This window comes from Gossypium arboreum, chromosome 11, assembly GCF_025698485.1.
Source record: "Gossypium arboreum isolate Shixiya-1 chromosome 11, ASM2569848v2, whole genome shotgun sequence".
Classification (NCBI taxonomy): Eukaryota; Viridiplantae; Streptophyta; class Magnoliopsida; order Malvales; family Malvaceae; genus Gossypium; species Gossypium arboreum.
Window position 1 is genome coordinate 17,257,793 of NC_069080.1, and position 72,089 is coordinate 17,329,881.

The following is a 72,089-nucleotide window of genomic DNA, read 5'->3' on the forward strand; positions in this document are numbered from 1 at the left end:
TTTTATTCATTTTAGTTCCTAATGTACATAACTATCAATTAAGCTTTACAATTTAGTCTTTTTTTCCTAAACTAACCTTAATTTCTATTAATTTAACACCTAAAACTTTCAATTACCAACAATGGCATCTCACCAAGATTTTTCTAATTGATCAAATTGATCCTTGGGTTAGCTTAATCAAGCTTCCAAGATAAAAAAAATCTACAAAAATCAAAGAAAAATGGTTAGGGACTTACTTAAATTAATGACCAAAAGCTTCCAAACCTTAACAATGGCATTAGCCCTTCTTCTTTCCTTATAATTCAGTTGGGAAGATGAATTTTATCTCTTCCCACCGAAATTTCACTTATATAGTGAAATTAATTTTTTTAATTAAGTTAATTAGCCTTAATTTAGTTAAATAAATCTTAAATTAATTAAGTTAATGACTCTATGATTACACCGTCCACTAACACTTATTTTGGCATGGTCTAATTGCTATTTTGGACATTTGGTTAATTGCAATTTAAGTCCTCAAGTCATTTTCTAATTAAAAATCTATAGCGATTGGACTTCACAATTTAGTCATTGGGCCCTAATTAATCACAATTTTGACAAAATCGACAATCCAAATTTCAATTCATTTATATAATAAATTTGTAAATATCTTTATTTAATATTTATAAATTAAGTTTAAAGAAATGAGATCCTAAAGCCACAATTTCTTATACCAATGGAAACTAGGTCGTCACAGTTTGTTTTTCGAAAATTGCAACAATGTGACTCTCACTCAACACCATTAGATTGATGATAACTTTCATAATTAGAGTTATTTAGTATAGTTTTCATTATATATTAGGAGGTAATTTTAGCATTTAGATTACTTTTTATTACATTTTATAGTTTTCAAATTAATTATAATTTATTTGAATTTTGCTTGAGTTTTATTATCTTTAGAGTTAGTCCAGGTATACTTGTTATTTTTCTTTTTACATTATATGTCTTGAATGAAAAATGGAAGACTTGGAGCATAATACAAAAAGTAGTGAAGAAAAGTATTCCGTTCCATCAAATTTAGGGTAAGCAAAACTCGATTTAACTCTAAAAAATCGAAAAATATTTTAAATTTCGAGTTAAACAAATCGAGTTATTCGAGTCAACTTGATTTTTTTTTTGAATTTCGAGTTCGAATCAAGTTTAATTTTCGAATTCTAATAATTTGGATAAATCAAATACCAAACTATAATATTTTATATTTTTACCTAAACCCCCAAAATCTTTTTACTTTCCCAAGACTTTACTCCTCCCTCCCCCTCAAACTTTTACTCCCCTCTCGTCCTACCCCCCAATCTACCCCAAACCCATTTTTCCTCCAAAATATGTTTTCAGTATTTTCTCCCGTTTACTTTTCCCCCAAAATTTTACTCCCCAAACCCTCAAAATTTTTAATTTTCCCTAAGCTTTTACTTTTCACCATTTACTTCTAAATAAAAAATCATCCAAAAAATTTCTTAAACCTAAATAGTAATAATTTTATTTATATATACTCTTTATATTATTAAATTAAATTTCACATTTTGTACTATTTATATTATTGAATTGTTTAACAATATTAAATTTTTATAAATTTATGTTAAAATTGAATTATTGATGATGTAATAAAATATTTGTGTTAAAATTCTATGTTGGTATCAATTTCACATTTTATCTTTAAGATAACTTTTATTAAAAATCACAATTTTTTATTCAATATATATTTTAATTTCAAAATACACAGTGACAAAAATCAAAAGATAATTTAAGCAACTAAGCAAGTAAAGAAGTTAATCCGTATATAAAATATTAATAAAAAATTATGAGAAGATGAAAGTTAATAACAAATTTGATTACGGTTGTGACTGTGGTTATAAGGACCCAAAGTCATTTTTTTAATTTAACTCGAACAAATATATTCGATTTGAATTCCATCTCACTCGACTCAATTCAAGAAAATTTCAAATCGAGTTAGGATGATAAAATAGTATTCGTCAACTCGAAATTTTTTTCATTTGATTCGATCGAATGCTCACCCCTAATCAAATTTATTTCAATGCAGTGGATGTAACACCCCTTACCCGATCCAATCATCGGGTCCATGCTACAGGATGCTACATTCGTTGCTAAAGCAAATTCATTTAAACAAAACATATGTCCATAAATACAACAAATTAATTCTAATAACACGATTATTAGACCATTATATCATGACATATTCCGAATCAGGGTTTATACGAGCATACAAAAGTTCTTTTGTTAACTCGAGACCGTTGAAGGACTAAAATACAACATTTTCAAGAGATTTCAAGTTGATGTCATGACAACAGGGGTTTGATATTGCGACAACAGGGGTTCAATGTTGCAACCTCCAAGACAGTAGACAAGCTTCACCACTTCAGAACCAAATTGCAAAGTTTTCCAAACTATACCGATTGGACATCACGACCTTGGGGTTCAATGTTGCAACTTCAAAGGTAGGTATCACGACATCCAAGGGGTGGTGTCATGACCCTAAAGATAGTATGCAATGGTCCATCCTTTCTATCATCTAGCGTTGCGACATCCAAAGGATGGTGTTCTGACTTTGAAAACAGTCCACTACAAGCTCAAATTCTTCTTTGGTTTTACCTTATCAAACACATATATGCAGCTATATTTACTTACCAATTTCAAACAGACATCAATTAACCTATTTTACCAATGCATAACATCATATCAAACTATGCCAAATCATCTTTATAGCACTTTTCATGAGCACAAAACACAATCCCATATTCAAACTTAGACATTCCAAGTCATATTCCCACATTAACATGCGAAGGTACCTCATTTAGCAAATTATGACATATGAAGCCTAAGTAAGCTTAAAATTTTGAGTTCAAAAAGGCAGTTAGCATGATCAAACTAAGCATCGATTTGGCCATATACCAAATTTCAAACTGCAACACAAGCTTAGTCACAATTACATCTTTGGCACATGCATTAAATTGACCATTTACATGACATAATGATCTTATATACATGCCACAACTTTAAGAACAAAAAATGAACTTTTTTTTTTTATTTTACCGATAGTGTGATGTTCGCAAAGATTTGGCTTTGAGAGTTTCGGAAAAGAAGATCTACAAGTAGGAGAAACAACTAGAGGAAGCATACAAATGCCTAATAAGTTCGAATGGAAAATACTATGCTTACCTTGATCATACTTAAGCATGTTAGTTACCATAGTTTTGGCATAAATTTGGCTAGGACATGACACTTAAAATAACAACAAGGTGAGCATAAGCATTCATGCATATTAAACATTATATGAAAAACTCAATACATAACCAATTTATACCATTTTCACATAGCTCATCTCAATGTCATATTCTATAATCAATCAGTAACACCCCAAACCTGGCCCAGACACTATGGCCGAATCTGACGATGTCACATGGAATGGAATTTGAAAACGAGTTTGTCAAGTTAAAACCGTTCCACTTAATTAGCTTTTATCTTAGTTTGAAGTAAACTGCAAGTTGTTCATTATGTCTAAAATCGTATCTTTTTAGTGGAAGCTTTGAAAAACACTTATTTCAGGAAAATCGTTCGATTTTAGTAAAAACATGGTTTTACCATGCCTAGCAGTATTAAAATCGTAAATCAGTTAAAAATCCAAAATTTAAAGCCAAACAGTCCAAGGTCCAAAGGTTACATAAAAAAGAACCCCAAATAAGTAATAAAACCCGAAAGTTAACAGAAAGCAGTCTAAAATTTACAAGTGGCCACCGTCGAGTCCTACGCTGCACTGATCCGTCAAGTCTGGGGATTACCTGTACAGATTAAACAAAAAGGGTGAGTTTTCGTAAACTCAGTGTGTAATCCACATCGAAAAACGTGCATACAGAAACACATCAGAATACAGTCAAATACAGGCTGGGCCTGAGCCCATTACAGATTTAGTTTGGGCTTTAGCCCAATCAGATACAACTTCAAATATATATTAGGTCTTAGCACATCTCAGATACAATATGCAATAGCAGGAAATCAGAATCTTACCCACTAGCCTCTACACACCATCTCCGTCCATCCCTACACACCATGCTCAGTTCAGATACCATACAGACGGTTCACACAATTAGGGGTCTAAGTAATGCTTACTGACCCTACAGTAGGTTCATAGTCAACTTGGGCAACCCGTGCAACCTTAAGTAACTTTTTAGAAGCATAGGCTCACATGCCTATGTGGCCTGCTCGTGTGGGCCCACATGCCCATGTGGCCCATACGGCCGAAATTGGCCTTGGCCGTGTGGATCACACTGCCTAGCCTAGAATCCTAAACGCCCGTGTGGTTTTACCCGTGTGGCCCACATGGCCAAAATTGGTATAGCTCGTGTGTCGCACACGGCCTACCTGGCCATCACACAACAGTGTCATGCGCGCACGGCCTAGCTTGTCGATCACATGCTCATGTTCCATCACACGGCCTACCACACGGGCAGCCACACGCCCATGTGGCATTGGTAGAATGCTTTTTCATCTTTTCGCAGAATTCCATTTTCTGCGTTTTGGGTACACACCTGGTTTCATTTGAAGCTAAACCGAACTCCGAGCACTCCAGAACCTAAATATTGACCACTCCAACACCACAATCAGTCTTACTTTGCAATTAATCAAAATCTAGAAACCAAAATACTCATCCATAAAGTGATGAACACTTACCGCAAAGCTTCGAATCGATCCACTACGAAACAGTACGAAAAGAGCCTTAATCCTCGCGATGTGTTGCTGTCAATAACGTCAATATAACCCCAGTCAAAATTTTAACATCCCAACTTACAAAGTATCAAAAATTCACTTACCGAAAAGATGGATAACGAAAACCTAAGAACACAAGAACTCCACAGCAAAATCGGCAAACTTGGGAATAGCACAAAATTAGGAGAAAGAGAGTAGAGAAACTGACGTCAATTGTTTTTGGAAAAGAGAGAGAATTTTGGAAGAGAAATCAAAATTAATTTCAAATAACTCCCAAATCCCATATTTTTCTCCCACTAATCCATTTCTCAAACTTTTAGTTTGATTGAAACTCTCTCGGTTAAATGAGAAAAATAAACTCCCTCGTTTACATAGAGATTCAAACATAAGACCCCCAACATACTGACACTCCGCTTAACCACTAGACTAGCAGGCCCATTCTGATAATTACTTACCATCTTTTAATTAAAAGCCTATCAACCAAAGATTGGGCTTCATTCATAAAAATACCAAAATTTGCCCAAGTTATGGCTTAAACTTGGGACCTCATAGACACACCCAGAACACTTAACCACTGAAGCAGATAACACTTGTGTCACCCATTCGTAAAAACAAAAATTTAAATTTTTGGATGTTACAAAATCCATAAGATCATACCAGTTTCACATAATTCTTTTCAATTTCATATTCCATTATCAATCTATAAGATTATTCCAATTTCACATAATTTATTTGAGTGTCATATTAAAGTGGTTTATCAAATTAATTTCATTACATTTCCAAGTTTTCAATTTCAATTTAATGGTTTGCCCGATGTAACACAGGTAAAATGGACTTGAATGCACGGGTGAACTACTCAACATTAGATAGCTCGTAAGAGCTTAAAATACACCACACCAGGGCATCAAAGTGCAAATCCCGTAAGCATCAAATGTATAAACATTTTCAAATGCATCCTTCCACCACACCAATGTCTTCATAGAGACATATAATACTCAATGATCCGCAACAAATGTTGGATATCTGTATATAACCTGTAATAATTTCCCTACAATCACATATCCTATACAAGCACACATATGACTCTATGGGCATATAAGTTGTATCCTAACCTTTTACTAGGTTCACAAGTGCCTAAATTATACATATATTAATTACCATTCCTTGTAAATAATCATTTTCACATATTTATACCTTGTAATTGTCCACATTTACATATCATACCTTGTGGTCATTATCATTATCATTTTCACACCATGCACCATTTCATATCAATCAACAAACATTAATTCATTTCAATTCAATCCAAGTTCATTTCATTTTCTAACCATGTATGCCAACATAATCAATATTCAAATTCATGCCCAAGCATAATTATAATGAAACAAATATAAGCACACACATATAACCCAAAGAAATGGTAGTAAGTTCCATATGAACTTACCTTTTCAAAATACAAAACGAGTGTATCCTTCAGGGACTAATATGCAATTTTTACTTTCCCCTTATTAGCTCCATTTTGATCTAAGTCTTGATCTATATAAATATTTTATTTATCAAATCAATACCAAACATTATTACACAACATTATGAGATGCATGATCCTAAAAAAATTCCCTTTTTTTATTTCTCACATATTTTATATTTTATTCAATTTAGTCCATAAACTCAAGATAGACGTAACTTTCGATTACTAGCTTTGGATTAAAATCCAATTTCATTTACTTTAATTCGGGACCTTATAGTTCCTATTTATAACATAGTTTCATGATAATTTTTACATTTATTCAATTTGGTCCCTAATGTAATGAAGTTAACACACAAGCTAAATTAACTTTATAATCTAGTCCTTTCCATAATCTAAGCTTAAAATCTATCAATTTCAAGTTCAATCTTCAATTTATCAATAATGGAAACTCTTTAAAAATTTAATAATTTATCAAATTGGTACATGGGCTAGTTAAACCAACTTTTCATGACCCCAAATCTATAAAATTTACATGAAAAGGATTTGTTTACCTTGAATTATGCTTAGCCGAATGTTGAAATGGTTGAAAGGGTTTTTATTTTAGTTTTTCTTTCTATTGGACAGTGAAGAACAAAAAATGAATAAGATGATAGACTTTTTCCACTATCTCATCAATTTATACTTAGTTTAGGAACTAATTAATCTTAGTTAATTAGCTTAATCATGACTTAATTAACCTAATATATCTATAAACTATAATTAATGGATATTGCCATCATCATCCATTAAATTTTACTTTATAGGGTCAAAACGATAAAGTGGTGTCGCTGCACAATAATGCGACACCATTTTCCATAGTATGTCTAGAATTGGGGAGAAACAAAGGTTAATGGGGGAAGAAAAAAAGAAAAGGTAAATTTGGAAAAAAAGTTAAAGTAACCATTGTGTGATTGTTTTGGCCATATACAATTTAAAAAATACAAGAAAATATGGTATAATTTTAGTGTTGCTTTAGCCTAGTGCGACACCATATAAAATATATTTTTTCTATTGTAATAATTTGTTCATGATTGCAGAATATTTCGAGGTGGTGTCGCGACACAGTTACGTGGCACCATGAGTTGCTACAACAAACATATCATTTTCATAAATAATCTTCAACCTATACCATTTACGTACCATGCAACAAAAACAAAAACAATAATATTTTTTTAATAAATAATAAACTAAATTAGAGTAAACACACAAACGAAAACACACATAAACTAATTATGTGTACTTCCCCCCCCATACTTTAGAACATACATTGCCTTTAGTGTAAAATAATTAAAGTGCAAACAAGAAAACTTCCCTAAGTAGGCACAATACGATTCAATTCTCAAAATCCTAAGAGCAATTATGCTAAGGAACATCCAAAATACCATGGAAAATATCAGTAAAAGTCTACCACATTGTCTTTTTCCCAAAACAAAAACAAATAATAATATCACCTATGGAAACACGAAAATGGACTTGCTTGGATCACCCTCTTGGAACCACACCACTCACACCGGCACTACTTATCTACAATAGTTTAAAAGGAGTGGGAAAGCTTAACAACCTCAATGAATGCTTAGAATAACCACAATGTACACACAATATTAAAGGTTAAACAAGATCATACTACAACATGTTCACAACCATATTCTAATCAAGACAAAATATCGTATCCACATTTCATTAAATCATAAAACTAACATGTACTCCTACATGCAATTACACTCAATTCGCTTATATATAATTCATTTAACAATAATTCATCAAGACTAAATGACGTATACATGCTTTAATAACCCACTAGTCTAGCTGATATATTCACATGCATTCACAAGTTAAATAGAAACGATCCAAACCACAATTACATATGCTATTTACTATGAGAATATACTAACATTTTCATGAAACTTAAATAAACTCATTTAGCATATTATTCACATGTTGAAGCGTCCATCTCACATTGCATTACCACAACAAATAAGGTCACATTTAAATAATAATTTGCATAGCAACTACATACTCATTTAAGCATACATCACATTACACATATATACATTTTAAGATAATTTGGCACTTGACCTATGAAACATAAAAGTGAGCTCTATCATCACTCATGGGATACATAGATCTCCAACACACCACATAGACTCATAGAGTCAAACATGTCCCAAAAGTGAAGTATAAAGCTAACACTCTACTTTTTTCCCCTTACATGTCCCGTTGAATGGAGCTTAGCTCATATTCCCTTATCCCTCCAACATGTCCAAGGGCCTCAACACCCAAAATCACTGTACATATAGGTGAGCACTCACAATCCTATGGCATGCTAACTATATCCAACGATTTCAAGATCACAAGGCCAAAATATTCAAAATCAAACACACATCACTTATCGATTATTTGTGCACTATCATTGCATATTTGCATCTTTAGAAAAACACTGTCACTAACATTTAACATATACATAACATGTACACATTTGCACTTTCCCAACGATTATCATAACCACATATCACATGTTATAGCATCTCATCTCAATTCATATATTCACAAACACATAAGCACTTTATTCACAATATAACATAGGCATGAAAAAGCTTACACTTGAAATTTAGAGTAGGGGTTTAGGCTACTATTGAATTCCCAAATAAAGCATTGAATCATGTCCACAAAGCAATTATTCCAAATACTCACCAATTACGCTTTTACCAAAAAGTCAAAAGCTTAAACTAGCTTTTCCTTGCCTTAATATTTAATCGTAGAAGGTTCTATCGATTCCAACGCTTCAGCAAAGTAAATCACACAACAACACAATCAACATTTAGCTAAAGACTCAAACAATCCAAAAGAAAAAGCCTAAATTAGGTTCTTTTTTGACCGAAACCTTCGACATAGAAAACTTAAAATTTGAAAATCTTCGTTTATACTTAATATTTTCACCTAAAACGAGTTTCATTCATCTAATTATTCACCTATGACTAACTCTCAACCTTTAAACTACAATAAAATACTCAGTTCATAATATTGAACTTTTCGACATGTTTATGGCAATTTTAACAAAAATTCATTTAAACTCAAGAAATATTTAATGAAGCTTCAAATAAAGTTTAGAAATCTTCTAATTATATCAAAACTAATTGAAAAATACTTTAAAACAGTGTTTTTACTCAAAATCCTGAAATCCACCATTAACTAGCAAATTTTTTATTTTTATTCAAAACATGCAAGTTAATGGCTAACAATTCAGTTTTAAAGACCAATTAACATTTAAAATTATTTAGGAGTTGAATCGTTACTTTAGACGATGAAAAACCAAGCGTTTGATCGAAAACCCGAAAAATTCGGAAGCTTGACAATAAAGAAAACTAAGGTGTTTTTGGGTGTTTTTCTTGGATTGTATGGAGATATTTGGCTTGAGTGATGATAGAAATCAAGAGAATTAAGGTTGAAGAACAAAAAGTTGAAGGAAGGAGCTTTGGGAGCAAGGGACGACTAAAGTAGTAAGATGGGGAAGACTAACGTGAAATTTATAGGTGAAGGATGATATTAGGGCGATTTTTAAAATTTGGTGTAGTTGCCTCTTAAAAACTCACAATTTTGACTCTTACAAATCAGTCCAATTTTCAAAATTGAAGGTTTTTAAAACTGTTTTTCAAAAATTGATTTAATTTTCTAAAAACCATAGTAAAAAACATTACTGATAATCCATGTCACAAATTCTAAACACTCTAAGGCTAAAATTTCTAAATTACCCTTAAAAATCATAGGCCCTATTTTGGGGTGTTACAAGATCTTCCGATTACAAGAACATGAAATACCCTAAATAAAAACTAAGAATGAAATAAAAACCCTAAGTATATTTTCTATCTCCCTCAAGTTGTGTGTTTAAATTGATTACAATGGTCTTTATATAGGCTAAACTTAGAATATTGAAGTGCCTAAAATATTCTTGAAGTCGCTAGAGTTTGTCTAGGACAGATACTCCTAATTTCCCTAAAAAATGCAACTATTACGTGTAAGGACTTTTTGATTAATGTAAAAAAAAATAAAGATTTTTAGAGCGTGTACCGAAAGCAAACTCCAAAATATTCCAAAGCCGCGTACACAAAAAGACTACAATCCCACCTTTTTATTTTTCCACAAACATTTTATTTCTAGTAACAAACAAAAACACAAAATTTTAGTTATAAATAATTCAATATATTTTACCCTTTGTATTTATAAATTTTATTGTTTTCTCCTCAAAATTTTTAATTAAAACTTTCAATTTTAAAATAGAGATATTTCATATTTATAAATTTATAAAACCTCAAAAGAAGAAACTTCTCCAATTCATCAAATATGCTAATATAAAATTAGTTTTTTTAAAGTGGGATTTAAAAATATGGCATATTTACTTTTTTATTTTATTAAATATATTTATATAATTATCTTTTTATTTTACTTGTGCAAATACAAAAGTCAATAATAATCTTTAATTTAATATTCGTACCTTTTTTTATTTCAAATCTAATATTCAAAACCCATAAATAAAAATAAATTTTATAACAAATTCACATTTATAAAAAATTCAAATTAAGATTAATTACATTGAAATAGAAAACTTGATCATCTTAATTTTACGTTGTGTAGTGGAAAACATTATAACTTACATTTCACGGTTTATTGATTTATGCTTATTACTATAATTTGCTCTTGAATAGTTTTAGATTAGAAAATTTTAATGATTCTCTATAATTCTTCATTAACAAGAGGTATATTGAAAAGTTGAGTGATGGAGAAATGGTTAATTTGATGAATTTAGGGTTAAAGGACTAAATTATAAAAATTATAAAAGTTTGTGGTAATTTTTTAATTTTGGAAAATAAAAGGGTATTAATTATTAAATGGGTTGGAATTGAAACATATGCTGATAAATAAAGAAATTTACATTTTAGATCAAGATCCCGTAGATACTCGAGGAAAAGGAAAAATCACGGAATAGTCCCTACACTTCTGCAACTTCTACAATTTGGTCCAGGTAAGTTCGTACGGTTTAGAATTTAATATCAAAATAAATTATTGAGTAGAATAATATGATATAATTTGTATAATTAGTCTAAATTGTTGATGACGAATGGTAATTTGAGGATTAATATTGAACTTGATATTCGGCTTGATTTGAACGCGGGATAGTGTACAATTGGGATTTGGTGCATGATGGTGGTTTGGAGTGGAGATGGTATTGGAGGGAGATAATTGTATATTGTCTGAGTAAACTGAGGTTCAGTATTTTTTGCAAACTCTCGTGTTATACTTTCTATTTGGTGTGTTGGTTGGATTAGCTCTTATGAGCATTGGTGTGATGGAGGGATTGGATCGAGTAAGCATCTTGTGTGTTTGGTTGGACCGACGATGTACTTCTATCTGTAAGTCGTTTTTGAGTAGAAAATCATGGTTAGTTATCTTGTGGGGTAATTCTAATGAATTTATCATATATATTTGGGATTTGAATTGTTTAGTTATGAATTACCATTTAGGATTGTGGATGACAGGAAACTTTCACAGTTGTTATATGATTGTTTATGAATTGTTGTATTCACTTCGATAAGATTTATTGATTTAATACGTCGATATACTAAGCTTCATTGAGCTTACTTGTGTTAAACTTTATTCTTGTAGATACTCAGAAGGTTGGACAATTGGATCAGCACTCAAGTCACACTATCCAGCTTATTTTGGTAGCTTTTGAACGTTTACTTCATATTATCTGGCATGTAATAGGTTGAATAATGATATTAATGTTTTCAATATGTAAATAGTCAAGTATGAATTTGGTTGTACAAATTGCTTTGGTTGATCTTCTTTTGGTACTTTTGGTGTCTTAACATGATGTGTATATGGTCATTTGATTCTTGTTGGAATGGTTAAAAGAGTATGTGATGAATTGGTTGTTTAGTAGCTACGATGTGGTATGTTTGAGTTGGTGTTGATAGGTGATATCTTGAATGAAATTATTGGTTGAATTAATGTTATGTTTTGATATAAATGTATGTATACTTGTGGTACCAATGAGGGTACATTGGTTAGACACTAAATTAGGTTAATTTTGGTATGTTTTTGGCATGATTAAAGTTAATTTGGATAGATATTATGATTAGTAAATGGTTTGCCTAGGTTCCAAGTAGCTTGAAATGGTAAACTTGTTGATTAAGGTACATTTTAGGTCCACATGGCCTGAGACACGGGCGTGTGTCTCAGCCGTGTGTGACACACGGCCATGCGACACGATCGTGTGTCTTCGGTAAGTTCAAGACATGCAAGTCAAGCTGTTACACGGGCTAGCACACAGCCTGGCACACGGGCGTGTGAGATCATTTCAAATGGTACACAGCCTGTAACACCCTTTACCCGTAGTCAACGCCGGAACAGGGTACAAGGCATTACCGGACTTATCACACAAACATACATACAATTTTGGGTTATACATTTGTGTCTAAATTAAAATCATTCACATTTAATTATAAAGTCCCTAATACGAGCCTACGAGGCCCAAAACATCTTTGAAAGTGATTCGAGACTAAACCGAGAACTTTAGAGAATTTGACAAAACTTAGAAAATTTTTTACTAAACAAGGGTTACACGCTCGAGTGGATATGGGACACGCTCATGTAGGCAGATTGTGTGGTCACACATGCCCGTGTCCCGACCCCGGGTAACTCTTTCTTTGTCACTCAACAATAAATTGAAGACACACGGCCAAGTCACACGTCCGTGTGCTAGGCCGTGTGGTCAATTTAAAATTTATGATTTTGCATTTAATAGGTGCAGACTTCACACGCCCAGGACACATGCCCGTGTCCAAGGCTGTGGCCCTTACACGGCTGAGACACACGGCCGTGTCTCTGCCCGTGTACTCAATATTGGGCATTCTGTTTTGTAAAATTTAGGGTGCAGGAGACACACGGTCTAAACACATGCCCGTTCATGAAATGCATCATTATATAAATATACTTATAGCCAATATTAGCCCATTTCCAATGGCTTTATACAAAATAAACTTCTAACCAATAAAAGCCAACATATTTGGCCAAATCAATTATGACACATAATAAAATGACCAAGTCCCCCTATACATGCCATAACTCAAAATTTTGAATTCATTGGTACCAAAATAATTGTTGATAGTGTGAGTGAATCTCTGACGGTCTCCGAACCCCGAGCTAGCTTGGTGAGTAAGCTATATAGCTTAATAAGTTCCTATGCAAATAATAAGCATCATAACCATACAATTAACATACAGTTAACATGAAGAAGATTAGCATGAACGTTATCAAAATCTCATAATTATAACTTAATCAATCACAATCCTACCAAGAGTTCATCACATATCGAGCTCATTACTTATGAGTTTTATGTACATACCTGTACCAACTCTCAACATAAGCATATCCTTTCACAACTTTGGCATTCCCGTTGAACACTCGGAATATTAACGGATACTCGAAAATCTTGCACACAAGTGCCATATATGTAGTTGAAGCTACCTCATATCTCATAATACATATGGGCTTGTTTTCGAGCTATTTACGGGTCTGCTCACACAAGCTGTCAGTCAGGACATAGCTACACAATGCTGCTCACACTAGCTGTCAGGTATCCGCATCACATGCCGGACTACCCAGCCACTGGTAGGACGTATGAGACCAGCATCCGGATTACATAATCGTATATACACATGGGTTCTTAGTGACATGTTACTCGTATCTTATTCTTTCTTATGGTTAAACCGGGATTTCTCGCTTGTCAAAACTTTGTCGAATACATCCAAAGAGCCAATCACAAACCATACAATATTAAAGCCTTTAAAACATAAATATAACAATACATTATTTACATACGAACTTACCTCGGTACAAAAATAGTAAAATTGGACCTAATCGTCAAACACTTTGTTTTTCCCCCGATCTAGGTCCGAATCTCTTTTTTTTTGGATCTATAACAACAAATTTAACTCATTTAATACTTGCATTATTCAATTTAGCCCAAAAATCATATTATAAAAAAATTACATTTTTGCCCCTAATGTTCACATTTTTACAATTTAGTCCCTAGGCTCGTAAATTGAAATGTATTCAATTTCTTCAAAACCCAAGCCTAGACAAACCATTTTCATACTTATACCAGCCCACATTTTTCACTTAATCACACTTTTACTACTTATTTTATGCCTTTTACAAATAAGTCATTTTTGACATTTTTACCTAAAATCTCTTAGCGAAAGTTGTTTATCTAACACCAAACATGCATTTTCTACCATTAGACATCAAGATACACAAATACATAACATGGGTAAAATTTTAAACTTCATCTTTCTTTCAAATTAGTCCTTGAAATAGCTAATTAGGTTACAAGGATCTCAAAAACATGAAAATCTTTAAAAACCGGGCTAGAACGGACTTACAATCGAGCTTATAAGCTTGAAAGCCCTAGCTATGTCTTTCTCTTCTAAATTTTGACCAATAGGGACTAAATTGATGAAGATAAAGACTTTTATTTAGTTATTTTGGCTTTATTTGACAAATAACCAAAAGACCCTTCATGCATAACTTTAAAGTTTCACCTAATCATGTCCATTTTTGTCCATCTAATTAACAAATGGTCTAATTACCATTTAAGGACATTCAATTTAAAATTTCATAGTAATTAGACACCTCTAACTTCTATAACATACATTTTACACCTATTACAATTTAGTCCTTTCAACTAAGTTGAGTGCCCAATCGATAAAATTTTCGAACGAAATTTTCATGAAACAATTCCATAAAACTGTAGACCATAAAAATATAATAAAATTAAATCTTTCTTAGTCGGATTCGTGGTCTCGAAACCACTATTCCGACTAGACCTAAAATAGGACTGTTACAACTTTCCTCCTCTTTAAAGATTTTCGTCCTCAAAAATCTTACCAGAAAATAGGTTCGGGTACCGTTTTCTCATAGCTTTCTCGAGTTTCCACGTAGCTTCTTCGGCCCCATGTCTTTGCCACAAAACTTTCACTAGGGTTATATTTTTGTTTCTCAACTGTTTAACTTCCCGAGCTAAAATCTCACAACACCGACACATGAAAAACATTATGAGTCCTTTCTAACTCTGTCGGTAAAGCTAACCGATATTCCACTGGCCCTATTCTTTCAGCTCAAGAAATTCTTTACGTTTCTGATCGATGAACCGCTGACTGATATATTTCTTTTGGAATTCCTCTTGAAAGAATTCCTATATAACCCTCTCTTTTGGTACCACAGATACTAGTGTCTTCCACTAGTGATATGCTGTGTCCCTCAATAATGATATAGCATATTTCAAGCATTCTTCGGGTGTACATGATAACTCATCAAATACTCTGATAGTATTCTCAAGCCAGAACTCGGGTCTCTTAGGGTCATCATCTACATTAGCCCTAAATTCCTTCTCCTTGCTTTTAATCTTATCAACCGAAGGCTTATTCAATCTTACTAATTCCACACCTTGAGGAGTTGAACATTCGAATTTGTTCGAACAAACTCCGAATACCACTCGTTCATTATGTGGAGGAAGGCTTCTCTAGTCCCTCCTCCCTGACTGACTGTAGGAGGTTTATTTTTAGATGACGTTGCCCCTTGAGCTGGAGCCGGCATATTACTTTCTATATCATCAGCTACAACTTGGTCGGGATCTATTTACTATATGAAAACACAGTTTAAAATTGTCAGGAGTCATCACACTATCACAGTTTATATATGGCATGTATAGCTAGACTCTTACACACGCTACGCTAGTCCGAGAATCGACTAAATCGTAACTCTGATACCACTAAATGTAACATCCCATACCCATATTCAACGCCAAAATAGGGTACTAGGTATTACCGGACTTATCACACGAACATACATACAATTTCGGGTTATACATTTGCGTCCAAATTAAAACCATTCATATTTAATTATAAAGTCCCTAATACAAGCCTATGAGGCCCAAACCATGCTTTGGAAGTGGTTCGAGACTAAACCGAGAACTTTAAAGAATTTTATAAAACTTCAAAAAATTTTCACTAAACAGGGGTCACACGCCCTTGTGGATATGGGACACGCCCGTGTGGGCAGGCCATGTGGTCACACACTCTCTTGTCCCAACCCCGTGTAACTCTCTGTTTGTCACCCAATAACAAATTGAAGACACACGGACAAGTCACACGCCCGTGTGCTAACCTGTGTGGTCGATTTAAAATTTATGATTTTGCATTAAATAGGTGCAGACTTCACATGCCCTGGACACACGCCCGTGTCCAAGGTCGTGGCCCTCACACGGCTGAGACACACGATCGTATCTCTACCCGTGTACTCAATATTGGGCATTCTGTTTTGCAAAAATTAGGGCGTAGGGGACACACGGTCTAAATACATGCCCGTAGGGCAAGCCATGTGTCGTACACGGCCTAGACACACGCCCGTGTGCTTACCCGTGTGGACAAAAATGAGGCTATTTACCAAGTCATTTTGCCATCCATTTAATGCACACACTTACACAACATAACATGGCACCAATCCAAGCATATACATACAACCAACATCCACAACCAAGACATCAACACATCATTCATGAAAGGCATCATTATATAAATATACTTATAGCCAATATTAGCCCATTTCCAATGGCCTTATACAAAATAAACTTCTAACCAATATAACCCAACATATTTGGTCAAATAAATTATGACACATAACAAAATGAACAAGTCCCCCTATACATGCCATAACTCAAAATTTTGAATTCATTGGTACCAAAATAATTGTTGATAGTGTGAGTGAATCTCCGACGGTCTCCGAACCCCGAGCTAGCTTGGTGACACTATAAGATAAGGGAAAGGAAGGAGAGTAAGTTATATAGCTTAGTAAGTTCCTATGCAAATAATAAGCATCATAACCACACAATTAACATACAATTAACATGAAGAAGATTAGCATGAACGTTATCAAAATCTCATAATCATAACTTACTCAATCACAATCCTACCAAGAGTTCATCACATATCGAGCTCATTACCTATGAGTTTTCCGTACATACTTGTACCAACTCTCAACATAACCATATCCTTTCACAACTTTGGCATTCCTGTTGAACACTCGGAATATTAACGGATACTCAAAAATCTTGCACTAAGTGCCATATATGTAGTTGAAGCTACCTTATATCTCATAATACATATGGGCTCGTTTTCGAGCTATTCACGAGTCTACTCACACAAGCTGTCAGCCAGGACGTAGCTACTCAGTACTGCTCACACAAGCTGTCAGGTATCCGCAACACATGCCGGACTACCCAACCACTGGTAGGACGTACAAGACCAGCACATGGATTACATAATTGCATATACACATGGGTTCCTAGTGACATGTCATTCGTATCCTATTCAATTCCTAAGGTTCAACCGAGATTTCTTGCTTGTCAAAACTTTATCGAATACATCCAAAGAGTCAATCACAATCCGTACAATATTAAAGCATTTAAAACATAAATATAACAATGCATTATATACATGCAAACTTACCTCGGTACAAAAATAGTAGAGTTGGACCTAATCATCAAACACTTTGTTTTTCCCCCGATCTAAGTCTGAACCTCATTTTTCTGGATCTATAATAACAAATTTAACTCATTTAATACTTACATTATTCAATTTAACCCAAAAATCATATTATGGAAAAATTACATTTTTGCCCCTAGTGTTTCACATTTTTATAATTTAGTCCCTAGGCTTGTAAATTGAAATGTATTCAATTTCTTCAAAACCCAAGCCTAGCCGAACCATTTTCATATTTATACCAGTCCACAATTTCCACTTAATCACACTTTTACTACTTATTTTATAACTTTTACAAATAAGTCATTTTTGACATTTTTACCGAAAATCACTTAGCAAAAGTTGTTTATCTAACACCAAACATGTATTTTATACCATTAGACATCAAGATACAAAATTATCTAACATGTTTAAAATTGTAAACTTCATCTTTCTTTCAAATTAGTCCTTGAAATAGCTAATTAGGTTACAAGGATCTCAAAAACATGAAAATCATTAAAAACGAGGCTCGAACGGACTTACAATCGAGCTTGGAAGCTTGAAAAACCCTAGATATGTCTTCCTCTTGTAAATTTCAGCCAAGGGGGACTAAAATGATGAAGATGAAGACTTTTATTTAGTTATTTTAGCTTTATTTGACAAATGACCAAAATGCCCTTCATGCATAACTTTAAAATTTCACCTAATCATGTCTATTTTTGTCCATCTAATTAAAAAATGATCTAATTACCATCTAAGGACCTTCAATTCAAAATTTCATAGGAATTAGGCACCTTTAGCTTCTAGAACATACATTTTACACATATTACAATTTAGTCCTTTTAACTAAATTGAGTGCCCAATCGATAAAATTTTCGAATGAAATTTTCATGAATCAATTCCATGAAATTTTATACCATAAAAACATAATAAAAACAAATCTTTCTTCTCGGATTCGTGGTCCCGAAACCACTGTTCCGATTAGACCCAAAATCGGACAATGACACGGCTTGGCACACGGACGTGGCTTGGCTATGTGACCAAGCCAGTGAGTTACACAGGAATGGACACGGGCTAGGACACAACCGTGTGTCCCTATTTCGAATGTCCACACGACCTGAGACACGAGCGTGTGTCTCAGCCGTGTGACCCCTGCAGTCTAAATTTTGCAACTTTTTCCTAAAATTTCCAAATGTTTTTTATTTAGTCCCGAATTGTTTCTATAGTATTTTTAAAGCCTCGAGGGCTCGATTAAGGGGCATTATGAATGTATTTGAATGAAATTTGATTATGCTTGTATTAATGTATGCTTTGAATAGTTTATTATTCTGTTTGTCTGATAATACTCCGTGACCCTATTCCGATGATAGATACGGGTTAGGGGTGTTACAAAAGTGGTATATCACTACAAGATATTGGCATATTTTTATTTATGAAAGGTCTAAGTGTTCTCTGGACTGAGTTTGTCCATGCTATTTAGGGATGAAATCTGAGATCTTGTATCCATCATATCTGAATGGTTTTCATGTTTCTTTTAGATATCATCTGGAACCTAAGTCATTTGTTAAGTTGGGCGTTCTCGTGTCATCTAACATAGTCGTCTGGAAGATCTGGAACATTTCATCATCAATATAAGTTTGATTTGGGGATTGATTAAAGATATGATCTGATTGGTAGCCTGATAAGTTATCAAACTCAGTATGAGAATCCGCCAAATATAAGATCAATAGAGAGTTCATCTAAAAGATCAGTTAGTTTAATTTTCCGTTAAAGAATAGTATCTTTCAATAACCATCCTAGGGAAAAGTATTAAATGTTTGTTTGAAGAAGAATTTTTTGAAAGTAGGCTCTGTATAGATAGTCTTCTGAGAAGTACCTTTGTTTCTCTAATAAGAAATTATATATATATATATATATATATATATATATATATCATCATCGTAAGTTCTGGAGTCAGCCAATGAGTGAAGTGAGAGTCGATACGTTAAGTATGGAGCTGGCGTATAGGTGTATATTCAATATTATGAAAGTATCCACCAAAGACAGAGATGTAATCCAAAATCTTCAATATGAGAAATTCAACTAAAAAGGCTCTAAGGTATTCTATGTTAAAACTCACTAAGCTAGCAGGAACTTACAAGTGTTTGTTCATGTTTCAGGTTCTTTTGTAAGAGTGGATGCGCCTAGAGGAACCTAGCCAGGGATGCGCTAGGTTAAAGGCGAGTTGGATGATTATGCATACAGTGGAAATCTTAGGAGTATGGCATATAGTATATCACGCCAAATAGAGTCTGTCTTTAACGAACTTTTTGTGTTGTAATGTCTTATATTATTTTTAAGAGTCTGTCGTATTCGTTGATGTTTTCTTTATTTCTTTTGTTTAGAAAACATTTAATAAAATAATAAGAAGTATGTTGAAAAACGATTATACACAGAATGTTTAAAATTTATGCTAAGTGTTTGTATGTCATAAGATTCAACATTCGGATTCAGTGGTTCGAGTTGGGTAAAGTTTGTTACAACATAATCCATTTCAACCTTCATACAATTAGTTTGGTGATAACTTCATATAACACTGAGCACAAACTAATTGGTCTAAATTGAATAAAATTTTTCGTCTTGGTGACTTTAGATATCAGTACTAGTAATGTTCTATTCAACTCCAACTCAATAGCACCACCCATAAAGACATATCATTCCATTTGACAAACCGACTCCCTAACAATTTCCCATTGACTTTGAAAAAATTGTGGATGCAGGCCATGTAAACTCGATTCTTTCAAAGGAGTCATGTCAAACATAGCCTTTCTAATCTCCTCATCAGAAGGAATCGAACCCAATGTCTAAAAATCTTCACTTCGTTGTTGGATCTAGTGCACTGAGTGTGGTATATTGTAAACTTGTAATTTTTTCAAACAGATTAGTTAATAAAACAAATTCATTGATTACATTAATATACTTAGTATATACTTTGTAAGATTATCCTCATTGGTTGTATAATGAAAAGAAAGGTGTTAACATGAAAAAAGCACAAACACAATATAAATATATAATTTTTATTAAATTCAACAAGTATTAAAAGTTATACAAATATGAAATAAATTTAGACACAATATAACACAAACACATAAATTATTTTCAAAATGAAGTATCTATGAAAACTTATACAAAACGTAACATAAAATAAAAATAACATAAACATGGCCTGCTTTAAAAACGTATGGAAATCTAAATAAAACAAATTATTAACATGTAAACAATAAGTTTATAACATTATAAACCCACAAATCTAAATATGGTATAAAAAATATGAATACATGAAGATTGCAGAATCCACACTATTACAACAACTCCAATTTCTGTTATTATTTTTTGTCAGGATCATAATCATATCAACACATAGATTTTAACATAATTTTTATATACATTATTTTTCGTATGATTTCATATTGTCATTATTATTTTCTCTTCTAAGCTGATAACAACAACGTGATCGGTAATCCAGTTGCCCTTATGAAATAGAAACAGAAAATAGAAGTAAAAGATTTTGGAGGTGATGAAAAACCTAAAATCCTGTTAGTATTTCTCTTTCTATCGCTCACTTATTCGTCGGTGCGCCACCATATCGCTGTCATTTTCTAGGCGTTGGCTGCGTTGAGATATAACAAAACATTGGAGGTTGAGGTTGGAGCAGGCGGAATAAATTTCGCTAAAGACAAATTATGTTTAGTGGGTTCCACCAGACATAACATGAAAATGCTTACATTTTTTTCTTATATATACCATAGCCATAGGAGAAGATCTACAGATTTCATAGACCAACCGCAACCCTTCGTATCCATTTCCTTCGTCCCGTCTCGCCTCCACCTCTGCCTCTATCTCCTTAGCTAATCTCTTCCTCGCTCTCTCTTTTCATTTTACCTTCTATTTTGGCGTCTGGGTTGCTCGGGTTTTACAACTTTCTTAAATACATATTTGGATTAAGGTTGATTTCCTTTATATTCTTTTCGGGTTCTTTCAATGGGGTTGGATGGGGATCATTTCTGTCTTGAGCTTGAGGATGGAACGAAGCCGGGTGGAAATGACCTGGGTTTGGAGAAGGAACCAAAAACTATAGCCATTGAGGATGCTGTTAAGGTTCTGTTGCAGGGTTTGGGAGAAGATGTCAACAGAGAAGGTATTAAGAAAACTCCTCTTCGTGTTGCCAAGGCACTTCGAGAAAGAACAAGAGGTGTGTTTCCTTTGTTTTTCCTCAGTATAGTTTTACAGTATACTAATCACCCATGTTATGTTTCTTCGGATTTTCTTTTTATATTTCTTATTCACGAGCGGTCTACGACGATTCCGGTATTATATATATATTACATTACTTAGGAGACTATAATTTTCATATATATACAACTTTACTCTTCAATGGTGATGGGAGCGATCTGCCTTGCTTAAAGTGGAATAAAGATTTTGTTTTCTGCTAGAATATTCTCATCATCTTCGATGGTGATGGGAATGCTTCGCTTTAGTTTGGTCTTATAATCCGCAACCAAAAAGCACGGATTTGTTTTTTCTTCGCTTTGGTACATTTCTTTTTATAGTTGGTAAACCAACATGCAATTGGTGGCCATGTATTAGTTTATATTTTGCTGCATGGGACTTGGCACGCTAAAGAACAAAAAAGCTGAAAACGCCAAATAAAAGGGAAGGATTTAGTGAAGTACGAGTCTGTTGTGTACTTTCCTCTTCATCTCACATACATATGTATTTATAAATGTAGTTAAAATGTTATATTTTGTGCTAAGGTTTGATCAAGACTTATATATTACTTTCTCCAGGTTACAAACAAAAAGTGAAGGATATTGTTCAGGGAGCTTTATTCCCTGAAGTGGGTCTGCGTGATAGAGTTGGTCATGCTGGTGGAGCAGGTGGGCTTGTGATTGTTAGGGATCTCGACATGTTCTCGTATTGTGAGTCCTGCCTGCTCCCATTTCAAGTCAAGTGTCATGTAGGTTATGTGCCATCGGGTGAGCAGGTTGTCGGATTAAGCAAGCTGTCTAGAGTAGCTGATATATTTGCAAAACGACTGCAAGACCCACAGCGTCTAGCAGATGAAGTATGTTCAGCTCTGCACCTTGGAATCAACCCAGCAGGGGTTGCTGTGATTCTTCAATGTTGGCACATTCATTTCCCAAACCTGGAGTCAGTCTTTCATGACGCAAAGCATCAGGGATGGATAACGGTGTTGGTCTCTTCAGGTTCAGGAGTTTTTGAAAACGAAAATGCTGATGCTTGGTGTGACTTTCTGGGTCTTCTGAAATTCAGAGGTGTAACTGCGGACAGAATTCTAACCAGGGACTCGGAAAAAAAAAGTTGGTGCCCTTCCTATTCTTCCTCAGTGGCTAAGGGTTCTTCTGAGTTAATAGCACCTAACCCTCGAATGGTTGCTGCCATAGCTTCGATACTTGGATCTTTGGGTGAAGATCCATCAAGGAAAGAGCTTCTAGAAACTCCTAGCCATTTCGTGAGGTGGTTGATGAACTTTCAGAATACCGAGTTGGAGATGAAGTTCAACGGCTTCACTTGTGGCATAAAAGATGTTCTTAAACCTAATGGAGAATGCTCCCACAATCATCAACAGCTGCACGCAGAGTTGAGCCTATCATTCTGGTCTCAATGTGAGCATCATCTGCTTCCTTTTCATGGTGTGGTCCATATAGGATACATGTGCCCTGAAGGATTCAATCCCATTGAAAAGTCCCTTTTGCAGTCAATAGTACATTTTTATGGTTTCAAGCTGCAAGTGCAAGAAAGACTTACTAGGCAAATAGCAGAGACGGTTTCATCAATCTTAGGTGGAGATACCATGGTAGTAGTGGAGGCTAACCACACCTGCATGATTTCCAGAGGGATCGAGAAGCTTGGCAGTAACACAGCCACGATTGCTGTGCTGGGTCAATTTTCAACCGACCCTGCCATCAGGGCTCTGTTTTTGGAGAGGATTCCAAGCAGTACTACATCTGGAATGTTCTAATAATGCCAGCCTTTGCCTCATTTTCATGCTTTTTAAGTGAGCAACAATGTGGTCTAATTTGTAATGTATTATTTCTTCCTGTATTACTAAAATGCAGCCAGCTAGGGTGTGTTCCAATAAATTATTAGCGTGGTGGGAATTCCAGTTATTCTCAGGTGGTCAATATTAAGGCTCTTACTCACTGTAACATAAATCCCCAGTGAAAGAATTTCAGGGGTGAGTTGTACTTCTGGTCTCCAAAAACTCTTGAAGCATATTTTCAGAATCTTTATCCCGTTTTATTTTGTTGTTTTACTCTCTCCTAATCTAATTTAGAACCCTTTTATAATAGGTAACGTATCATGCTGTCATTATTGAAGCGGTAGTACTAGAAGAATGACGCAAAATCTGTGGTCAGAATTCAGATTATTTTGTACATCCTTACTGCAACATTTTTCTCAAACAATTTATGGAGTCCATATTTAGATATGTTGGATTATTTATCTTCTGTACTTCGAGAAGAGGTTGCCTAGAAAGCTTCCCATGGAAAAGGCCATGGAAACTCAAGGTAAGGGACTTAAAAGTTTGGGAACTAAAGGCAACCATTACATGCTAATACAAAACATCGCATCTGATATCAACGCTGGCTACCAAAGCTGTAAAGGTCAACCTCCAAATAATACCAAAGCTTTATTCCAATAAATTTAAGTTCCACATACATCAAAAAGATCAAACCATTTACATATGCATTCGGATAGAATGCATTCGTGTAGTTTATGAACTGGGTTGAAGGGTATCAAACCAAAAAAAAAAAAAAAAGCCAACTTTATTTAATCTTTACCATATATGCCGGATTGTATGCCAAACTATCTTAAATTCTGATTTCCGAGGATGCCTCATATGCAAATATCGCATGCAAGCCATTCCTGAGGCAAAACCCAGCAGCATTGCTAGCACACATAACCATGAAAATAGAGGGACTTTGCGAACCTGCATGTGATCATTATAGCCATTACAAAATAATTAACCAAGCAATATGCTTGCTTGCGCAAAACCTCGTATCACCACTGAGGAATCATACAGACATCAAGAATAACTAAGAATGCCTTGTAAGTACGGTAAGGATACAAAAGCTAAATGACTTGCTTGACAAAGCGTAATGATAACAACAAATATTTTGGATTCGAGCAAAACACTTGCCAAGAAATTTTGTAAGCATAATGAATCAAACCAAAGAAGCAAGCATTTACAAGTTATCAGCATGCTTTACAAATCAGAGTAAAAGAAAATACAGCCATGCAGAACATCTTAGCCATTATTATTGGTGCAAGTCATACATTTTCCATTACCCAGTTCTTGTACGGAAGATTTCGATCTGCGTGCTCAAGTGAGTAGCGCAGCATATCAACAATTGTCAACTCTGTTACTGGATCATGGTTTTCTGCAAACTTAAAGGCTTACACTCAATTGCATAAATAATGGGATGGCAAAAAGTAATCAATAAATTACAAAGAAGAAAATGTAAATAACTTGATGAAGGCACCTGGAATATCAAAAATTTGTTTTGCAGGTGGAATACCAAGCAGCTCTCCCAAATAAACACGGGCGCGAACACGGTCAGCAATTGAAAGTAAATCTCCATGTGTGATAACGACAACAGGTTTATCATCTAAACAAACAAAAAAGCATTCAGCAAATCGATCACCTGATAAGAAGAAAGTCACATCCACTAATCCACAAAACAAAAAAACAAACAAACAATACCAACAAAGAATAGGAGAATGAGAATAGGAAATTAAGAAGATACAAGATGAAACATTAAACTTCTGTGAATAAATACATGGTAGTTACGAGGTGCCAGCCATTCAGAAGACATAAGCTGTCTTTATTGATCAGCTCCACACATTACACAAAATAAAACCATTAGTAATATCTCCGTACCTTTAAATGATAAGCACGGATGCTTGAAAACCTCGTTGATCATCTGCAAGCAGAGTAAGTCTTCCACGCCATGACCCTCAATGGATTTCAAAACAGAAACCGCATCAACAACAAAAATGACAAAATTAACCATCTGGGGCCTGCAGAACTTCCAACCTAGCTCTCGTGGTTTAAATTTCATTCTTCTCCTTAAACTGGAATCATCTGATTTCCTGATTAAACAAATCACTCATATGAACTAATCTGGAGACAGGAAAAATTACATCCATGACACAAACTACTCTGTAAAGTTACAAAGCAAACCTGATAACAGGTTCCCCATGACGAACACCATTATTCATCCAATTTTGAATCACATTAATGTTTTCAGAGGTGCCGTCGGCCAAGCCCCTGGAATCATAAAGACAGAATGAAGCTGAACCTCTTGGGATCATGTATCCTTGAAGATAGTAGGTCCCATCTCCAACAGATGGATTATCTGCTTTAGAGAAAATACTAAGTTCAGGATTATAATAACTACATCTACCTTGCATAAAAGTGATCTAACAAACCAATGAAACAACATTACATGATATTTGAGCACGTTCTGGTGCAAAATTGTCATCCTCAAACACCCTGGAAATTTTATTGACAAGACTACTTTTTCCACACCCTTTTGGACCAATCAAAAGGAGTGATGTTGTTTTCGGAACATCGTAATCACTGAATTTCTTGCCACCAACATTCTCAATCCATATTCCAGGGAAATAACTGTTCATGTGAAATTACAAATGCCAATTAAAGTTAAGTAATACCAACTCTACCCATCTCGAACAACAAATGCTAAACTTCAACTACAATAAAACCTTCAGAACATACACTGCATACTTGAATTATATGTGCGGGTACTAATATTCACTAAACATGTTGTCAACAACTGTAAATATAATCAAGATCAAATCTGGCATTACATTATTAAGCAGCAATGATAAGAAGGTTTTTCATAAATCGCATTTTAGTGTTTGATGTTGCTTAGTGCACATTCTGATTATATCACAAACCTAGGATGAGAGGATCTTTTTGGTTTCAAAATTAAAAGTGCGTGCAAGTTTCAAACCAGTACTTTTTAGAGAATTGAGCTTCTATTTCTGGAGCCAAGCAACGAATAAAGGAGAGCACTTTTTGGAAAGAAATGAAATTGTGCTACCAAGAATACCTCAAAACCTTGTACTTTGCCTCGTTTAGACTCATACTTCGAACCCGCAATTGATCATAACTCTGCAAAACCTCTTTGTAAACCTTCTGTCTCCTCTTGTGATAAGCTTCAAAGTCCGGAGAAGATGACTGAGGACCCATCTTATCAAATTCTTCTAAAAACAACCTATCGCTTTCATTTTTTCCATCTTCAGCCTTCATTCTCAAATAATCCCTTGCTCATATGAAACCAAATAATCAAATTCAACATTTTTCACCAACACAGAAAGAAAAAAACTATTGATCCCAAGAAAATTATATAGGCTAAAACTCATTTCATCCTTTAAAACAGGGGGGAAAAAAAAGAGTACCTAAGCAAAGTGGGGTTTAGGGAAGACAATGATGGAAGTGAGAAATCTTGGTCTACTGAGTATTCTTCCTCTGTAAAAAAAAAAGACAGAGAGAGATGAAAATGGATTCAAGATTAAAGATTAAATAGGAGAAATGAAATAAAAAGGAGAAAGAGAGTGTTGACATACCAGAAGTGAAGGTAGGAGGGATGATCGTCTCACCACCCATATTTTGCAGGAGAAAGTAAACTATATCCCCTGGTGAAAAAAACCTAAACAGATTACGTGTTGTAAGTGAGAAAACTTAGTTATATAATATTATTTGAGTGTTGATTTTAAAAAAAAAAAAAGATCTGTTTGAGAGATTGATGCCAAAAAAATGTGTTGGGAGAGATATACATTAAGTTAAAAAAAATTATTACTTTTTTAAAATTATTTTCTATATTTAAATTTTTAATTCAGATTATTTTGATATATTAAGTTTAAAGTTGATACGAAAACTTTAAGATAATCCTGGTTTTTTAATGACAATAATTTTTTCATGAAATCATCTATGGCTGTAATGCAGCTATTCGTAAGGCCACCAAACTGAGTCAAATATGGAATTGGAACGGACTGTCCTCACCTTCCTCTCAATCACTGATTCTTAGCTACTATTATATTTATAAAATATATGTAGATTTTAATTTTGATTAATTTTTAAATTAAAATTTATTATTAAATATTTGTTAAGAATAAAATATTTATTATAAAAATTAAAGTATAGTTGTGTCCTTGTTTTCACTTTATTTTGTCTTTCTAGTGTTTTCAATTTTTAATGAATACATTTTATCTTTTAAAAATTTTGAATACATGGATATTTTCTTTTATTTAATAAAGATAAATTTATGAATTATCATTATATTCTTAAATCACTATCAATTCTATACATCATCATCAAGCTACATTGTCACGTTTTAAGAAAGTTTTTATGACTCTACAATCACCTTATATTTTACTGTGTCTCACACCAAACTCCAAGCTCTTCATATCATCTTCCCCATCTCCAAGAAGAAGAAAAGGACTCTTCTCTCTTGCTCAAACTCTGCTAGATCTCCATGGGAATTCCCTAAGCTCTATAAAAGACACAAAAGTCAAATACATACCTAACACTCTTCAAGCACTTCCTCAACAAGAACAAACCAGCATCATTAGTGTCTTTTTTTCATTTAGTGCTCTGAACCACTATCATTCTATATGGCTCTGCACACCACCAACAATGTGAACCATTATCGTTGTTATTTTTAACTATTCTTCACATTTTAATAGTCCCAAAGGCAAGTCACTTTATAACCTTTCTTTCAACGAAAGAAGCTATTGTTACCCATAATGTACCACTACTAATTTTATACACTACTCCATCACATCTTAAAGAAGCTCTCATGCCTATACAACTAACTTATATAGTAGGGAATCATTTCAGTAGATCTCAGTAGAGGTGAGTCATCGATCGAATCGAGTCGAGTGAAATAAAATTTGAGTTGAGTCGAATCGAGTGAACTTGTTCAAGTTAAATTAAAAAGTTAAACATGTCAAATTAAAATCTTGTTACAGTATAACTAAATCCATGTTAGAGCACATAAACTTGAAATCATATATATTTAAAAACTTTTTTAAAGCAAAATAAAAAAAATACTTTAGCACGATAAACTTGAATCATTAATTAACTTATTTATGTCTCCAAAATTATTATTCTTGAAATTTTTATTTTGCTAACTTCCTTTATATATTTTTAGAATTTTATAAATTTTTAAAAAGTCTAAGTTTTGGATTTTTTAATTATTTTAAATTTTTAAAAGGGTAAATTATATCAACAATCATTCAACTTTGATGTAGCTGAAAAAAAAAAGTCACTCTGATTTCAATTCAGTCACTCAACTTTTAAAAAATAACAAATGAGTCTTACGAACCATTTTCTATTACAGACATAACAGAAAAGCGACCTGGCATTTAATCAACCACTACGTTATTTCAAACCCAAAATATATATAAGGGTAAATCACACCAAAAACTACTCAACTTTGATCTCAATGACAAAACAATCACTCAACTTTCAATTCAGTCACTCAACTTTCAAAAAATAACAAATCAATCTTACTAACTTTCAAAAAACCAAACATCAAAAAAGAAAAACAAATAAAACCCTTGAATTAATTCTTCTTGTTCAAGAAGAAAGCTGAGAACCATGGCTTCCTTATTGTCATTACCCCAAAATACCCTTTTCGATATCCTTTCTAGATTACCCTTTAGGTCCGTGACCTGATTCAAACCCCTTTCCAAGGAGTAGGCTTACCTCACCTTGACCACAACTTTCGTTGTCTACCATCTCCACCACTTTTCTTCTAATCCATCTCTCATCCTCTTTTGCTACAATACTGATAAGCCATGAAAGTAACATATTTTTAATCTCATTCTTGATGCGTCTTTGGATGATTAATTATGTAAATTAGTGAATTTGATGCTCCTAATCCTTTAAATTCATGTCTTTATACTTATGAGAGCATTTAGGAGCAAAAGGAGCGAAAAATGAGCCAAAATCAAACAAATAGAGTTGTTTTCTGGATCTACAGGCCTGGGCTTTTCCACATGGGCTGGCCACACATCTGTGTGAGCCACACGGGCTAGCCACATGCCCATGTGCTAGCCCATGTCGATTTCGCAACCTGCTTCCCAGATACGCGAAAAAAAAATTAATTTTTAGGCTTTCTAAGCATTCTAAAGTCTATAAAAACTAATTAGAAGAAAACCTAAGGGGGCAATCAGAGAAGATTGAAGAAATTACTCGAAGAACACCGTTAGAGCCAACTCAGAAATGGATCTCCTTCAAGATTGAAAATCTTCTTTTAATTTCTTTCGAATTTTTATTGAATTTCTTTATGTCTTGTGGTTTTTCTGACTTTGAGATGTTTTCATTTCAGATTATGAACTAAATTCCCTAGATACCTAGGGAAGATGGAACCTATGATGAATCTTATTATTTGATTTTGATTTACATGATAAATAATTTATTCTTGTTCTAAATTATGTATGTTCATTTTGTATTTTAATATTTTTGGGATATTAATTCACGTTTAATGTGCTTATTTCAGTGGAGAAAAAATCTCTGTTTAATAATAGATCTAGCATAGATAAGTGGAGTTGCATGCAATCCTAGAAATTGGATGACATAAATCTACTAGATTAGATCAAATCTAATAGGGGAATCCATAGATTGAGTTAATGCGATAATAGAGGTTTTAATTAGAAAGAGATTTCAATTAATCAACTTAGAGTCAGTTGTTCTTACTCTCGAAAGAGATATTAACATAATTTAAGGATTTCTACAGATCAAGACACAAGTGAATAAATCGTTTAACTCATATTCAGAATAATAGGTGAAGTCTAGGTGAATTCTTTCCTAGGTATTGTCTTTCTCTTTGGTTATCTTTGATTGTTTTCCCATTTCATTCTCTGTTGCGTTCGTAGTTAAATTAGATTAGTAAATTTAGATTAAAAACAATCACTTCAATTTATCAATAAAATAATAGAAAAAACGGTAATTACTAGTACTTTTAGTCCTCGTGGATACGATATTCCCTACTCACCATAGCTATAATATTATTCGATAGGTGCGCTTGCCTTTGTCATAATTATATTTAGTTTAGTGACCATCAAGTACCCAGTCTTATTTTGACTTTGGGATCTTGCTAATCACTGACCCGACCCAGAATTTCACTTGTGGACATTTAATTGTCCCTTTGGAGGAACCACTTTCTTTGTTCCTGAAAATCATAGGTTCAATCGATTGTTTGGTTTGTCTGGATGTTCCCATTGTTTTGATTCTGATTTTGTTTTATGCAACTTGATATTGTTGGCAATGGAGTTAGTGTTGTTTAGCTTAATCGATGACCCTTTTGCTTATATCATCACATCCTATGAAGATCTCGACAAATTCGAGTCCTTTTGGTTCTTGAATCACTTAAATGTTGCTTTGGAGGATTTTCTCTTCACTAGTTTGGTTATGGATACTGATAGTTTGACCTAAAATTTTCTCCAATTCGATTTTGATTTGACTTTTTCAAAGTTAATGGCTTTGGGCAGCAGAAAAAGACAGTTGGATCCCAACCGTGGTGGCTCTTCTATTAGGGGGTTGAAAAAGAAAAAAAAAAGATAGGGTGGTGGTTTGAAGGTCAATTGTGGCGGAGGCGGAGACGGTGAGATTGTTGGGATGAAGAAAAAGTATAAACATATTGGGTCATTTACGCAAAAAGTAAAATTATTGGGTCATTTATTAAAAAATAGAAAAGGAAGAACGAAAAAAGTAGTAACTCAACTTTGCCTCATCTAACATTGCAAGTTAAATGGCCATATTAGCTAGTTTACTGACCACGTCACCTATCCCATTAGGCCTGAGAACGGAAAATGTTAATGAGTAACTGATTTGTAACTTTTGGATAATGATGTTAATGGGTGATTGATTTGTCACTTTTCAATAATGTTAGTGATTGATTTGTTATTTTTTGAAAGTTGAGTGACTGAACTGAAACTTTGCCTCATCCAAGGTGGCAAGTTAATTGGCCACGCCAGCTAGTTAACTGGCCAAACCACTTGTTCTGTTAGGCTTGTAACAAAAAATGTTAATGGGTGACTGATTTGTCACTTTTTAATAACGTTAGTGACTGATTTGTTATATTTTTAAAGTTGAGTAACTGAATTGAAATCAGAGTGACTGTTTTGTCAATTGCATCAAAGTTGAGTGATTGTTGGTGTAATTTACCCTTTTGAAAATTATTTTGATTTTTTTTTATATTTTTTGTTGAGAGAGACCAATTTGCTCATTTTCAAACTTGACAAAGATCAAAAGGGTATTTACATCAGCTTGTTATTTGAATTGTAAAATTCAACTCGATTCGAACTCGAAACTCGAATTACTTATTCTAGTTGACTCGAATAATTTGTATAACTTGATTCAATTAACTCGAAATTTAATTTTTTTATTTTTTTGAATTAAATCGAGTTTTGCTCACCCTTCACACCAAACTCCTAACACACTATATAAACTTTCCCATCTCGAAGAAGAAAAAGAGGTTTAAGTTCTCTCAAATATTCATAAGAGCCCCTAAACTCATAAGAGCTCCCTTAAGCTCTACAAAAAGAACATAGGGTTAAATACATAGCAACACTTTGCTTAAACACCTTAACAACAAGAATAAATCACCATCCTTAATGGTCATGTGCCTCCCACAAAGTAAACCACCATTATTTATTATGGTTCTTTGTACCATCTACGATTTGAGCCACCATCTTTATCATCTCTAACATCTTGTATAACTTTAATGTTATAACAATATTAAGCAACCTTGACACTAGTTAGTGTCAAGGCTTCATATTTTTTGCTTTAACCTTGACAATAATTAACGTTGAGATCAAATTTATGTAATGAAACTTGATAGGATAAAATATGTTATAAATTCTTGTACTGTTTGTACATTTGAAATTTAGTCCACTGCCTTTTAATTTAAAAATGCAAGTTTAGTTGTTAATATCATTAAAATTCTTTCATTAAATTTGAATTTATTACAATCAATTGAATTTTTAAAATTTCAAAAAGGAAAAAGAAAAAGTGATATGTCCAATTAGCTTTCTGTTTAGGAGAAAATGGCACAATGAGCATTTCTAGTAATTAATAAAGATGTTGACTAAATTGATAAAATAAATGGAATGATTCATATTTTAAAACGAATAACGAAATAGTTTACATTAATAATTAATTAAGTGATTTAAATAGAATAACTCAAACTGAATTTTTCCTTTCAACTGGAACAATTTTTTAATCTTTTATTTTTATTTTTAAGATTGGTTTACTTATAAAAATAAAATAAAAGAAATTCCATAGTAATTGATAAATTATAAAATCATAAGATTTATTTATTTTGATTTTTTATTATATTATTATAAAGACAAAAATTTGAGAAAAAGTATTGTCGATTTTTATTAAAAATTTGATATATTTTTATTAAGTATATATTAAATTTAATACTATTTTTGAAGAAATTGTATTTGATACTTATTTACCATATGCGATATGCTTGAGTTGATGAGTTAAATTGATAATAAAAGTGCTTTTTATAAATTTAATTAATTAAATTAACGACAAAAATTAATTACTTTGAGTTGAAAACTATTTGGGTTTACTTTCCAAAAAGAAAAAGAAAATTAATTGGATTTTTCAGAGTAAGTAATATTGATAATATTTAATATAAGTAATATTGATGATATTTAATAGTTCACACTTATTTAAGTAAATATTGTTTGTATATATTTTAATTGTTGGTATTTATTTTAAGTAATTATTGAGAACAATAAATTACTAATTTTGTTAGTGTGGAATATATTTCTTAAAAAATATTGGAGTCGTCCAAGTTTTTTAATGCCGAACAAGATTAGAAAATGGATTAATCACAGTCATCATCTTTAATATGATTTGTCTGTCACTGGTAAATTTTAGGGTAAATTACCTGTGAGAGTCACTTAACTTTTGAATAGGTTTTATTTTGGTCATTTAATTTCAAAAACTTTCAATTTCATCACTAATGTTTTTAAAAATTAAAATTTCAGTCACCCATTGTTAAATATTTAACTAAAAGCTGACATGGACCTTTTTATTGACTTAATAACAATTTTAGCCTTGAATACTTACACATTTATTAATTTGATCCTAAATCCAAAAATTTAACAAATTTAGCCCTTAATGTTTAAAATTGTCATTTAGTTTTAATTTTGTAAAGTTCAATAAAATTTAGCCCTGAACATTTTCAAAAAATTTCAATTTAATTTTAATTCTAAAAATTTAGGGAAAAATTAAAAATTTATTTTTTGATAAAAAATAATTTTAAATTAGCCATATATGTCACTTTTTTTTTAGTAGGCTTATAAGCCGTTTTTTGAAATTTTGGGAAAATAGACCCTTTTTGGAGAAAGAAATGAAAAACGCACCCAGCTGGACATGTTTTTCGTTTCTCTCTCCCAAGGTTAGGGTTTTTAATATTTTTAGGTTTACGATTTTTTTTAAAAGGGTTTAGGGTTTTTGACTGACACCGTGAAATTTCCTAGGTAGTTTTGAGGAGTCAGGGATATGATAATAGGCCTCATAGCACATACATTTTATACGTCGTGGCGGGATAGGAACATCACCTTAGAAACCCATTCTGGGGAAATTTTGATTCGAGGTGATTATGCTTGATAAAATCAGGGTTCGAAGTCTAAGTGGAGGTCCTAATCGGCGGGTCTGATGGAATCACAGGTTCGAGTATAATCGGAGGCCAGTTGATGATCGTTACGTAATAACAAGTTCAAGCTTTTTGGATACCTCACAAATGATGCCTTATATATACCATGCATAATATTGAAGCCATAATCATAAGGAAAACAAAGGGATTTCCGGTGGAATTAACGTAATTTTTTTCTCTATTTTTGCGCAGCCAGTATCTTTAACCTTTCATTCTTATCCGAAGGTTAACACCAAGGTGGACATAAGAGGACTCTTAGTGGGAGAGTAGATGTTTCGACGTAAGTAGAGGTCAAACTCGGGTCGACGCGGTAACGGTTATAGTTATTAATGGGTTGTTTAATAACAACAATTGTTGTAAGCCCGAAAGGAAAATCACCTTTACTTCACTGAAACAGTCGCTCCCCGCCTGAAAGTCCTCCTGCATCCACGATAGTGCCAGCCTTCGAATAAGAAGGTTAAAGGTACTAACTGCCTGAAAATAGAGAAAAAAATTATGTCAATTCTAGCAGAAAGGCCTACAGTTTCTCCCTCTGATCATGCCCTCAAACTTCTATATGTTATTTATAAGGAAACAATTTTGGGTATCCGAAAAGTTTGAGCTCGTGGCCACGTAACGATCGTCAACTGGCTCCCCCGTTATACCTCGATCAATGACCGTATAATGATCGTCAATTGAGACCTCCACGTACACTTCCACTCGTGCCGTACAAAGAAAAATCACTCTGGAACTCGACTTTCCTAGGATAGGCTTCGGAGTTAATGGTCTCATCTCGGCATGATATATGAAATGTATGTAGCTCAGAGTGTAACAACCCATTTTTAGTCAAATTGGAATAGTGGTTTTAGAACCAAAAATATAAAGTTAAAATAATTATTTTATTATAATTTTAATGTTTACTGTATGATAGAATAATTGTGTGAAAATTTCGTTAAGAAATTTTATCGTTTGATTAGTCAATTTGATAAAAAGGACTAAATCGCGTAAAGTGCAAAAGTGTTGTTCTATTAGCTAAAGGTGTCAAATAGCTATAGAACCTTAAAGTTAAGGTCCTTATGTGGTTATTAACCCATTTTTGAGATAGTGGCCATGAATATCGGCTTATTTGGCTTCGGGCCATGATATCAGTATTTCGGTTATAAGCAACCTTTATTTGGCTTCAAGCCATGGTATAGGTACTTAATGTGCGAGACTCTTGAGTATCCAAATTTATTCTGAATGGTTCATCAGGTAAATGAAAGATGTGATTGAGTATGAGAATGATATGAGATGGTACAGGTACGTAAGTGACATATATAAACTTTGGTGTGAAGAAACTTGTAAAGAATGTGATTAATATCATAATTGTGTATATGAAAGGTTTGTTAGCTGATATATGCTAAATGTTAATATATTCAAATTTTTGATTTATAATCTTGAGATTGAATTAAGTTTATGGTATACGAGCTTACTAAGCTTTATAGCTTACTTTGTTTATTTTCCCGTGTTTTATAGTGTTATCAAGCTAGCTCGGATTCAGGGATCGTCGGAGATCGCTTCACACTATCCACATATCACTTGGTACCTATGAATTTTGGTATTTTAAGCATATGGCATGTATAAGGACTTTGTTCATGTTGGTCATGTTTTGGTTATGGTTTTGGCCATTTGAATTGGCTTGTAAATGTCTAAGGTTTGGCTTGTATATTTGACCATGTAAGTTGGCTTATTTTGGTTGATTTTGGTTATGTTTATATGTATATAAACGACCTATGTTGTGCGAATGAGGTTGGATTCATGATGCTTATTAATAATAGGTAAATGTCAATAGGTGATGATTTGTGAATTAGTATGTTTGTGAATTGAGCATATTGATGCATATTTCTTAATGGTCATTTTGATGAATTGAGAAAAATAAAGATTGGTATGAACTTATATGGCATTATGTGGTATTTATGTGTAACACCCTCTAACCCTTATCCGTCACTGAAACAGGGTTATGAAACATTACCGGTCATTATAGAACAAATATGAACAATTTTATAAATATTTAATATACACATTAGAGTTTACCAACCCTGCAAATCTTAAACAACAAATAACTCAATATCCAATTATTCAACCCAATCAACACATGATTAAACACTTCTAAAACATGCCAAAATGATAGACTTAACAACCAAATCAATGTACTCTTATAGGTACTTTTCATATTTTAACCAAAACAATTCAATATTGCACCATTTAAACCATTTCTAAATTGATATCAATTTCACCCAAAGTTTATCAATTTCATACTCATATATACATTAATATAAACATGTCATCTTATAATATTAATTTATTATACATAAATTTAAGGATATAAATAGTTTATAATCATATAACATCATTTACAAACCTTACTCAAAAATCAAACAAATGAAACCCTAGGTACATGCCATTACCAAAAAGAAAATATACTTCACCACTTGAGTTTGGGATCAGCTTTGGATGCTGATTCAACGATCTGACTATACCTAACCTGCGCACGAAAACAAACTGTATGTTGAGTATAACTCAGTGGTATTTCTATAATCCGAATACTTATTAAGCAAAAATTTATAATGTTTAATTAAATAATCACACATAACAAAAATCATTCAACAAATAGTCAAATTTCTCAAACACATCATTCTTAACATTTCCAATTATCATATTTTCTATTTCAATATCATAATTGCTATTCAATAGCATTTCACAATAATATACTCGATTCAATTTCAATATCAATATCTATTCCATGAATGCATGATTCATGCAATTTCATGTAATTTAATTGCATACTTTGTAACGCCCTGAAATATTTATTTCTGTTTCTGTATAATTTTAACACAATTGTGCATCTGCTTCAGTGGTTAAGTGTTATGGGTGTGTTTGAAAGGTCTTAGGTTCAAGCCCTAGCTTTAGCAAATTTTGCTTCTTTTTGGAATCAAGCCTTATCCTTGATCAGCGGGCTTATATTTAATTGTCTATAATTCTATATCAGAATAAGCCTATAGGTTCGAGTGGTACGGGAATTAGTGTGTTGGAGGTCCTGTGTTTGAATCCTTGCGCAAGCATGGGTAATTTATTCTTGCTCGATTTTGCGCAAGTGTTTCAGTACAGTTGGAATTTTGAGTTGCGGGGTTAGTGGGAGAGATTTGTGGGATGAGGGAGTTATCAAAATATTTTTTATTTTGATTTTATTTTTTTATTCTTTTTGGAAATTTTCTCTCTCATCTTCCAAAATTTCTCATCTGACGTTTTCATCTTTTCCTTTGGGGTTTTCGACTTCTTTCCTCTTCTGGTAAAACCTTTCCTTCATCTTCCTTCCTCTTCAACTTGGTTAGCAATCCTACCATTGAAATTGTGCTTCTAGATCGTTACGTTCTTCTTGGTAGGTAAGTGAGTCTTTGTTTTTGTGAATGTGGTTTCGGATTTTGGTAAAGGTAATTTGTTATAATCAATTAGTGGTAATTCCATGTAGGAGCAGATTGTAGAGCAAAAAATCGCACCTCATCAGTTTAGTGGGCTTAGGGGCAGTTTATCATCTGTGGTAAGTCAGTTCTGTATTGATTCGAGTAGGGAATTTGTTAAAACGATCTACTAAATCGATGGTAAATACTCTATTTATAGGTTTTGGAAGGCTCGAGAGTGGTTCCATGTCAAATCCATACCAAGTGTGTACCTGAAAAACAGAAAAATGAGATTAGGCAAAAGCCAAAAAACCCCATTGTCGAAGCCATACGGCCGTGTGGTAGGCCATGTGGTAGGCTGTGTGCGATGACACAGCCGTCTGATCTATTAAGGCCAGGCTGTGCGCAAGACGCGGTCGTGTGATGGTTGGAGCGTGGCCGTGTGGGCCACACGGGCTAGACCGAATTGGGCATGTGGGCCCACATGGGCATGCTACACGAGCGTGTGATAACTGGGCCAGGCCGTGTGATCTACACGGGCTAGGCCAATCTGGGCGTATGGGCCACACGGGCATTTGGGCCCACGTGGGTGTGTGGGCCCATTGTACTGAAATTTTTTTTAGGGTTGTACGGGTCGTCCTAATCGACTGTGAGCCTACCGTGGGGTCGGTAAAAGCTTACTAAACCTTAAAACTATGTGTTCTGTTAGGCTGATGTACTGTTATGAGCATGCCTATGTTTGTTTTTCTGTTTATGAAAGCATGTTGAGCATGATTTATTTGTTAATTTTGAATGCATGTTCTGTTGTTGTGATTGGGGTGGGATGATATATATTGGAAGAAGTGTTCTGAAAGGCAGATTATGCTTAATATCCGGCAGCACAGCTACTTTATATCTAATATGTGCCGTATCAGTACAACGTGGTATGTAGGGCTTGGTGGGTGTTTTAAACCCCACATAGTGTGGAGGGATGGTCAGAGATAGTGTGTAGAGGATAGGGGTAGGATTATGTAACAGCCCGGTTTAGACCCTAGTCAAAACAATAGTTTCGAGACCACCAATCCGAGTTAGAAAAGTATTTTGATATTATATTCAATGCTTAAAGTATGTGAACTGATATGTGTGAAAGTTTCCTAGGAAAATTTTATCGTTTGTATGCTCAATTTGCAAAAAGGCCTTAATCGCGTAAAATGCAAAAATGACTTGTTAATTGTTAAAGTGCTTTATTGCTATTGCTTTTATTAGGAGGGGCCCTTATGTTGTAATTTAGCCATTTAACTTTAGCATGGACGGTAATGGGCATAATTTATAATGATTTCATATTAAATTACAAAGGTTAAAACTGTAAATGCTTTATTAACATGAAATAAATAAAACAAATCACAAAGATAGTGGGGCATTCATCTTTTTCATGGCCAAATGTTGAGAAGAAAAGAAGCCATGGTTGTTGTTTAAGTTTCGGCACCTAGGAAGTTTAATTCGGGTATGTTATTTGTTCGGTTTTTGATAATTTTTACGTTTTTAAAATCGTTGCTTCGAATATTAGTAAACTCATGCCTTAATTTTCAGATTTAATGAAGAATTTGAGATTTTCCATTGTTGATAATGTAATGAATTTGTTGTTTAATGATGAAAAATAAATCTTTGTTGATAGATTATTATGTTTAATTAAGCGATTTTTGATAAAAATGTGTATTAAGGACTAAATTGAGAAATTTGTAAATAGAGGGGTCAAAATTTGAAATAAATGAAATACATGGGCTGTTAGGGACCTCAATGAAATTTGGCCAAGCATGGGTGTGGTCAAATTTTGAATATTTTGTGTTTTGTAAAATAGGGACTAAATTGCGAAAAATGTGAAATGTCAGGGGAAAAAGTGTAATTAGCTCATTTATGTGTTTTTGGATGAATTTGATTGAGTATATGATTAAATAAGTTGAATTTGTATTGAATTAGATCAAGAAATAAGGAAATCAAATTTAGATCGGAGAAAGTCAAAAATTGTAGAATAGTTATTCCTGTCCATTCATGTTAGTACGAAGTAAGTTCATAAGTAAATAAATGTTGTTAAATTGAAATGTATGTGCATTATATGTGATGAATTGAGTTGTAAAGAAATATGTATATGTGATGCCGAATGAATTGAGCTTTGGTAAATCTGTTCCGATCATGGATTGTTCGAATAGGTGAAATTGAGAAAGTTCTGATGATGTGACAATGTTTGAAAAGCCCCGTACGAACCATAGGAATAGTTAGGATACATATGTCATGATATAGGATTATGATATGTGCTATCCTGTAAGACCACGTCTGAGAGGTTGGCATCGATTTGTGATTTACGTGTAAGACCATGTCTGGGACATTGGCATCGCATATGATTTTGTGTAAGACCCTGTCTGGGACAGTGGCATCGGTATTTGATTACATGTAAGACCACGTCTGGGACGTTGGCATTGTACGAGCTTATGAGTTATCCAAGTATCCTTATTGATTCTAGACGGTTCAACGGGCATTCCGAGAAATGAATAACCATGTGAGATTGTAACCGATGAAGATACGTGTGATTTGCTATGAAATTCAAAGACGAAAGGTGAGTATGTATCATATGACCATATGTGAAATATATGACAATGAATGATAGAAATGTATATAAATGAATGATGTGTTATATATGTTCGTTATATGAAATTGTGGTTCTATGTTTCAGACATGAGATATATGAAATATGAAACACGGCTTTAACGTATGATTTCTTGGTTCGAAAACTTGAACAGTTAATGAAATTAAAATGGTTGAGTTGGTTATATGGTTCATATATTCAAATTTGGTTTATGTAAATAAAGGAATTATGGATGCTTGAGTTTAGAATTGTTTATAAAGAAGTTTATGTAATCTTATGTATGATTTGTAATAAATGAACATAGTTTGATTGGTGATGTAATGAATATGTGCGAGCTTGACTTATATGATTAAGATTTGATAAATTCGGTTCAATGATATTGGTTTATAGATATTATTGAAATGATTTATTTCCTTATGGCTTACTAAGCTTTTAAAGCTTACTCTGTGTGTTTTTCCTATGTCTTTAGAGTTTCAAAGACTCGCTCGGGTTGGAAGTCGTAGGAGACATCATAACACTATCCGGTTATCACTTCCGTAAATAAAAGCTTTGAGTTTTGGTTATGTGGCATGTATAGGCTAGTTTTGAGATTCATTATTTTAATTTGAGTATATATATAGCCATGCGAAAATGGCTTAATTATGATGCTAATATTGTGTATATTTGGTTATGTATTGAGCTCATTTTGGGAAATATGATTCATGGGTTGTATGTATGGTGTAATTTGTTATATGATTTGGCTTGAGCATTGAGGTGAAATATTGGATGTATTTTCGACTTATGGTTCATATTCCTATAGGTAAAATGATGAGTATAACATTGATGATGCATTAGTTATTTGAATACAGTTTAAAAAGGCAAATAATAGGATATGTTTAAAGATATATATATGTATATGGCCAAGTGAAATGGTCATTTTGGTATGTTCATAGATGGGAATTTGGTAATGTTTAGCATGTGATTTTAATATGCTTTGATATAGAGAATGAGCATGAAATTGGTTGATGATATTATGAATTGATTGTTACATGTTTGGAGTTGAATTTGGTTGAAAATGTTGCATATATGATGCTTGATTTTGGAATTGTAGGGAGGACCTAAATGGGTGGCATATTGGCCTTGTTAATGGCTTATTTTTACCCACACGGGCAGAGACACTGGCGTGTGTCTCTGCTGTGTTGCTCAAGGGCCATTTCGAAATGAGCCTGGGAAGACCACACGGTCACACACATACGGGCGTGTGCCAGGTTGTGTGGCCAAGTCAGTTTTGACCACAGGTTAGACACACGGGCGTGTCTTGTGGCCATGTGGACAAGTCAGTATGTATACCCTGTTTCGCCACGTCCTAGACACACGGGCGTGTCTAATACCGTGTAAGGCACACAGTCTGCTCACATGGGCGTGTGACCTTTGTAACTTAGAAAAATGTTTAGGTTTTGAAAAGTTTTGTATGTGTTCGGTTTAGTCCCGACCTCTTCCTAAGGCATGTTTATGGTTTCATTAACCTAAGAAAGGGACTTAATGATGATGTTTGACTATGATATGAAGATGCATGACTTTTGATTGTGAAATGATTGCGAAATGTTTCGATATGTCCGGTAATGCCTCTTAACCCTAGTCCAGCGATGGATATGGGTTAGGGGTGTTACAAATTCTGTTATCCGATTTGCATATCTGTAACTGTATTTGTATCTGAAATGAGCTTATGCCCGAATCTGTATCTGTATCTGAAATGGGCATAGGCTTGATTGTGCATCTGTCTGATTTGTGATATTTTGTATGTGTACATGCTTAACTCTATTGGGTTACACACAGAGTTTACGTAAACTCACCCCTTTTCTGTTTGACTATACAGGTAACCCATAGTCTTACGTGGATCGATGCAGTAGAGGACTCGACGGTGACCACCTATTTTACTATTCTATTTTGTTTTTGGATTATTAAGTTTTGGCATTGAGGTTGTATTTTTTGGGGACTCTAGACTCTTTTAAAATTTTGATGTTCGTTTGGGTTTTGGTTTTTACTTATTTATAACTATGATGGTTTTTCTAAAATTTGAACGGATTTTCTGGACACAATGTTTTCAAGCTTTCGCTACAAACACGTTTTATCTCTAAACGAATAAATGAAAGAAAGCTTTGAAATTAATAATAGTTCTAAAGGCTAATGAACTAGAAAGGTTTTTACCCAATGACAATGATTTATTAACCCACTTCATATGACACTTCTGAATTCGGCCATAACGTCTAGGCTGAGTTTGGGGTGTTACATACTTCATTTCATTGTTCATTCCAATCTATAATCAATATAATTCAATGTCAATCGATTGATCAATTCATTCGTATACCCCTATTAACACGAATCGAACTCGAACGGATACATGGATCCAACCAAAACACACCAATACGGCACTTAGTGCCTCATCGGCTATGCCGAAGTAAAATAATACGGTACTCAGTACCTCATCGGATTCATCCGAAGTAATAACAAGACACTCAGTGTCTTATCAACTCAAAGTCGAAGTATCCCTATACACTTCCAATCTTATGGCATGCCAACTATATCTGACTCGACCCGATACAGTTAATAGGGTTTTCAATTCACTTTTTTATTTCCAATGAATACCAGTTTCAATCAATTCCAATTCAATACACATTTCAATCATTCATATATTTACACAAGACAATTCAACTCAATATCAATAATAATAACAAATAAAACTCAATCAATTCAATTTCACTGACCTTGCATATTAAATAACAAATACAACAAATAATTATTAGATTCGGATTATAGAAATACAAACCGTAATTATCGTGTCACTCTTCGTCAGCCTTTTCCTTTCCTTTCCTAGCCGAGGTCACCAGCACCACGTTAGCTACGGAATTTAATCAATTAAAAATTATCAATACAACACAATTTTATATCAATTATTTCAATTTATACACAACTTTTGCTTAAATTCCAATTTAATCCCTATCCAAATTTAACCTTATTTTCTTCATAATTTTATTCTCTATTTTTCATTCAACTATCACTTAAAATCAATTTCAACCCTCTAATTTCACCATTAAACTAAAATTTTGAATTTATTTCAATTTAGTCCCTACTACTTAAAGCTTATAATTTGTTTTACAATTCAATCATTTTCTCAATTCTAACTTGAAATTCTATCAATTCAAACCCTAATTTTTCAATTAATTCAACATAACCCACATCTAAAAATCAACTAACTTTCAAATTTTCAACATAAATCAAGTAATATTTTGTTCTAGGATTCCAAAAACATCAAAATTACAAGAAAAGGAACTAAATTGGTTTACGAATTGAACTTGAAACCTTAAACCCTAATTTCTCCCTTTTCTTTCTTTCCTTTTTTCCTTTCTTTCTTTCTCCCCTGTTTTTTGTTTCTATTCTATTCTTCTTTTTCTTTTTGTATCTTTTGTTTATTTATTTAGTTTATGTTTATTATATTAATATTATATTATATTAACATAATAATTATTATTTCTTAAATAATAAGTAAATACATATATGTATTACAAATGTATAATTATATTTATTACACATGCACATTATTTTTACTATACAATTGTCTCAATTTTGATTTACTTATTCATTTATTATTCTATTATATACTAAAATATTAAATATTTACATTTATAATTATCGTTATTTGTACAAATGTATTTAATTGTTACCATACACTTGTATTTACTTTTTACCATACATGTGTTACTTATGGTTTATTTTCTCATTTAATTCCTTAAATTTTCTTTAATCTATAATTAAACTTTCACACTTTGTTCAATTTAATGCTTATGCCTAATTAACCTTAATTCAAGCTAATTCACCTAACCAAAACCTAATTAACCACACTACTAACTTCGTAAATATTTTTAATAAATATTTACGAATCCGTTTTACGAGAACAATGACCCGAAAATACACTTTCTGATAACCATAAATTCTGGGTCATTAAATTATGTTTTGCATTGGTTGGTATTGGAAATAGTATAAATTATGCTTGATTTGGAATTGATTGATATGTCTATTAATGCTATGTTTTATGCTATATGAGTTGTATAGGTGTGCCTAAGTTTGGGTGGCAAATTATTTTGGTAAATAGCTTATTTTTGTCCTCACAGGTAGAGACACAGGCGTGTGTCTTAGCCGGGTACGACATACGGTCATGTTACACGGCTGTGTGTCCCCTAGTGTTGAATTTGAAACCAAGTCAGTATGCTCCACACGGCTCAAACACGGGCGTATGACTTGGCCTTATGGCATAAGTTAGTATACCCTACAAGTTTGGCACGGCCTAGCACACGGCCTGGCACACGGGCATGTATGGCCAATTTTAGGGCACACGGGCGTGTGTGTTAGCCGTGTGGCCCAAGTCAGAGAGTTACACGGGGTCACACATGAATTGGGACACGGCCATGTGATCCCATTTCGAATGTTCACACGGCTTGTGACACGGGCGTGTCTGTTGCCCGTGAGGGACACACGGGAGGGTCACACGGGCTTGTGTCCCCTATTTTATGCAAAAATTTTCTAAGTGTGGAAAAATATCTTGAGTTATCGGTTTAGTCCTGAACCACTATCATTGTATGTTTAAAGCCTCGTAGGCTCGTATTAGGGACATATTGATTGAGATTAAAAGATAATTGTATGAATGTGAAAATTTATGAAAAGTGAATGTTTAATTATTTTATAAGTCTGGTAATGCTCCGTAACCCTATTATGGCATTGAATACGAGTGAGGGGTGTTACATGAAGTGATATTGCATCACCAACAACTCAATAATACCTCGAACATCAACAAAAAAATTTTAGCAGTAAAAATTTTTAACACCGAGAAGTGTTTTATAGAGGAAGGATGGAGAGGCAGTGGGAGAAGATGTTTGAGGGACGATAATGCATGAAGTGGAAGACCCCTTTTATAGGCGTGAGGGGAAGGGTTGGACTGCAAAGTTGGAATTTCTCGCGGTCTAAAATGTATCATAAGACTAGTGTCTTCGAGGAATATATTCAAAACGTGATTAAAATCGACTGAAAAATAGGGCAAGTAGACACTTTTGAAGAAAAAAGGTTAGAGAACTTACGCCCAACTGGGCGTACTTCCTTACCATGTAAGCAGGGAAGCTTGCCCAGCTGGGCGTGTTTTCTCTAACCTTTTTTTCTACTGAAAGTTAAAAATACTTACCTTAGAGAATAATTTTGTATAATTGATGCACATTTTGAGGCACCGAATACTTTGGGGACCATTTTTTTGATGAAATTATATGACTTAAGAAATGCGTTTTCGGTTGTATTTCATCATCATTGTTCGACGAATGAGTGTATTCATAAACAGATTTTGAAACACATATTCCATCTTTCGTTGGCTTATTTTCCTATTAAAGGGACATAACTTACATAACTTAGACATATAGCAAATTGATATCAAACATCGAATTTTTGAGTTACAGAAGTCGTTTGTACTTCTTTCGACAACCCTCTGTTTATTTTTTTGTTTTGTTAATCTAATTTATGACCGATATTGAAATAAGTTGACAAGTGAAATTCGTTATTTACTACGACAGTTAAATCTATAATATAGAGGTTGGGGTGGTACTTGTAGATGCACAGTCTGTGGAATTAAAGTTCAATTGTACCATTCAATTATGTGAGTTACAAACTAGAATCAGGAGAAAAGTCAAAGGATTGACCCAAAGAAAATTTTCAAGGTTGCAATGTAGATATCTTGCTTCTGTTGACCCCTATAGGTATGACCTATTTGATATGAATGGCGAACTCTAGCTCGAGACAGTCATATCATCGTACGTCTCAACCAGAAATGTTATAATGGATTTATACGTCGAGTTTACCGAGGCTGATGGATCCGGCCCATCTTTGGCCATCGTTGCAGCTAATATTGGAACCAGAGCAGAAGTAGGAAGTCTTACTACACAGTTGTGCCGTGTATTTACTAGCTTGTTACAAAGCTCATACTACGATGTCCCCGAAACATCTATGGGTAGACACTCGTCAGTCTACGCCATGAATATAAACTTTGATGGCCAGTCTTAATCGAGGTATGAGCATAACCCAAATATTAACACTCAAGGTTGACAATTAATCAGTGCGTTTAATTTTAACTTCAGTTCAAGTTTGATGTCATCGACCAAAAGCACTTAAATCGGGGGTTTATCGATATACACCGAAAACCAAAATAGTACAGATTTTGGTAGGCACATGGGTTACAGAAAAATCGATGACTTACTCATTTCGACTGAGACCACGAGTGTACATTGAACCCCTTACTTAAAGGAGACAATGAAGGTGTAGATGAGGAACAAGATGCAAATGAGGAACAAAGGACAGCGGATGCAGTTGATGGGAGGAGTCAAACCTTGAGACAATTCAACGGTGCGGTCCAGATAGTTCGAAGGTGGCACTATTTTTAGAACTGGAGCCGATTCCAATGGAGCCAGGACCTTGTGGGTCTAACGATAAAGACTCGGATAATGCTCTGTGATGTGATCCGGCTCGGGTAGTGGAGTCAAATTCACTTAGTTGCCCGATCGTAGTCGAGAGAGTTGTTCGTGCCTCGAATTTTTAGTAATAGAAGTAAAAGAATAGAATAGGTTAAGTGGAAGGTTTTGAAGAAGGGTAAGTTTAATAATAGGTTCGACTATGGTTAGCAAAGATGGATGAATGATAGAAGGCTCGGTTTGGTTAACAAGAAAGAAATTTGAAATGGGAATGGAAAACGAACTCAACGTCAGGAATGATTCAACACTAAAAAGTGTCACCCCGATTCCTATATGGTTAAGGTGAAAAATATGGATAGATGGATAGGTGAACGCCACACCAAGATTGGTGGTAAGTTCAAACAAGGATGATTGAAGCCACTAGCACAAGCTAGATAAGTCTTTCGAAACTTGTACGAGATATGAGAGGAAGCAACCTCACAAGAACAATGTTCATTAAACAAATTGGAAAAAGTCCTTTTACAATGAAATAAGCAAACTATTTATAAGCTATCATGTAGTAATCGAATGGTCAAACTAGCTAGCTTAAAGACTAAGTAAATTCGGTCATGAACTAACTAGAATGTTCTAGAATGAAAACATTAATTAACTAGTCTTGATTCGACTGATGGGGATGTGTTTGGACAGCTTCATGTATGAGCTTTAATCACTTGAATGAATTTGAAACTTTGGAAGCTAAATAGGTTGTCTAGATTTGGCCATGGGGTGCATGAAGCTTCCAAGAGGTGTCTCTTGGCCGAATAGGTGCATAGAAACTCCAAGGGTCCTCCCACATGCATTCTGCTGTACATGTAACTTGGAAGGGAGCTTGAACCTAGCCGTACATGAACTTGCATTAATTGTCCTCCATTCATGCATGTGAACCATCCAAGGGAGATGTATTCTTCAATATCCATTGCATGCAATTAATCCTTCATGTACATGAATGTGAGACATCCAAACATTGAACCGAACCATGCATGTATCTTTCCGTTCAATGAACAATCCCGTACATGTACCTCGCCATGAATGAATCTCCACATTCGGCTGAACCTACATGAAATAATCACACAATTAAAAATATATATAATTATTCATATAATCATAATTAAAAATATTAACTAGACAACTTAATGACACTAACTAAATTCAGACATATTAAGTATAAGTCAAATATCATATTAAATTCGGCTAGCTCAAATAGTCAACAACACTTAGTGAGCTAAGTTGAGCTAGGGAATTCGGTATGAGCTGTAGAAAACTTAATTAAGAACAAAGTTTAATTTTAGTTTATTGTAATGTAAAAGAAATGAGCTAAAACGAGCTAAATTCAAGCTCAAATGAGCTGAATCGAGCTCAAGTGAGCTGATTGGAGCTGGAGAGGAGCTGAGATCGGATTGCAAAAGAGTGAATGGAGTCTTCAAGGCATTGTATTTAGCTCCTCCAATGTCATGGGCCTTGTTATCATCCCAAATGCACATACCAAGGCTGATAAAGCGTCTTGAATTTGCTTGGTTCGAGCTCGAGTCATGAGGCCTTTTGGAAGCTCAATTAAATCATAAATTGCATTTAAGGATGCCCCGGGTGTGCTTACATCATTCCCCCCATCTTCAAAGCGACTTGTCCTCAAGTCGAGTCGCCGGTTAATTTTGAAACAGGGATGCCTACTTGTGCGTTTTTGCACAAATGAAGTTAATTGCCTCTTGTAGCTCTTATTCAAATATCGCCTCAATTTTTTTTTCAAATAAGTCAGACATGCAATCAAATAAGAATCAGTATACGTCACGAATTTATCCAAACAGTCATGATAGCTAATTATCTTGCATTTAAAACATGCATGACAACTACAAAATGAAAAATTCAATAACATATTCTCGGAATCAAACGAACATGTTCCTTTGCAACTTAAGAACTTAACAAACAATTGGGCTAGGAACATAATGTCCTTATTTCGCTTGGCCATCTCACATTGTATTTTCAAAGCATGGTGACTACAACAGGAATTCGTACAACAGTTCAAAAATTTCAAATGTTCATCATAAACAAATAATAGAAAAGATAGATTGATTTCATGGTTTTGTTTACTTAAAAAATGCAACTTGGACAGCAAATATTCATCAAACTCAACAATATCACATGTACCAAGAGCCATTCGTTCATTAACCAAAACATTTATATCTTCTTCGGCAATGCTTTCTTCATCAATCAAATTGAACAAAGATATATTAGTGATTTCAGAATCCATACCTTGTTTAACGCTAGGATCATGGAAACAAGGATTAGTTTTACCTTTTTCAGTTATGACAAACCTTCTTTATTTAGAAATGTATTGAAGTCGAAGCTCATCACACGATCCTCGAGAAACCTTTTCGAGAGGAAACTTGAATTTCACATACAGCCACATAAAATGATCAAGAAACGATTTTAAGTTGTAATCAAAATTGCCAAATTTCATTTCCTTAGTGAAAGACCAGGCATCATACAAATTATTCGCACGAAGTTTAGGGTGCTTGAGTTTCCCACAATACAAACCAAAATAGTAAATTCCAGGTTTGAACACACGAGTTTGTTTACATAATCCAAAATGTAGCAAATGTTGCATTTTTGCCATCAAATCAAACAGACCGATCCAAAAGGAATTGTGCATATACAAAATCAAATAATCAAAACTCTTTACGTTCATCAGGACAGATTTGCACAAATTCAAATATGTAAAAAAAGGCATGAAATGATTCACATAATCACCACAATTAAACAACTTAAACGCTTTTTGTGAAAACCTGTTATCATGCAAGATTATATTTCGTGTTTGTCGACCTAGTCGAACAACGTCTACAGGTTTTCCATCACAAAACAAATCTAGAGAACAATTCCTCATACTTCCACTTAGAACGAGTTTATCAACCACAAACAAAGGATAGCAATTAACCATGTCAAAAATAGGCGATCTTTTAAAAACTAAGTCTTCAAAAATTTTATTGACAATTTTCAAACCTGTTTGTCGTGGCTCGATTGTTAAAGATTCCTTACCTTTAAGCACTTGTGGTTGGATTCCACCATCGACCTTACCTTTTTCAATCAGATAGAAGCGTCTCAGATCAGGGAAGTATTGCAGTTGGAACTTGTCACATGATTCTTCAGAAACCTGAAAATGAGAAACAGCATAAGGACAACTCACATGTGGGTTAGTTGAAACATTCCTCACTTGTCCTTGCCCACTATCATCTTTCTCGTTCTTTTCCTTTTCTAACTCATTTTTAAACTCTCTTTCTTTTTCAATTTCTTTTTCTTCTCACATTCTTTTTCACTCTCGATCTCTTTTTCTTTTTCCTTCTCTTTTTCTTTTTTTCACTTTCTTTTTCAAGTTCATTTTTCTTTTTCTTATTCTCTTTTTGCTTTCTTTCACACTCTCTAGCATTTTACCACTCACACTTACTCTCGTAACCTCGTATTTTGTTTCTCTTGACTCGTCTTGGTGCTTTGGGGTCGGCTTCAAAATCGGTTACAAGGGATAAGATCTTACGGTGTATGGGTAGGCTAAAAGAAAGTTTTTGGTATAGTGTAGCGTTTTGGGGGGTACAAATTAGATGAAAGAACAGTCGTCGATCGGAACAAAATATAAACAATAGAATCGAACTTGATCACTTCACTTCTTTTTTTTTAAAAATTTCGTATTTTTTTTATTTTTTTCTTTTTTTTTACAACTTCAGTATAGCACTTTTTACAATGATAAAACGAAAATACAACTTGAATTTTTTTAATTCAAATTTTTTTTACAACAAACCTATTTCGATCTTGATACGAATGTCGGCGCCTCTCGATTTACAAGCTCTGATACCAAATGATGTGATCCGGCCCGGGTAGTGGAGTCGAATTCACTTAGTTGCCCGATCATAGTCGAGAGAGTTGTTCGTGCCTCGAATTTTTAGTAATAGAAGTAAAAGAATAGAATAGGTTAAGCGGAAGGTTTTGAAGAAGGGTAAGTTTAATAATAGGTTCGACTATGGGTAGCAAAGATGGATGAAGGATAGAAGGCTCGGTTTGGTTAACAAAAAAGAAATTTGAAATGGGAATGGAACACGAACTCAACGTCAGGAATGATTCAACACTAAAAAGTGTCACCCCGATTCCTATATGGTTAAGGTGAAAAATATGGATAGATGGATAGGTCAACGCCACACCAAGATTGGTGATAAGTTCAAACAAGGACGATTGACACCACTAGCACAAGCTAGATAAGTCTTTCGAAACTTGTACGAGATATGAGAGGAAGCAACCTCACAAGAACAATGTTCATTAAACAAATTGGAAAAAGTCATTTTACAATGAAATGAGCAAACTATTTATAAGCTATCATGTAATAACCGAATGGTCAAACTAGCTAGCTTAAAGACTAAGTAAATTCGGTCATGAACTAACTAGAATGTTCTAGAATGAAAACATTAATTAACTAGTCTTGATTCGGTTGATGGGGATGTGTTTGGACAGCTTCATGTATGAGCTTTAATCACTTGAATGAATTTGAACCTCTGGAACCTCAATTGGTTGTCTAGATTTGGCCATGGGGTGCATGAAGCTTCCAAGAGGTGTCTCTTGGCTTAATAGGTGCATAGAAACTCCAAGGGTCCTCCCACATGCATTCGGCTGTACATGGAACTTGGAAGGGAGCTTGAACCTAGCCATACATGAACTTGCATTAATTGTCCTCCATTCATGCACGCGTGCCATCCAAGGGAGATGTATTCTTCAATATCCATTGCATGCAATTAATCCTCCATGTATATGAATGTGTGACATCCAAACATTGAACCGAACCATGCATGTATCTTTCCGTTCAATGAACAATCCCGTACATGCACCTTGCCATAAATGAATCTCCACATTCGGCTGAACCTACATGAAATAATCACACAATTAAAAAAATATAATTATTCATATAATCATAATTAAAAATATTAACTAGACAACTTAATGACACTAACTAAATTCAGACATATTAATTATAAGTCAACTATCATATTAAATTCGGCTAGCTCAAATAGTCAAAAACACTTAGTGAGCTAAGTTGAGCTAGGGAATTCGGCATGAGCTGTAGCAAACTTAATTAAGAACAAAGTTTAATCTTAGTTTATTGTAATGTAAAAGAAATGAGCTAAAACGAGCTAAATTCAAGCTAAACAAGTTGAATCGAGCTCAAGTGAGCTGATTGGAGCTGGAGAGGAGCTAAGATCGGATTGCAAAAGAGTGCATGGAGTCTTCAAGGCATTGTCCTTAGCTCCTCCAACATCATAGACCTTGTTATCATCCCAAATGCGCATCACCAAGGCTGATAAAGCGTCTTGAATTTGTTTGGTTCGAGCTCGAGTCATGGGGCCTTTTGGAAGCTCGATTAAATCATAAATTGTATTCGAGGATGGCCCGGGCATGCTTACATCACTCTGGATCTAGATCTGTGATATAGGCCATATGAATCTCTGCCCCACATGATCAACATTGACCTATCAACCAAAGTTGGTTTAGAGTTTTTATGTTTGCTGTACAGAACATCTGGTCGTGAAAGTATATTGCGTGATGTACAAGTACTAGAAGTCGGAATGGAATACCCAAACAAAGATACTTTCCTTTCTACACTGAAGTGGTACAGCTTCAAGAACGGCTTAAACTACTACCTTACAAAGTCACATTCCGAGAAATTCGAGGGAAAGTGCGCAATTCGTGACAAGAGATGCAAGTGGAAAATCATGACATCATTACAGAAGAAGACCAGGCTATGGATGATAAAAAAGTATTATGGTCCACATACTTATGTTGCGATAGGTGCAAGTCAGGATCATCCTAGGCTAGACTCGGACATAATTTTTTACATTATTCTACCGATTCTGAAGACGGATATAAGGATTTTTGTCCCGGTGTTGATTGCGAACATCCATAGCCAATACAATTACTCTCTATTGTACTACAAAGCGTGGGTTAAAATACAAAAGGCTATGGATAAGTAGCATCACAGTTGGGATAATTCCTACAACTATCTACGGCAATGGTTCTAGTAGTTGAATTGATATGTTCCAGGTTCTATAACCGATCTAGATACGCACCCAGTGTACTTCAGCTATCAATTGGTCCTTGGGAAAAGAGTATTTTTTTTATTTTTTAGACCTTTAAGCAACGCAGAGAAGCTTTCTGACACTGCAAGCTTTTGATGCAAATTGGTAGCACCTAGCTGTACAGAAGGTATCAGCATCAGTTATTGACTGCCGTTGCTTAGGACGATAATCGGAGAACTTTCCCAATTTCATTCGCAATAACTTTAGGAGAAAAGGCAAATGACTAGGATTTCTTCCTTAGCAGGTTATGCCGTCACATTTGCCTACAACTTGACATATGTCTCATTTCAAATTGGGGAATCGGGATCCTATCCGTTATTGAGTGCCAGGGTAACCTTTGGAATTGCAACCATCACACATACTGCATACGACATGTTGGATCCAACTACCACTCAAAATAACCTTTAGAAAGTGAGCAAGATACATTCATCGACTTTGATATGTAATTGGCACTACCTGCACAGTCATGTTGTACCCTATTTCATTCATTGTTTGCATTCATAAGTATGCTTTTCTCGACAGGTTACGAGCTTATCCAACATCATTTTCATGAAATGTTAAACAACTTGGGCACCATCAGCATCTACATTGTAAAATACCTTACCAACATACCCTTTGAACGGTGGATGCAATTGTATGACAGGGGTATACAGTAAGGGCACATGGCATCAAACTTAGCTGAGTGTTTCAATTTTGTACTAAAGAGGATGCATCATTTACCGATAACCTTGATTTTAAAATAAACATACTTTTACCTAGCTACTTTGTTTCCAAAGAAGGCGGTGGCATATGCTGGACAGATAACCGGCAGTCATACTTGGTGTGAAGATGTAATGAAAGAAATCAGATGAAATACGGTGAGACTGAACACTATGTACGTAGTGTGCCACTTGCGTCAAAACCTAGAATTTCGAGTCACGGAGCACACTAGGTCAGACCAGGACATGTTAGGGGCTTTATATCGTGATGACCTAACAGGAGGGACTTGCGATTATAGGATGTTCCAAGCACTTCAGTTCTCATGCACACATGTAATTGCCACATGTGGGAACTTAAGAATTTAGTACATGTTTTACATCAATAATGTGTATAATTTAGAACACATGTATAGAGTATGGAGTCCTAAATTCCAACTGTCCCCGATGAGAGTACGCGACCTCTAATGTTCAGTGTGCCGTACAAGTTGGCACCAAACATAAACCTGCGCCACGTTTGGAAAGGTCGTTCAAATACCACACAGATATAGAATAACATGGATATTCGGAAAAGGGATAGTCAATAAAGGTTATGCAAGTACTATAGGAACCTGGGGCATACGAAGGCAACATGTTCTATGTTGAGGGGTATTTTGGGACCTCAATGTCGATAACATTATTTTCTTTCGGAGAATATATTCATTACAATGCTTACATTATTCTGGTGTTCCAAATTTTTTATTTATTATTAACTTATGCATAACTCACGTTAGAATGTAACGAAGAGAAATATTGTGTTGGAATGAAAATTTATGGTTACTTTATTTATGTTCTATATATTTGCATCATAGTAGTAATAAAAAGAATACATCAATCGTCTCATTAGAGATAATGTGTGTCGTAGGGCAGTGGACGACGGACACAAGGAGAATTTCTGCACACAACTGAAGATGCCTATAAACTTAATCATTATCATTGTCTTCATCATCATCGCCTTTAACCCTATTCTCTTGTCCATCTTCGTCTCTATCGTCGTCATCGTGTTTGTCTTTATATTCATGTTTGTCTTTGTGTTCGTCTTCATCACATTCTTTTGTGCTCGAGTGCAGTGTCGTCCTAGCCTCCCATTGTAATGGCCTAAATTCAAGGTTATTGGAACAATGGTTTCGTAACCATAGATCCGATTTAAAGAGAAATTTATTTCAATATTTTTTCTTGAAAATTGATATGATAGGAAAATCGTATGAAAATATTGATAGAAAAATTTTACCGATTTAGTGATTAGATAGAAAAAGAAATTATTGAAGAAATTGGGTAAAAACAAGGTATCGAGACCTCTATCTCGTAAAACTGAGTCAAAAATAATTTTATAAATATTTATGAAATGTTATTAATGTGGTATTAAAATTTCGTTAGGAAATTTTAATGTTTGGGTAGTCAATTAAATGAAAAAGACTAAATTGTAATAGGTGTAAAAGTTGCTAGAGTGATTAAATAGCTTAAGAATCTAATGAGAAAGGATTTAAAAGGAAATTAGACCCAAAATTTATTTGGGCTGGACGGCAAAGGTATGAAATCAGCAGAAAAATTGATAAATTAAGGGTAAAATTGGAATATTGCAAAATTAACTAAATAAAGCTAGGACTAAATAGGATATATCTAGATTTCTCTTCATTTCTCTTCAATTCCAGCAGCTAAAAATGCCGTAGGAGGGTTCTCTAAGCTGGTATTTCATAATTTTGGCACCAAGTGAGTTAATCCTTGCCTTTTTCTTGTAATTTTTGTGTTTCTAAGACTTTTACAACTAGGTCCTACTATTAAATTCATTAGTTTTTGATTTCATGGATGAAATTGAAAGTCACCATGGTTGAGTGCTGTAATTTTATGATGAAATAAAATTAAATTAAAGCTTTAATTTGTTTATGAGATGATTTTATTAGGTAATTTCAATAGAAATTAATTTTTAGGACCGAATTGTAAAAATGCTTGGAATTAAAGTCTATTGCTGAAATTATGATTCCTAAAGGTTGTAAACTAGTTTAAGGTGATAGAATAAAATATTAATTGAGAAAAATCAATTCAATTGAGAGGCTAATTGAGTAGGGACGAAATTATCATTTATTAAAAGCTTAGGGGAAAAATGGTAATAAATAGCTTGCACAAAAACAGTTTTGGACAGCAGCAGTAGACTAACTTTGAAATATCACCATAAATTTTAGAAATCTAATTAGAAGATGAAAAAAATATGGAATTAAAGCTTATTGAGTCTAGTTTCTCATAGAAGAAATAGTGTAAGCAATGGATTTGTAAATTTTGAGATATAATGAATTTTGTGAGACAAGGTCAGAATGAATTTGGGTTCCCCTGTTCTGACTTTGAAAAATCATAAAAATTTTAATAAAAACAATTAGGGGCTTAAATTTATATGTATAGAATCCTTAATGAGTCTATTTTTAATAGAAACAAATGAGAACATCATTTGAATTCTGTATGAAGATATAATTAATTTTTAGTGAAGAAGGGTTAGAACTGTCAACAGCAGAACAGGGGTGACTTTAAGGAATAAACTGTACTGATTGGATGAACCAAAAATTATAAAAATTTTATGGTAAGAAGATATGTGAGTCTAGTTTCAGGGAAAATTAATGGATCTTAATTTGGAGTTCCATAGCTCAAGTTATAAATAATTTAGTGACTATGACTCAAGTAGATAGCTTTGAATGAACTCTAAATAATAGTTGAATTATAGAGAATGTTGCATATGAACATGAAATGTATTAAATTGATAATTAAATTTATTTATTTAAATCCAGAAGATTCAAATACGAAGCTAGATCGAGGAAAGGAAAAAGTTCGGGATTAGTAAATTTTTATTGTTTACAAATAAGTATCAAGGTAAGTTCGTGTAACTTGAATTATATTCTTAAATGCTTGAGATTGTATGTTATTTATGTGAATATGATTTGAATGTTCATTGTATGAAATTTTATGAAACATTGATATATTTGATAAAATGGGAAGAAATCCCGGTTGAATGAAAGGAAAATTCGATGGATCTCTGAAAAGGAATTGACGGTAAAAAGGATCTAGCCCGGACGGGTGATCCTATCTTGATATAGCCCTCCTGAAGAATATGTGTAAAATGGATTTAGCCCGACGAGTAATCCGATTTAGGGTCTGAATTTAGCCTGGACTGGTAATTCAGATCCAAGCTCATTAGAGTAATTGTCATTTCAGAGGATTTAACCTGGACTGGCAATCCAGACAATACTTTATGAGTTTATATTGCGAGGATTTAGCTCGATGGTAATCCACCGCAAGGTTGAGGTTCAGCGGAGTGTGCTCTCGAAATGGAAATGTGCGCACATGAATATGAATTGACGGACCTGGAATTGTACACTAAAAGTGTACCTCTGAAAATCCATCGAAATTCCGATAAATTCAACAGGATAAATATGGAAAAATAACAAGGAAATAGAAATTATGATATTGATGAGCTCATCAATCATGGTATATATTATTGGTACATAGAAATTATTGTACTAACTTGAATGTTGAGTTTGTGCATATTAGGGCAATAATGCATTGAATGGATATATGAATGTTTATTATATTGTATTGAAAATATTAGGTAAGTATAATTCTTGTTACATGAGCTTACTAAGCACAAAGTGCTTACCCCGTTTCCTTTTTCCCTGTTTTGTAGTGTTAAGAGCTCGGAGGTCGGATTTGGTCGGAGACACGTCACACTATCAACCTCAGGACTTCGGTATATAAAGAAACTTTATTTTGGAAATCAATGGCATGTATAAGCTAATAAAGTAAATGATTCTGTGAAATGAATGTAGAGTTAGCCATTGGTATGGTTAACAAACCTGGTTTTGGGTATGTGATGATGTTATTTTATAAATATGCATGAATTTATCTTAAAAATATGTTGAATTAATTTGGTTGATGTAAATTGGTCTCGATTTAATATTGCAGGGAAGGTTAGATATTTATAAAGGGGCTATATTGAATATAAAAAAAATTTTAATTCGTAAACTCCGGTAATGCCTCGTACCCTATTCCGGCAATAAATACGGGTAGGGCATTACATTTATTGGTATCAGAGCTACAGTTTAGCCGGTTCTAGGACCGATGTAGCAAATACGGGATTAGCTATACATGCCATTTAAATTATTATTGATAGTGTGATATCTCCTGGCCATTTAAAATGTGTTTTTCTTATAGTAATGTTATCCGACCAAGTTCAATCTGAGGAAGCTGTGAGTCATGCTCCGTCTTCAGTACAAAGAGAAGAAACTAGCAGTAGAAGGCCCGAGACAGAGGGTCGAGGGGAGGAGGAAAAAACAGCCTTCTTTCAAATGATGAATGAATGGTTTAATCAATACTTAAGAACTCACCCTATAGTGCAGCAAGTTCAAGCTCCCCCTCCTGCTCCTCCACCGGTTCCCGGAATCCCACAAGGTATGCAGTCTTGAATCATCGGAAAAGGAAAGCTCCAGTAGATAAAATTCAAAAATATGGGTAGAAGAATTTGAGCGGCGATTGATGATGATTCCGAACGGGCTGAATTCTGGTTAGAAAACACTACTCGGGTTCTAGAGGAATTATCTTGTACACCAGAAGAATGTCTGAAATGTGCCATCTCACTGCTAAAAGGCCCAGCTTACCATTGGTGGAATACTAAAGCTTCAGTTGTTCCGAAAGAAGAAATTACATGGGAATTCTTTCAGACAGAGTTCAAAAAAAAATATATCAGCCAGAGGTTTCTCAATCAGTAAAGAAAAGAATTTCTTGAGTTGAAACAGGGTAACAAATCAGTATCTGAATATGAAAGAGAATTTGTTCGATTGAGTAAATATGCTCGAGAATGGGTACAGTCAGAAGCTGAAATGTGCAAACGATTCGAAAAAGGGTTAAAATGAAGACATTAAACTACTGATCGGAATTCTTGAAATTTGAGAGTTTGCTACATTGGCAGAGAGAGCTTATAAAGCAGAAGAATTGAGCAAAGAAAAGAAACAGGTTGAGAGGGAAGCTCGAATTTTTAGTAAAAGACTGATGGGAAAATCCATGTTTTCTGCTTCAAAGAAATTGAAGAAGTATCAGGATCGTTCTACTTCAGCCATTGGGTATTCGGGCAAAGAGCGAGGTTCTCAACGCACTAATCCAAGGCCTTCTACTCCATCAGTAACCAGTGTTGGCAGTGTTGGAACTCCTAAACCGAGATGTTAGTACTGTAATAAAGCTCATTTTGGTGAATGTCGATTAAAGAGCGGGGCTTGTTACCGATGTGGTTCTTTTGACCATTTCCTCAGAGATTGTCTAGAAATGGGTGAAAAAGAAGCTGAACAGATATCGAAGCTGAGTAATCCAGTTTCAAGAGGTAGACCACCTCGACCATCCAGTAATGTCAGTGGTAGTCGAGGAGCTACAAAAGATACTGCAGGTAGGCCTGAGGCACGAGCACCTGCTAGGACATATGCCATTCGTGCCAGAGAAGATGCCTCAGCACCCAATGTTATTACTGGTACATTTTCTTTACTTGATACTGATATTACTGCATTGATTGATCCTGGTTCTACGCATTCATATATATGTGTTAAACTTGCAATTATTAAAATTTATCTGTTGAACCTCATGAATTTATGGTTAAAGTCTCGAACCCCGGGCGGTCTGTGTTGGTGGATAAAATTTGTAAAATTGTCCAATAATGGTAAGAGGTTATTGTTTCTCGTTGATTTGATGTTCTTGCCATTTGATGAATTTGACGTGATATTGGGCATGGATTGGTTAACTTGACATGATGCGGTAGTAAATTGTAGACAAAAATATATTGTGCTAAAATGTCGAATGGTGAGTTGCTCGGGTTAAATCGATCGACAGAGGGTTATCGATATGATTTGGTAATGGCGACATGAGGTATGTCAAAAAGGGTATGATGCTTACTTGGCTTATGTACTTGACACCAAAGTATCTCGAGTCAAAAATACTGAGCGATTCGATGGTATGTGAATTTTCCGATGTGTTTCGGAGGAATTACAGGATTGCCACCAGAAAGAGAAGTGGAATTTTCTATAGATTTGATTCTGGGAACTACTCCGATCTCCATAGCTCCATATCGTATGGCTCCTACAGAATTAAAGGAGCTAAAGACACAGTTGCAAGAGCTTGTCGAAAGTGGTTTTATTCGACCGAGTTATTCACCTTGGGGTGCTTCGGTTTTGTTTGTGAAAAAGAAAGACGGGTCTTTGAGATTGTGTATCGACTACCTGACTTAATAAAGTAACCATAAAGAATAAGTACCGTTACCGGATTGATGATTTATTTGATCATTGAAAGGTGCTCTTGTGTTTTCAAAGATTGATCTTGATCGAGTTATTATCGATTCTGGTAAAGGAGTTAGATGTGCCAAAAACAGCCTTTAAAACCAGGTACGGGCATTATGAGTTTCTAGTTATGCCGTTTAGGCTAACTAATGCACCTGCAGTATTCATGGATTTGATGAACCGGATATTCAGACCATACTTAGACAGATTTGTAGTAGTATTCATTGATGATATTTTGGTTTATTCTCGGGATAAAGAAGAACATGCAGAACATTTGAGAATTGTATTGCAAATTCTACGAGAGAAGCAGTTATATGCTAAATTCAGTAAATGTGAATTTTGGCTTCGAGAAGTGTGTTTTCTTGGACACATTGTATCTGCCGAAGGCATCAGAGTAGATCCAAGTAAAATATCAGCTATTGTCAATTGGAATCCACCGAAGAATGTATCTGAAGTTAGAAGTTTCTTGGGTTTAGCTGGTTATTATCGGAGATTTGTACAGGATTCTCTATGATAGCTTCTCCAATGACTCGATTATTGCGTAAAGATGTAAAGTTCGAGTGGATGATGAATGTCAACAAAGTTTCAACCGATTAAAAGACCTATTAACGAAAGCACTGTATTAGTGCAACTGAACCGGGTAAGAAATTTGTTATTTACGGTGATGCCTCATTAAATGGTTTAGGTTGTGTTTGATGCAAGAAGGTAAAGTAATAGCCTATGCTTCAAGACAACTTAAACCATATGAAAGAAATTACCAATACATGATCTTGAATTAGTCTGCTATTGTATTTGTCTTTGAAGATATGGCGGCATTACTTGTACGGTGAGAAATGTCATATTTATCTCGATCATAAAAGCTTGAAATATTTGATGACACGAAAAATTTGAATTTGAGCAGCAGTGGCTTGAAGGCGATAAAGGACTATGATTTGATTATTGATTACCATCCGGGTAAGGCTAATGTTATAGCTGATGCTTTGAGCCGAAAATATCTATTTGCTTTATGAGCTATGAATACCCGGTTATCATTGACTAATGATGGTTCAATTCTAGCAGAATTAAGAGCTAAACCGACATTTTTACAGCAAATATGTGAAGCTCAGAAGAATGATAATAAGTTACAAGTTAAACGGGCACAGTGTGAGTCAGGTAATGATTCTAAATTTCAAATTGGTTCTGATGGTTGTTTATTATTCAGAGGTAGGGTATGTGTACCTCAGAATTCAGAGCTCATACAGAAGATTCTACTCGAGGCTCACAGCGGTATAATGTCTGCACATCCGAGGAGTAATAAAATGTATAATGATTTGAAAAAGATGTACTGGTGGTCGGGAATGAAACATGATATCTCTGAGTTTGTATCAAGGTGTTTAATATGTCAGCAAGTTAAAGCTGAACATCAGGTACCTTCAGGGTTACTATAGCCAATTACTATACCAGAATGGAAATGGGAAAGAATCACTATGGATTTTGTATTGGGGTTACCTTTGTCTCGGAGGAAAAAATATACTATTTGGGTGATGGTTGACCAATTAACAAATTCAGCTCACTTTATTCCAGTATGTATGGATTATTCTTTAGATAAACTAGCTGAACTGTACATATCTGAGATTGTCAGGCTACATGGAGTGCCTGTCTCCATTATATCAGATAGAGATCCCCGATTTACGTCTCGTTTCTGGGACAAATTGCAAGAAGCCTTGGGTACTCAGTTGTATTTCAACACTGCATTTCATCTTCAGACAGATGGTCAATCTGAACGTGTAATTCAAGTATTGGAAGATATGCTCCGATGTTGTATACTAGAGTTTGAAGGTAATTGGGAGAGGTATCTACCTTTGATTGAATTTGCTTACAATAACAGTTATCAGTCTAGTATTAAAATGGCTCCGTATGAAGCTTTATATGGTAGAAAATGTAGAACACCGTTATATTGGACAGAGCTTAGTAAAAGGTAGATACATGGGGTTGATTTGATCCTGGAAACAGAAGAAAAAGTAAAGGTTATTCGGGATAATCTAAAAGCAGCTTCCGATCATCAAAAATCATATGCCGACCTTAAACGAAAAGAGATTGAATTTCAAGTCGGTGACAAGGTATTTCTGAAAGTGTCTCCTTAGAAGAAAGTCCTCCAATTCGGTCGAAAGGGTAAACTGAGTCCAAGATTTATCAGGCCTTATGAAATCATAGAAAGAATTAGACCGGTCGCTTATCGATTGGCATTACCACCGGAACTTGATAGAATACATAATGTTTTTCATGTATCTATGTTACGACGATATTGATCAAATCCTTCACATGTTATTTCTCCGACAGAAGTAGAGATTCAACCGGATATGACTTACAGTGAAGAACTAGTCAAGATATTGGCACGGGAGACAAAAGAGCTTAGAAATAAAAAGATAAATTTGGTGAAAGTATTGTGGCAAAAGCACGAGATTGAGGAAGCGACATGGGAACCGGAGGAGGCAATGAGGAAACAATACCCAAACCTCTTTACTGGTAAGATTTTCGAGGACGAAAATCCTTAAAGGGGGGAGAGTTGTAATGGCCTAAATTCAAGGTTATCGGAACAATGGTTTCGTAACCATAGATCCGATTTAAAGAGAAATTTATTTCAATATTTTTTCTTGAAAAATTGATATAATAGGAAAATCGTATGAAAATATTGATAGAAAAATTTTACCGATTTAGTGATTAGATAGAAAAAGAAATTATTCAAGAAATTAGGTAAAAACAAGGTATCGAGACCTCTATCTCGTAAAACTGAGTCAAAAATAATTTTATAAATATTTATGAAATGTTATTAATGTGGTATTAAAATTTCGTTAGGAAATTTTAATGTTTGGGTAGTCAATTAAATTAAAAGGACTAAATTGTAATAGGTGTAAAAGTTGCTAGAGTGATTAAATAGCTTAAGAATCTAATGAGAAAGGATTTAAAAGGCAATTAGACCCAAAATTTATTTGGGCTGGACGGCAAGGGTATGAAATCAGCAGAAAAATTGATAAATTAAGGGTAAAATTGGAATATTGCAAAATTAATAAATAAAGCTAGGACTAAATAGGAAATATCTAGATTTCTCTTCATTTCTCTTCAATTCCAGCAGCTAAAAACGCCCTAGGAGGGTTCTCTAAGCTGGTATTTCATAATTTTTGCACCAAGTGAGTTAATCCTTGCCTTTTTCTTATAATTTTTGTGTTTCTAAGACTTTTACAACTAGGTCCTATTATTAAATTATAATAATAAACTGTACTGATTGGATAAACCAAAAATTATAAAAATTTTATGGTAAGAATATATGTGAGTCTAGTTTCAGGGGAAATTAACGGATCTTAATTTGGAGTTCCGTAGCTCAAGTTATAAATAATTTAGTGACTATGACTCAAGTAGACAGCTTTGAATGAACTATAAATAATAGTTGAATTATAGAGAATGTTGCATATGAACATGAAATGTATTAAATTGATAATTAAATTTATTTATTTAGATCCAGAAGATTCAAATACGAAGCTAGATCGAGGAAAGGAAAAAGTTCGGGATTAGAAGATTTTTATTGTTTAATCAAGGTAAGTTCGTATAACTTGAATTATATTCTTAAATGCTTGAGATTGTATGTTATTTATGTGAATATGATTTGAATGTTCATTGTATGAAAATTTATGAAACATTGATATATTTGATAAAATGGGAAGAAATCCCAGTTAAATGAAAGGAAAATTCGATGGATCTCTCAAAAGGAATTGACGGTAAAAAGGATCTAGCACGGACGGGTGATCCTATCTCGATATAGCCCTCCAGAAGAATATGTGTAAAATGGATTTAGCCGGACGGGTAATCCGAATTAGGGTCTGAATTTAGCTTTGATGGTAATTGGATCCAAGCTCATTAGAGTAATTGTCGTTGAGGATTTAGCTTTGGTGGTAATCCCGACAATACTCTATGAGTTTATATTGCGAGGATTTAGCTTTGGTGATAATCCCTTTGCAAGGTTGAGGTTCACGGAGTGTGCTCTCGAAATGGAAATGTGCGCACATGAATATGAATTGACAGACCTGGAATTGTACACTAAAAGTGTACCTCTGAAAATCCATCGAAATTCTGATAAATTCAACGGGATAAATATGGAAAAATAACAAGGAAATAGAAATTATGATATTGATAAGCTCATCAATCATGGTATATATCATTGGTACATGGAAATTATTGTACTAACTTGAATGTTGAGTTTGTGCATATTAGGGTAATAATGCATTGAATGGATATATGAATGTTTATTATATTGTATTGAAAATATTAGGTAAGTATAATTCTTGTTACATGAGCTCACTAAGCACAAAGTGCTTACCCCGTTTCCTTTTTCCCTGTTTTGTAGTGTTAAGAGCTCGGAGGTCGGATTTGGTCGGAGACACATCACACTATCAACCTCAGGACTTTGATATATAAAGAAACTTTATTTTGGAAATCAATGGCATGTATAAGCTAATAAAGTAAATGATTCTGTGAAATGAATGTAGAGTTAGCCATTGGTATGGTTAACAAACCTGGTTTTGGGTATGTGATGACGTTATTTTATAAATATGCATGAATTTATCTTGAAAATATGTTGAATTGATTTGGTTGATGTGGATTGGTCTCGATTTAATATTGCAGGGAAGGTTAGATATTTATAAAGGGGCTATATTGAATATAAAAAAAAAATTTAATTCGTAAACTCCGGTAATGCCTCGTACCCTATTCCGGCAATGAATACGGGTAGGGGTATTACACCCATTGTGTATTCTTCACTCTACCGGAAGACGGTTGCATCGATGTCCCATCCCAATAAAATAATGATGCGAGCGATGTTTGTGTCACTATTGGCGTATAACCGTAAAGTGTCATAAAACTTGAATACGTCGGTATTGACCCGGGCATCAACATTGACATCAGCTATTAATTCAGCATTCGTATCGGTGTCATCATCGGTGACAATGTGTGCATCGACATTTGGCCCGACATTTGGGTCAATATCAATGTTGGCATGGGGGTGTACAATGTGGAGGACGTCGATTCCCTAAAATATGTACGTACGAGAATAGAAGAATCGGGTACGTTTTGCAGTGGTGCATAATGCGGTGCTTGTGAAAAAAACACGGGATTAGTGAAATGAACAGGAATAAGTAGAGTGAACTAATCAGGATATTGCATAGACATAAGTGACACTTCTTCAGGTGGAGCCAATGAGGAAGTCTTCGTGCGACTACGTCTGGCCCTACGCTACTGTTAGAGCGGTCTTATGGCCTCTTCTAACGAATTTTCCTACTTGCTCCATCGATAGTAGATACAGCTTGCTGATGACTTTGAACCACGGCAAACACTCCAAACATAGGCGGACCCGTTTTCAGTAGTGTCGGGAGTAAAGATTATGATACCACAATTTTGTTTAGTGAGTCAATATATATTAATTAATTAGTATTTATATGATATTACAATGTCGTATAAAAATTTGGTTATGAAATTTTAAAATTTAAATAGCTAATTTAGTAAATGTGATAAATTGATGTAAAAAGGAAGTTTAAATGACTTAGTGGATTATAATACCAAATATCAAGATAGTGGATACATATGGATCGGTTTTGTTGTAAATTTAATAAGTTTAAATGGTTTTGTAAATTCCAAATAAGTTTTGATAAAAATAAAACATAAGTGGTCATCTTCTCTAATTTTTCTTTTCCATTGAAAAACACCATAATAGAGGGAATTTAAGCTTTAGTTGTGGAAGGCCTTACATGTAAGTGTTTTAAACTTTCATTTCTAATAGATTTTTGTATTTTTGGTACCTTTGAAGTTAGGCCAAGCTAATTGAGAGACTAATTTGATAAAATATTATAAGTATAGGGACTGGTTTTTGAGATGATCATTATGCTAGAAGTGCTGGTTGAATTATTAAGTTTTATGGTATAAGAAATTATTACCTTGAGTAGTGACTCTTGCTAGTGTAGCTTTCAAGGAGTTAAATGTTATAAATTAAAATAGCATAGTGTTAGTTTACACATTGCAAGAATTTAAGGACTGTATGAGAATCATATGCACATCTGGTTAGCTACGGAATTGGTTAAGGATGTGATTAAATCTCTTTTTGTGGTAAGGACTAAGTTGTGTAAATGTCAACTGTTGAGGGTTAAATGTATAAATATGATTAAGAGATAAATTGTTTAAGTTGAATTATTATGGTTTTGATTTAGTTAATTAAATGAAATTATCGTATTTAGATCAAGAAATGAGTAAAGCAGTCGTTAACCGAGAGCAGGAGAAAGTTGTCGACTAATCAACTCCGATCAACAAAAGCTAATGTAATTTTGGTAAGTTTGTAATCCTTAAACTCAAACTTTAGCTATTTATTTTAGTTAATTTAGTAGTTACATTGATATCTAATTATATGTATTCAAAGGATTAGTAGCTTGAATGAGTTATTATGGAATTATATATGTAAATGTTTATGAAATAGACCATAGAATTTAACATAGATGAATAAGGCAAAAGATTAAGTTATGAATTGATGGATCGTGGAATTATGCAATTACATATGTAATGTAGGTTTAACCAACCAGTGCTGGGCACACACATATGATATTTTCGGTTTATTCGACTAGTGGTTGGGTGCAAAATATTATTGGTTTATCCAACCAGTGCAAGGCACATCTATCGTCAATTTATCCGACCAGTGATGGGCACAAAATATTATCGGTTTATTCAACCAGTGTAGGACATATCTATTGTCGGTATTACCGACCAATGTTGGGTGCAAAACATTGTTACAGTCTGTTTTTCTGGCACTGGGTGCCAATAAAGGTTTGATCTATTGGACTTGTATAACTAGTCCATTAAATAATAGACAAAGGATTAATATAAAGTGGATGAGTAGAGAATGTTAATGGCATTCCTTGTAATATACCATATGGTAATAAACATAATAGGATATGGATTCATAAATTATGGTTAATAAGTACATGTTTAGTTTTTGGAGATTAATGAAATCCACTCAGTAAATGATTTATTCCTCTATGTGCAGGTTAGGTAGTTAACTTTGATTGTCAACTCATCGTCCAAAGATAATCTCGAACTCAACATTGGTGATGTACTATCTTTGTGTCTTAGCATGTACCTAAGATGTTAATAGTTTTAGAAATGATCATTTTGTGTATTAGTTAGTTTTGTGAAGGTTATGTTTATATGATGTTTGTTATGTGAATATGTGATATGTTTTCTATTAGTTACAAATACTTGTGTATATGGTTGTTGATATATGTTTAATAAAATTGGTTCTTTTGGAAGTGTATGCTACGAATTATCTTGGTTTGGGTTGATTTATGGCATGTTGTGGTAAATAGGTTAATGGTTCTTAATGATGAATGAATGGGATATATGGATGATTAAGGTCAATGCTAGTTAAATGATTATTGAATTGCGGTGTCAACGAGGGCACATTGGTTGGGCACATAAATTGTAGGAAATTTACATGTTTTTCCTTGTTTGAAATTATTTTTTGGTAGTGTTTATAGGGTGGTTTATGCTTGGCTTGTTACCCAAGATAGATGTGAATTATGCCTTGTTTTAAAAGTAAATTTTGGTGCACACGAACTGGGACACGGGCTATCACAAGATCGTGTGTCCTAATTTTTTTAGGTACAAGTTTCAAACAGTCTGGCACACAGCCCATGACACGGTCGTTTGTCCTAAAATAGTTTGTCACACGGTTTGGGACACGGCCAGCGACATGGTTGTGTGACCCAACATCGAATGCACACACAGTTAGGCACACGACTTGCGAGATGGTCATGTGGCCTTAATTTGAATATACATACGGGCCGAGATACAGTCGTGTGTCTAGATTTCGAATATCAACATGGTGCAGGCTATATGCGTAACACCCCTATTCTATCCGTCACGAAGCAGATTCTTGGTATTCTTGGTCATTACTGATTCGATTATGGTTAAAACAGAAATAAATATAATAAAAATTTATAAAATCAGTTATAAAATCCTTTAATAGGCCCATAGTACTTAATACATATGTTAAAATTGAACTGGGGCTCAATTAGAGGCTTATAAAATTTTTTGAAAAATTTCAGTATTTCCTTTTATAAACAGTACCACATGCCCGTATAACCTAGGGGTGTCGCCCGCGTGGGCAACCCGTGTGGCTCACACGTCCTGGACATGTCTGTGTGGCAAAACCTGGACATTCGGTTTTAAGATTTTTAGGTGCAAAGGACACACGGCCTAATAACATGGTCGTGTGCAAGCCGTGTGTCTCACACGGTCTGGTCACACACCCGTGGGCCAGGCCGTGTGACTCAAAATATAGGTCTTATAACTCAAATTTACCAACCTTGCAAACCTTGAACCATAAACGATTCAATTCTAATCTTTTAACTCGATCAAACCATGACTAAACACATATAAATCATGTTCAAATTAACTCATATAGATATCCAACCAATGTACCCTCATTGGTACCACAATTTATCTTAACAATCCAATATTATACCATACTAACCAAGCTTATTTATATTTATACTTAAATTTGCATCTTTCATACTAGACTTAATTAAGTTATATACTCAACCATTACCATTTATAACAACATTTACAATAACATTCCAAAATGACCACTTTTGACATCCTAGGTACATGCCATTACCAGTAATATACATGCATTACCTCATTGAATTCGGGATCGGCCTGGGATATTGATTCAACGGTCTAGCTTTATTTAACCTGCGTACGAAAACAAACTGTACGCTTAGTATGAACTCAGTGGTATTTCTATAAACCGATACTTAAATCAATAGTAAATCATATATCAATAAACTTTGATATTTCAATCTAATAATCTTAATAGTTCAATCATTTGTATTCGTTTTATTATACTAAGATCTTGTTAATCAATTTCAATGAAATATATACAGTTTTAGTGTTGGTTCAATATCAGTCGATTTTCATTATCATACAGTAACAATCAATATTCAGTATCATCCAGACATCCAGTAGTAGTCCAATATTCAGTAACAATCAGTTAATCTTTATTGTTCAGTACCAATCAGTCAACAATAATAATCAGTTAATCAGTAATAACCATTTATTCAAGAATGATTGTTTATTCAAGAATGATTAATTATTCAAGAGATCAATTTTCAGTACCTTTATTTACCCCTATTAACATGACTCGGACCTAGACGGATACACGAATCCAACTCACGCACCAGAATAGCACACAGTGTTTCATCGGTCGAAACCGGAATACACCGTGTCGAACTTGATAAAGATACTTGATAACGATAATAATGTGATAGCGATGCGGTACGAGTACCTCATCGGAGCGAATCTGGAACAGTAATAGTAAGGCGACACTTATAGTGTCTCATCGACACACAGTCAGAATATCCCTGAACACTTCCAATCCTATGGCATGCCAACTATATCCGACTTAGCCCGATATTGTTAATAGGAATTCTAATTCATTTTCCAATTTCTAATCATTACATCTCAACAATCATATAATTTAATAAATCAATACAATTCAATACAATTCAATTCACTTTTCATTAACATATAATCAAATTCCACAATAAACACATATTCATAATTATTTCACCACATTTTCAAATCAATTCATTTCAATAATAAACATAATACCAATAATTCACACTTTAATTATTTACCTTAACATTCATTCAAAATATAACAATTAATAATAAAATTCACTCTTTAATTCCAATCAATATTTATTCCTATTCAAATATTTACCTTTAAATATTTACTATACTTATCAAGTAATAAATTCAACAATTAAGTATTAAGTTCGGATTATAGAAATATAAACCGTAAATTCCGAGCTATCCCTCATCGACTTTGTCTTTTCCTTGCCTAGCCGAGATTCTCCGGCACAATGCTAGCTACGGAAATCAATTAAATATTATCAATACACTACCATTCAATTTTCATATTGAATATTCAATTTCTATACAACTTTTGCCTAAATTCCAATTTAGTCCCTAAACCGAGACTAACTTTTATTCTTCACATTTAACTCAATATTTTCATTCAATTTTCACTTTAAACTAATTTCAACTCCTTAATTTCATCATAAATCCATAATTTCAAAATTCTTTCAATTTAGTCATTACTATTCAAAACTTATGATTTACTTTACAATTCAATCTTTATTTCACTTCTAACTTGAATTTCTATCAATTTAGCCCTTAATTCATCATTTTATTCATCATGAACAATATCTAGAAATCTAATAATTTTCAAAATATCCACTTAATTTCATCAAAACCTTGTTCCAAGGCTTCCAAAACATCAAAATTAAGTAAAAAGGGCTAAATTGACTTATTAAGTAAAAAAGGCTAAATTAACTTACCTATTAAAGTTTGAAACTTCCAAATCCTAATTCTCCATTTTCTTTTTCTTTCCCATTTTATTCCTTCTTTTCTCGTTTGCTATTCTGTTTCTTTCTCTTTTGTTTCCTTTCTTTCTTTTATTTCATTTACTATATATATATAATAACTTAATAACATACTTATATAATAAGTAAACATACATATATTTTACAAATGTATATATATTAATATTACACATTTCACCATATATACCATACATTTGTCAACTTTTAATTTATTTATCACATAAAATCTTATAATATAATTATTTAATTAATAAATATCTTTTGTTTAATAATAAATATCTATTAATAATTAAATACATGTATTACAAATGTATATATTTTATTTATACACTTATAACAAATTATTGCCATACACTTGTCTTTATTTAATTTATTCATCATATAATATAAATTTAATAATAAAAATCATAATAATAAATTAATCAATTAATCTAGAAAAATCTTAGATTTTTTATTCATTGCCATTTAATTAATACATTAGGCATAATTGCCTATTTGGTCCTTTTATTTTCTATTAATCTATAATTAAACTTTCACACTTCATTCAATTCAATCCTTTTTCCTAATCACTCTTAATTAAGCTAAATTCACTTAATTAAACTCTAATTAACCACTCATTTTACTTCGTAAATATTTATTATAAATATTTATGAATCCATTTTTCAGAAACAGAGACCCGAAAATTCACTTTCCGATAACAATAAAATTTAGGTCATTACAATGTCATACGGCCATGTGACCCCTCTTTCCAAAATTTTCAACTTTTCCCTAATTTTTCTATTTTATTTTGAATTGATCCCAGAATGTTCCCAAATTATTTGTAGGGCCCCGTAAAATTGGTTTAAGGCTTATAAGTGCATGTTTATTATAAACCGAATGTGTTTTGGTTATTGTAATTATATTTATGAAATTGATTATTGTAATGTTAAATGTTTAAAAATTTTATTGTAATACTTCGTAACCCTCATCTGATGATGGAGACGAGTTACGGGTGTTACATTTGTGCCATCAAAGCTACAGGTTTAGCCGATTCTTGAACTAAATCGAGCTTGGAATCAATTCTAGAGGTACATGCCAAAGTTGAGTCGAGCCTGATTCAGGATTTAGATGTTGATTGTAATTGTTTCTGCTTTATAGTTAAAAGATGTCAGATGAATCTTATAATATGGTTAATTAAGAGAATCATACGGGTGATGATTCCACTAAAGACTTAGATGGAATCAAATTAGTAACACTGAGTATTCAATCAGATGGCACTCAATAGCCATGTGTTATTAGAGGCGTTAACGAAAGACAATGTGATATGAACATACTTTGTACTATTGTCGAAGC

General features: G+C 33.8%; 2 protein-coding genes across 3 annotated transcripts; one reads left to right on the forward strand and one right to left on the reverse strand.

The window, feature by feature from the left end:
- Positions 1 to 21,440: 21,440 nt before the first annotated feature.
- LOC108470545 (GTP cyclohydrolase 1-like) lies at positions 21,441 to 24,125 on the forward strand. The gene is made up of 2 exons (XM_017771895.2): positions 21,441 to 22,069; positions 22,665 to 24,125. The coding sequence occupies exons 1-2, from the start codon at positions 21,859 to 21,861 to the stop codon at positions 23,858 to 23,860; spliced, it is 1,407 nt and encodes a 468-aa protein (XP_017627384.1). The 5' UTR covers positions 21,441 to 21,858; the 3' UTR covers positions 23,861 to 24,125.
- Positions 24,126 to 24,504: 379 nt separating this feature from the next.
- Positions 24,505 to 27,880, reverse strand: LOC108470546 (uncharacterized). 2 transcript variants are annotated; one of them, XM_017771897.2, is made up of 9 exons: positions 27,493 to 27,880; positions 27,325 to 27,394; positions 26,976 to 27,188; positions 26,349 to 26,530; positions 26,084 to 26,258; positions 25,781 to 25,992; positions 25,383 to 25,508; positions 25,189 to 25,280; positions 24,505 to 24,829 (listed from the first exon to the last, which is right to left on the reverse strand). In XM_017771897.2, the coding sequence occupies exons 1-9, from the start codon at positions 27,530 to 27,532 to the stop codon at positions 24,677 to 24,679; spliced, it is 1,263 nt and encodes a 420-aa protein (XP_017627386.1). In that variant the 5' UTR covers positions 27,533 to 27,880; the 3' UTR covers positions 24,505 to 24,676. The 2 variants fall into 2 exon arrangements, with proteins under 2 accessions (XP_017627386.1, XP_017627385.1); XM_017771896.2 differs by having other exon boundaries at positions 25,177 to 25,280; positions 27,493 to 27,873.
- Between the last annotated feature and the right edge of the window lie 44,209 nt (positions 27,881 to 72,089).

Excerpts from the sequence above, each read along its gene's own strand:
- LOC108470546 (XM_017771896.2), bottom strand. The coding sequence starts at position 27,532 with ATGGGTGGTGAGACGATCATCCCTCCTACCTTCACTTCTG. Across the intron at positions 27,395-27,492 it reads CCCTCCTACCTTCACTTCTG|AGGAAGAATACTCAGTAGAC; the intron begins GTATGTCAACAC and ends TTTTTTTTACAG. Across the intron at positions 25,509-25,780 it reads TCCGTGCTTATCATTTAAAG|ATGATAAACCTGTTGTCGTT; the intron begins GTACGGAGATAT and ends TTGTTTGTTTAG.
- LOC108470545 (XM_017771895.2), top strand. The coding sequence starts at position 21,859 with ATGGGGTTGGATGGGGATCATTTCTGTCTTGAGCTTGAGGATGGAACG. Across the intron at positions 22,070-22,664 it reads ACTTCGAGAAAGAACAAGAG|GTTACAAACAAAAAGTGAAG; the intron begins GTGTGTTTCCTT and ends TACTTTCTCCAG.